At 47.9% G+C, this 72,089-nt stretch overlaps 2 protein-coding genes and 2 long non-coding RNA genes across 5 annotated transcripts; 2 read left to right on the forward strand and 2 right to left on the reverse strand.

Moving 5' to 3' along the window:
* Positions 1-6,655: 6,655 nt before the first annotated feature.
* LOC135807073 (uncharacterized) lies at positions 6,656-19,210 on the reverse strand. Its single transcript, XR_010551435.1, has 3 exons — positions 19,134-19,210; positions 13,696-13,780; positions 6,656-6,783 (listed from the first exon to the last, which is right to left on the reverse strand). It is a non-coding gene; the product is annotated as an uncharacterized LOC135807073 (long non-coding RNA).
* Positions 19,211-32,897: 13,687 nt separating this feature from the next.
* On the reverse strand, positions 32,898-49,395 carry LOC135804942 (transcription factor AP-2-epsilon-like). Its single transcript, XM_065318924.1, has 7 exons — positions 49,017-49,395; positions 40,687-41,490; positions 38,400-38,445; positions 36,013-36,196; positions 35,354-35,472; positions 35,054-35,207; positions 32,898-33,735 (listed from the first exon to the last, which is right to left on the reverse strand). The coding sequence occupies exons 2-7, from the start codon at positions 41,191-41,193 to the stop codon at positions 33,414-33,416; spliced, it is 1,332 nt and encodes a 443-aa protein (XP_065174996.1). The 5' UTR covers positions 41,194-41,490; positions 49,017-49,395; the 3' UTR covers positions 32,898-33,413.
* A 3,992-nt stretch (positions 49,396-53,387) lies between these two features.
* LOC135804943 (uncharacterized) lies at positions 53,388-60,588 on the forward strand. 2 transcript variants are annotated; one of them, XR_010551099.1, is made up of 4 exons: positions 53,388-53,869; positions 57,328-57,408; positions 58,197-58,325; positions 58,753-60,588. It is a non-coding gene; the product is annotated as an uncharacterized LOC135804943 (long non-coding RNA). The 2 variants fall into 2 exon arrangements; XR_010551098.1 differs by having other exon boundaries at positions 57,328-58,325.
* Positions 60,589-61,780: 1,192 nt separating this feature from the next.
* On the forward strand, positions 61,781-68,554 carry LOC135804946 (DNA-dependent metalloprotease dvc-1-like). The gene is made up of 6 exons (XM_065318925.1): positions 61,781-62,079; positions 63,390-63,498; positions 65,372-65,416; positions 65,759-65,833; positions 66,431-66,454; positions 66,947-68,554. Exons 1-6 carry the CDS (start codon positions 61,829-61,831, stop codon positions 68,138-68,140), a joined length of 1,698 nt encoding a protein of 565 aa, XP_065174997.1. The 5' UTR covers positions 61,781-61,828; the 3' UTR covers positions 68,141-68,554.
* Positions 68,555-72,089: the final 3,535 nt, after the last annotated feature.

Below are 72,089 nucleotides of genomic sequence, written 5' to 3' on the forward strand. Positions count from 1 at the left end.
AGCACTCTACGCACCCCGGATCGCGTCTTTAACGATCAGCTGTTGCCTGCATTCACGGGCCATTCTGTGCCGGCTGTGGGAGGTTTGTGAGCATTGCTTTCCCTTCCGGCAAAGCTTGGTGGTCTTGCAGTGCGCAGCAATGTGTCACGGGCGGCCGCTGAGCGCACCTGGTGCCGAGACGCCATTGCACCCTTGGTGGATTTGGAAGTCGGTGGCACCTCCACGCTTGAGGTGTCGTCTGTGGTTACAGCATACAGGGCATTGGTTGCAGGTGCTCGGGCGACGTGCCGTGTTCAACAGCGGAACTTGGCAGAGGAGATCCGATCCAGCCTCCTGCCCACGCAACAACTATTGGCAGAGGTCGCAGGTGAGGATAGCGTCTCAAGTTGGTTGACAACTCCACCTGCGAGTACAATGCCTGGGACCGTTTTCAGCGAGAAGGATTTCCGTGATGCGGTGGGTCTATGATATGGCCTTCCCTTGGAAGGTTTGCCAACATCATGCGTGTGTGGCAAAGATATGGCAAGCCACCACGCTATGACAAGCCCCTGTGGTGGGTACCCGAACCAACGACACAACGAGGTTCGGGATCTGCTGGCTAGTGCGATGTCCGAGGTGGCATATAATGTTGAGTTGGAGCCTGTACTGCTGCCTCTCGACGGTGAGACAATCTCGGGCATTAGAGCTGATGCCGCTCGTGAAGACATACAGGCTCGCAGTGTCTGGACGCGACAGCAGAACGCCTTTTTCATGTCCAGGTTATCCACCCAAGGCCATCTTTCACGGTCTTTCCTGCCGCGTTTGGGGGTAGCGAGCCAGTTGTCTGACAACGAGAGGCGGAAGAAGCGGAAGTACTCGAGCCGGATCAACAACGTCGACTGTGCCTGGTTCGCGTCGTTGGTTTTCGCTACAAAATGGGCTGTGCGTGCCGGAGGCATCAATATTCCTGAAGTCATTAGCAGCTCGAATCAGTGAAAGGAGCCGTGATCTCCCCTACTCACTGATCATGCGCCAGCTTCGTGCTCGGATCAGTGTGTGCCTTATTCGCTGGCAAATTACTTGCCTGCGGGGGTCAAGATACTCATACCGCAGAAGGCCCTCGGGTGCTGGTCATGGTAGTTTAGTGGTGGAGTGCAGGGACTGTGCTCACCTGGCTGTTTAGTCTGATCAAACTGTTTCATGATATTGTCTGTATTTTGTTGTAGCAATTTTGTTATTATAATTATGTTGTTCATGATTTGATGGTTGACTTACTCATTTTCTTTGTTTGCCTTCTCTGGCTTTCTCTTATCTGGGTTGTTGGATGAGTTGGGTTAACGGTGCTGCTTGGATGGTGTTTGCGGATGCGGGTTTGCTCTTTGTTTTGGTATTCCCTAGTTGACTTGATTCTTTTCCCTTCGAATTGGATTTTCCTATTTACTTGATTGGATTTGTCACCAGTGCTTTCTTTGCTTGCGCTCTTTGAGTTCTTCATCCCGTGCATCACCCTGTTTTCGACATCCAGTTTCCGAAACCCAATTTATTACAACAAAAAAGGCAAACTTGAGTAAGGCTAACTGTAAACAAGGACATTTCACACTCCCAGCTAATAAATACTCTCCGTGTCCGACTGTCCTTCTGCTTGATGCAATGGGCAATAGCCGGTTACTGGGGATGATGCGGCGCATCCTACCAGCGCCGGGCCACGGGTGACCGCGGTCCTCGCTCACAGTACAGTGCATACAGAGTCATGTGACTGGAGGAGAACCTGACTCAGCTTGCTACATTGTCAGTTTGTGACCTCATTGCACAGCTTTTTCTCTCCGTACGTTGCTCTGCTGTTCCCAATGCGTTGAGTTCTTTGTACCTCTTGGTTTTCTGCCAGTAAAGCTTTTTCAGAAGATCCGCGTGTGTATAGCCTAAAATAAAATTTTCACCAGTTGTAGTCTTCGACGTGCTGAATCGAATGGTCTTGGTCCGAGGAAGCTGAGACGCTCCCTTCCTCCTTTATTCCCAATCGAACTCGCCACTTCCACCGCAACTGGTTGACTGCGCCCTACTAGATGGGGATTTGTATGCAAAATGTCACTAAAAGCACCATTTCGTTCTTATAAAAGCACGGATGAATGCGAAAGGCCATATGTTGTAGTCTTTTGGCCGCTGAGTCGATTGGCTTTGGTCCGAGAAGGTTGCGATGCAGTGTTCGGCCCTTATTCCCAATCGAACACGGTTGAGTAAGCGGTCACGTGCTCATGCATACACCGGTCACCTGGTCACTGTGCCTGCAGGCTACAACTCTCACACCAAGGTTCAACTCAAAGGTTCAAAGGTTCAACTCGAGTGACAGGAACGCGCCCAAACAGGCTGTATGTTGTACCCTGCAGGCACTGTGACCAGGTGACCGGTGTACGCATGAGCATGTGACCGCTCACTCAACCGTGTTCAATTGGGAATAAGGGCCGAACCCTGCATCGCAGCCTTCTCGGCCAAACTCAGTCGACTCAGCGGCCAAAAGACTACAGGACCGCCGGAAGCAGTTTTGATTGGACCGGTAGTATTGTGGCCTTTCATACAGTTTGTGTATGGTATGGTGGATACACATGCCCTGCCCTCCACACCACTAAACACATATTGGTGGCCAAAATGTTGGTCCGGTAATAACCTGACCCAGCGGACCGGTTCCGGCGGGCCAGGACTATATCATATGGGCCAATCGTGGTCATCCGTGCTTTTATAAGAACGAAATGGTGCTTTAGTGACTTGTTGCATGCAAACTCCCATCTAGCAGGGCACAGTCACCCAGTTTTGGTGGAAGTGGCGAGTTTGATTGGGAATAAAGGAGGAAGGGAGCGTCTCAGCTTCCTCGGATCAAGACCATTCGACTCAGCACCCCGGAGACTACAACTGGTGAAAATTTGATTTTAGGCTATGCTTCCCTTTTAAAAGGTCTCATCAGTGGAGTTTAGAGTCACTGGCTGAACTGATCGAAATGCAGTCCAGCGACCAACAAAGCTTTTCAATCCAACTCAATCCAGCTCGATGCACGCCATGCAGCTTTTCAATGCAGCTTTTCATTGCAGCTTTTGAATGCAGCTTCGCAGCCCCTCGGCGCTGCGCCTCGGCGCAGCTCCCACGCAGCTCCCACGTACCTCTAATGGTAGTATTCTCATGCTGTACAAGAATCGGTACGCGGTGGACAGCAGCCCTGTATGAAAGGTTATGCGTATGATTTCAAGGCGTTTTTTTTCTAATGGGCGCTTAGTATGCAGCATGAGTCGCTAGTGCAAGTGCAGTGCTTTGCCACCTGTCCACAACTTTGCCAAAGCATCTCAGTTAATGATGCAATCGCAAAACCTCCATACTGTGTGATTGTGAGCACGAAGCACATTGAAGCAGCCTGTCTACATCTTCCCCTGGAGTTTCAACTTGATAATTTTTAATAGAATTTTTTACATTCAGCACTTGATACTACTAGGGCATGTACCTGGTTAGTGCCCTGATCTGGCACGGGCCCAGTCATGCAGCCAGATGTGATTATTTCCGTTTCCCAGTACTATTGGGAAATGTAGATAAGGAGATAATCAAACTCCAGGTCCTGCTTTTGAGCTTCACTTGCATTTCGTCTCCTCGCAAGCAGAAATAAGAGGATACGGCAGACCATTATGTAATGTGAAAGAATTCCTCGTGACACAAGTGCTTCCTGCATGATACTAGGGAGGTTTAGTCCCACGTAATCCGTGGGTACTTTACGTGTGTGTACCACGTCAGGGGCGGATCCAGGATTTGTCCAAGGGGGGTTCAATTTTTCCCACCCTACCCACAATGACGAAATGATGACTACGCCGCCCCAGTATGGGAGTCCTCCCTCTCTGCTGCACAGCGGCTCACCCTTGAACGGCTGCAAGCCAGAGTACCCCGCACAGTCATGCGGCTTGAGAGATGCCCTTGCCCATCAGACGAGCCCAAGTCATCATTGTTTAAACAGCTGGGGTGGCCAAGTCTATCCTGGCGCAGGAAGATCGCCTGCCTTATGGAATTCTTCCATCTGGTCACCACCCAACCAGAACTTTTTGAAGCAGCGGGATACTGCCCCACGCGTAGTCGCCGCCGCCAACTCGCATTCACTCTGCCACGGGTTGGGAAACACGCCAGGAGGTCATTTCTCTTCCGCACCGCTACTGTCTGGAATGCCTTGCCCGCAGACCTGAGAGCCACAGCCTCGCAGTCCCTGTTTCACAGTCACATTTGCACGCACTTCTCTGACACCAAACACAATGCCACTCCTCACTGACATGCCTCTGTCCTCCTTCTTTGAGCGTTGCGCTTACTCTTATTTTGTGTTTCTGTTTCGGTATATTTCGTATTTCAAGGCATACCCCGAGGCTATAGGTATTATTGAGTAAAGGACCATTCTGGAACATTCAGCATTAGTGTATTTCTCTAGCTAGGCTGTTCATTACGAATCATTAGCCCTCCACTGTCTGCTATCTCAACCCTACAGCCTCCCATTATAATGGAACTCCCTTCAACTTAGATTACGTCTTTGGGAAATCCTCAAATACATGTATATAATTATAATTATAATAATGACATACACATGTATAACAAGTTCACACGTTCGCGTTATACATGTAGGCACAAACATGTAACTTCAGTACCCCTATTTTCAACATTCTGCAGCTAAAACATTACTGAAGACACGCAACACAAGGAAGAAAATTTCAATTTTTTTGCCGCAGAATAGCTGATTGGTACTTTCTCCAGCAGCTCGTCTGTATTAATCGTCCGTAATATTGTACTCCGAGCCGCCCGATGTTGACTCCACTGTACAGTAGGTTCCATAAGGCAGGCTTCCTGAATCTTTTGTGTCTCAGTCTTAAAGGGGAAGTTAAGGCAAAAATTAAAATTTCACCAGTTGTAGTCTTCGGGGTGCTGAGTCGAATGGTCGTGGTCCGAGGAAGCTGAGACGCTCCCTTCCTACTTGAATCCCAATCGAACTCGCGCACTTCCACCGAAACTGGGTGACTGCGCCCTACTAGATGGGTATTTGTATGCAAAATGTCACTAAAAGCGCCATTTCGTTCTTATAAAAGCACGGATGACCGCGATTGGCCCATATGTTGTACTCTTTTGGACGCTGAGTCGACTGGTTTTGGTCCGAAAAGGCTGCGATGCAGCGTTCCTCCTTTATTCCCAATCGAACATGGTTGAACAAGCGGTCACGTGCTCCTGCGTACGCCAGTCACCTGGTCACCGTGCCTGCAGGGTACAACTTACTAGCCTGTTTGACCTTTTTTGGGTGCAGTCCTGTCACTCGAGTTGAACCTTGGTGTGAAAGTTGTCGCCTGCTGGCGTGGTGACCAGGTGATTTGGGCACCCAGGAGCACGTGACCGCTTGTTCAACCATGTTCGATTGGGAATAAAGGAGGAACGCTGCATCGCAGCCTTTTCGGACCAAAACTAGTCGACTCAACGTCCAAAAGACTACAACATATGGGCCAATCGCGGTCATCCGTGCTTTTATAAGAACGAAATGGCGCTTTTAGTGACATTTTGCATACAAATCCCCATCTCGTAGGGCGCAGTCACCCAGTTTCGGTGGAAGTGCGCGAGTTCGATTGGGATTCAAGTAGGAAGGGAGCGTCTCAGCTTTCTCGGACCAAGACCATTCGACTCAGCACCCCGAAGACTACAACTGGTGAAATTTTAATTTTTGCCTTAACTTCCCCTTTAATTGTCCCCAGTAAGAGTTGGGAGAAATTTTGATTATTGGATGATGGGACGTTGAACTTGAAGGTGATTTTCAAAGTTTCGCTCTTTGTTTTACCTTCGCCACTAGTGGCTACACATTTCTTTGGAGTGTCACCAAAATTCAATGGCAGCTGGTCTTCAGCCTGCCTCTTTTAGACGCTTGGACAAACTCTAAGACAGTTCAAAAAGCACGAGCCGCGACGACAATACAGCACTGCACGGCCACTATTCAGAAACAAGTGTTTGAAACTTACTTTCGAAGTTTCCGCAGCAGCTCAACAAATGCATGCACCTCTTTCTCCGAAGCGAACGCGTAGCTGTAGATGTACATTCAGTGTGGATCTACATGTACATGGCTGTACTTTACTTTTCTACAAAACTGTACAAGACAACAATGTACACCGTCATGTAGATCTACCAAGGACATAGCTAGCGGACCGCTCTGGCCTGGGCCGCTGAGCCATAGCATCGGGCGCGCACATCGCATGCATGAGCATGGGTCACACCCGAACTATGGTCGGAAAAATCAGGGGGGTTCGTTCGAACCCCCCGAACTCCCCCTGGATCCGCCCCTGCACGTGATACTCAGTGACCCACGTACAGACGTTTTCTGATTCACGACATACCGTGTATGGAGGCTCACCCACGTTCCGCCAGAACGTGGGTGAAAATCAGAATGGAGCGCATTGTGCGAGCTGTGAGGGTGCTCAGCCGAAGAAGTTTCCGAAGCACGAAATCAAAATATTGGAGGAGCTTCTTAGGCCCGGGTAGCTTCGTCTTTGACCAGGTTTGGGCCTTTCGGTTCATGCTTTTGTTTGTTCCGTGTGACTAAACACAACATTGCAACGTAGGTGCCCTTCATCAGCTTTACGTGGATCACCCACGTACGCGTTTCCGTTACGTGGGAACTAAACCTCACTAATATACAGTCACCTTTGTCCAGTCGTTGTTACTGACGGGATATTTGTGCATGTTGAATCATCAGGCCTTTGTATTTCTTTTCCTTGAGGACAATGTTCACAACCGATGGTGTTGGGCCGGCTCTCAACAATGCTCTAGCTGTGAAGAATGGATACAGTACGTAACGCCTGTAAGGTTGGCGGCTATAGTGATCAACTTCTCGAATTCATTTTCATTTTCCAAAACTAAGGGCATGTTCGATTGGTAAGGATCGGGATCAGGATCCAGATCTCAGATCCATCGGATCCTTCAGATTCAACTGAACACTTTATATTAGACCTTGACTGTTGCTATGTTAACAATGGCGCTCACAGATCACCCCAAAAGGGTGAACGTCGTACTCATCGCCTCCGTCGTACACTGAAGAGTCAACAAGCTCTATCTCCATCCACGTGTGCGTATCACAATGTGTACAAAAATGATTTTTACCCGCCATATACGCACAAAGGTCACATTTGGATCCGTTGGATCCGGTCAACCCTGCTCCCCGAGGTGAGTTGACCGGATCCAAATCCGAAGGATCCGGATCCAGATTAGACCAATCGAAAGGGTGCGAATCCAGTGGATCCAGTGGATCGGAATCCCGATCCTAGCAAATGAACATGCCCTAAGTATACACAGTTACCGTGTATAGCAATTATCGTCTATGGCAATGTATCGCCTATAGTGATCAAATTCAATTTTCAAAAGTCCTCTACTACACTATCTTTGCTTCGGTTTAAAAAGTAATTTATGTGAAATCAAGTGGTGTCAGTGGCGAAAAGGAAGTTACTTCTTTGTGAAAAATGTGCCCAGTGTTGTTTCGTGAGTTCTATTTGTAGTATTAGTTGTCCAAAATGCATACATCGTAAGGATATGCTGACGTTGTGTGTCAGGAGCCTTGGCTGCATAGGCATGATAGGGTGCAGTTCTGAAGGTAGGAGTACACAGGACATGCGCTGCAGCCAACTATGCTGTGTGTATGTGTACGGCGCGCTGAGTCTTTTGATACCCCACTCGCATACAGTACATGCAATATCGGTCATACAGTCAAATCTGCCGTTAGCGACCTCTGCTGTAGGCGACCATCTACCGTTGGCGACCGATTTTCTGTGCATCGACGGTTTCACATACAAACTGATCTGTCCAGAGCGACCATCTGCTGTGCGCGACCAGCGACCACGATTTCATGCACGGTGGCTGCATTCAAATCTGCTGTAAGCGCCCTCGACCCAGGTTCAGTCAGGTGCGAAACTGTACTTGCCTTCCTGTAGGCTACAAAACAGATTAGCCCGGGTATGTGTACTATTCTTGGGTTTGTGCACCCCTATATTCTATTGAATATCCAATAAAATGATATTAAAAATCACATTATTCTCGTTGATTTGAGTACTGAATACATGGAAGCATAATGCCCGGTATGCCGGATTTACCATACATCTGCCGTAAGAGACCGCTTTTTCTTGCACCAAGGGGCGGTCGCTTACGACAGATTTGACTGTAGTAATAATTGTATCGCTTATAGCGATAAAATGTTCAAAATAAAAGACCAACACTATAGGCAATACTGACTGTACCACCCATAACAGGTCGTCTGATGGCTCATAATATGCCCATCAGCAATTTGTGCACAACACGGAAAATGCTCTGCAAAATGCCATACACACACGGGCATACCCATACCTGAGTGAGTGATGCCTCATACAAGTGTGGTGTAGACTGTCAGGACTTGTGTGGCTGGACCTCGGGGGTTCACCCCACAAACATGTTCGACCGCCCAACAAGTGCGATCCACATCTTAATGGGGAAGGGCACCGATTTTTCAAGCATGGTTCAGATGAAAGACAGTTTGATATCAGTTCGAATGGCATATCTCTCACTTGCAAACGATAAGCCGAACTTGCCAAATCACCATTTGTGTGATCCATGTTGCCATAATGACCAGCACAGTGATGAGGCACGTTTAGCTTAACTCTGCGAGAAAGAAGGTCGATCACTGCAGAATTTTGTCATTTTCAACTGTCTTATTGTATTCACAATGTGAAAGAAGTGCCCAGACGTTCAGCATTTACCCCAACCAAGGACCTTGCCATTTGCTCTTTCCACTTCCCGAAGATGGATGTGATGCTTCCTGGCGACTCTCCTATCTCTCATAACACCTTCTGAAGCCAGGTGAGACGACGGGTGGTGGAGATTGACGAACGAAATGCCGTACTTTTTTGGAAAGTTTGGTGAAAAATTCTCAGGAGAGATGGCAAATACCAAGCATCTTCTCCTAGAGGAACCATTCGCTAGGCTACAATCAGCCTAGGGAAATACAGGAGAAGGCCGATAAACAGTTTGCGGCACTAACAGCAGGTAGTGAGTGTCGTTGACGAGTGTGGTTGCGAGTTTTTTTACGTCTGACGTCTTGCTCCCCCAACCGGGAGCATGGCGTCCATTGACTTCGGAATTTTGGATAGTGAAGGCTTGGAGTCACTGGCAAAGGCCAATAACGTCAAATGGGCCGGCCTGAGCCGAGTGCAATTGGTAGGCGCCCTGAGGGGAAAGTTGCAACCACTGGACGATCAGATCGACACACACAGGGTCACAAAGCAGGCAGGAGGATGTGAATGTACCAGTACTGATGCTACTGCGCTAACGAAGATGATGGTTGACCTAATGGAGACGGTCCGAAACCTGGTAGCAGAAGTTTCCGACCTACGAAAAATCTCTCTCGAAAAGGAGAAAGGAAAAGATGCCGCCATTGCAGAACTCAGGAAGGAGCTTCGCGCCCTGACACAACACCACCAGCCCATCGATGTCTCTAATCGCGCCCTCGACAGCCTCCAGGATGAGTACTCGTACCGAGCAGCTACAAACATTCCCGCCACGGGTGTACCAGTACCCGCATCTGCACCAACAGGGCTTGAGTCCGCAGCTCCGGGCGAGACGTACGCTAGTCGTACCCTCTCTACACCACGAACAAGCAACGCCAGTCGTACTACTGACAAGCCTGTCAGTACCAAGTACGACTGGTCGATCGTACGTGAAGCCGCCAACCGCCACAGGAAGCCCGCAGATCTGCGTGGAGGTAAGAAAATAGCACGCAGAGTTGTATTCGTTGGGGGCATCAATATCAACTGCAGTGCTGATGATCTTGTTGCGTACTGTAGAAAGAAGAATGTGGAAGTTACTGGCTGTAGACTGATCCCCTCCAGAACAGTGTACGGCACGTTGTACGCACATCTGACAGTTGCTGAGCATGACGAAAGAAATGTTCTGGAAAACGATTTCTGGCCCGAGCATGTAACAGCACGAGAATGGAAGTTCAAGAACCCACCCCTCCCCAAGAAATCATAAACTGTGATGTTGAATCCACACGTACCCATCTTTTTTCCCACATCACCACACGCTTTTACTCTTAACCCAAATGCAGCCCCGTTCTCTCCCGGCCGACAATCGCAAGTGACCGCACTGAACCCTCTTGCTCCACCATTCCAACCGTCCCCTTTGACTTTCAAAGTTTCACCTTGTATTCCTGATATGAAGTCTCCGTCAAGTATCAGGATCTGCACAGTTAACGCATGCAGCTGGCTGAAGCGGGCTGATGAGATTAAAAACTTATTCTGCACATCTCAACTAGATATCTTGGGCATAACTGAAACCTGGTTGACTCCTGATATCACAAGTTCAATAATAACACCGTCAGCTGAATACAAAATTATCCGGCATGACCGTCACAACAATACCGTGCGACGTGGAGGTGGAGTAGCATTCCTCCTCCACCCTTCCATTTCCCATACTACCAAACATCGTCCAGATCTTCAGCCTGCTGATCCAACCATTGAAATTGTGTGCATAGAACTAGAGCATCGCCCCAACTCCACGTTTGTGTTCTGTTGTTACCGTCCTCCCTGGCAGCCACCTGATCAGTTCTGCAGCGCACTCCGGACCTGCATTCAATCAATATCTTGTCCTCAAGCTTCCATATTTGTCATTGGCGACTTTAACGCTCGCCTCTCGAAATGGCTAGCATCCGATCCTGATACACCTGCTGGTACATGCATGTATGACACCCTGGATGATCTGGGCTTATCGCAACTTGTGGATCAACAGCCTACCCGCTACTCCGCAAGTGGTAAGAGTTCATCACTACTCGACCTAGTTATCACTAATGCTCCAATAGCAGTCTCCCATCTCACCATCCTCCCACCGGTATCTGATCACTGTCCTGTAGTTTTCGATGTCGTCCACAACCGATCAGCAGGCTCCACAGCCCAAATATCTTCTGCACAAAACACCTGGCTCGACTTTGCCCACACGGACTGGCAAGCATTTAACAACCACGTGTGGCAACTACCCTTGCTAGATGCCGTCCAAAATGCGCAAACAGTTGATGAGGCCTGGTCATTGTGGCGCACAGCGCTGGAAGACTCTGTATCGTTGTTTGTTCCCGTCGTCCGGAGAAGCACATTTCCATCGAACAAGCCTTGGTACTCTGCTGTTCACCATCGTCAGAGGCGGCTTCGGGATCGCCTCTTCGCCAAGGCCAAACGTCTCGGATCTACAGATAGTTGGATAGCGTATAGACTCTCACGTAACTGTCTCACTTCCTTGCTCCGGAAGGCGAAACGCCATTATCACGAGAGGATGGCGAGAGACATGGCTCAGCATCATGGAACCCGTACATGGTGGCGCAAAGCAAAGATCCTTTGTAATGTGAATCGCCCGTCTCCGGTTATCCCTGACCTCTACCATGACAACCAAGCCTACCCAGCCACGAGTAATACGGAAAAGACGAATCTCCTAGCCAAAGTGTTTGCGAGCTACAGCCAGGCGCCACTGCTAACACCTGACCTGCACTCAGCTGGTATTTTAACACCCACGTCCACTGTGAAGTTCTCCATACAACCATTCTCTGTGCAGTCCGTATTTGACACGCTATCCAGACTTCCCATTCAACGTAAAACCGCTGGACTGCTGAACAATCGCATCCTCCGTGAAACAGCTGAGGTCACGTCACAGTCTCTTTCCGCCCTTTTCAACCGCTGCTTGCTGTCCAGTACTCAGCCCAGGGAGTGGAAATCTGCCGTTGTTGTACCTGTGTTCAAGGGAAAAGGTAATCCTTCTCACCCAGTCAATTACCGTCCTATATCGCTGTTAAATGCAGTTGCCAAATTGTATGAGTCTATGATTAGCCGTCAGTTTTACTCGTTTGTTGAGAGCCATAAAATTATCAGTTCCAGCCAGTTTGGCTTTTGTCGAAAGAGGTCAACAGTTGACCAATTGGTACAGCTTACCTCAATTGTTTCGCGTGCATTTGACTCTAAGTCTTCTTGTGACCAGCTGTTCCTTGATTTTTCTAAGGCCTTTGACAGAGTTAGTCATCATTTAGTTATTCAATCTGTTTCAGGTTGGTGTTCTCTTTCTGCCTGTTCTTGGGTGAAGGACTTCATCAGTGATCGTAGTATTTGCGTTCGCATTGGCCAAACTCTTTCTGACCCTTTGCCCATCACAGCTGGCGTACCCCAAGGTTCCCATCTCGGCCCGCTTCTTTTTAACCTGTGCATCAACTCCTTTCCTGATGCCCCTGCTTCTAGTACCCTATCCCTTTTTGCTGATGACTCTAATTTAATTCTTGTTTCTCCAGCAAACACCTCACTTCCTATCCATCATGCATTGCTCCAGACTGACATTGATAAGTGTTGTCAATGGTCATCAGCTACTGCCATGACGTTTAACACCAGTAAATGCGTCCACCTACCCTTTCAAAAATATGCATTAGCCCCCGGCCCGTCATCCCCCTTGACAATGAACGGTGTGCCTATTCAGAAAGGTGATAGCCACTGTCATCTCGGCGTGACTATCACTCCTTCACTAAATTTTTCTGACCATATAAAATCTATCACCCATAAGTTTCGCAGTCGTGTTTTTCTGTTGCGCCATATGGCCCATTTCCTTTCTGCTTCAACCGTGAATTTGCTCTACAAGTGTTACGTACGACCACTGTTAGAATACGCAGTCCCTGTCTGGTCATTCGCCGTATCCCATTCAGATTCGCTTACGTTAGACCGACTGCAAGCCGTTGCTGCTCGTTCATATCTGCTTTGTAAGACCCGGCACCCTCCTGAGTGGGAAACCCCGAAGCAGATTCTTAATCGTACTTGTGACTGGTCATCCCTGAAGTGGCGTCGTCAGATTCTGTCCTTGCTGTATTTTCATCATGTCTTTTACCAGTTTCCGTCTTTGCTAATTCGTTTCAAATTCAATGTATCCCTTAGTTGTCGTCACCCGTCCTCTATAGTTTTACCTCGTTCTGGCGCCCATTTCCTTAAATCCCCTCTCTTCAGTTTATCTGTGGAATGGAACAAACTTCCAGAACACATCCGCTGCGTTCAGTCCTCTGTCAATTTTCGCATTGCTCTAAAGGCTCATTACTCACAGCATAGATATTCTCTGACTGGAATTCCGAACTTTTCCGTTTGAGAATTTTTTTTCCTTAAAATTAATCCTTGCTGGGGTTTTTTCATCTAAATGTCCCGCTATTATCTGCAGAGGTGATTTCTTCCCTCATCGATTTCTTTCCTGCTTTTATACCTCGATATTTAGGTACTTGTTTCCCTTCATCCCATGCTTCATCTTCCACTCTCCTCTCCCCCATTTCCCCATTTTTCTTGCGATATTTATGTGGGAGACTTCCGTGATAAGCATCCATTTGCTTTTGGAGAATCCTTTTAAATAAATACAATACAATACAATACATTGAACACAGCCCTTCTTTCACTTCATGAATACAATTGAAATTGTCCAAATTCTGCAGTGATCGACCTTCTCTTTCACGGAGCTAAGCGGAATGTACGTCATCACTGCGCGGGCCGCTATGGCAACGTGGATCATACAATTTGCGATTTGGCGAGTTTGGCTTATCGTATACAATCGAGAGATATGCCATTCGAACCGATATCAAACTGTCTTTCTTCTGGACCCTACTTGAAAATCGATGGACTTCCCCTTTAACCTGTCTAATGTCCATGAGCACCTTACCTGTAACCACTACAGATGAAGCCGTCCTTGGAATAATCTGATAAGCCACACGTCAAGATAGCATGTGATGATTCACAGTAACAGCCTGTAGGAAACAATACAGCAATGAGACAAATTATTACACGTGCTGCTCTCAGGTGCATGCGACATTTATGTATGTATGTATGTATGTATGTATAACCCATTACCATTCTGGTCGTAGGGGCGCCATGTGTGTCATAAGGCAGCAGCATAAAAAAGAACAGTGCAGTTATACACACTAATAATAAGCATGCACAAACATGCGCACATTCACGCACATGCGCTCACGCACCCCCCCCCCCCCCCCCCACACACACACAGACTGCACTGTACTTACTGCACTTGCTGACTGCCAAAACTGGTCACGTGGGTCTCCCCGGGAGAGGGGAGAGAGACTCAAAGGGAAACTTGGAAAGATGACTCATTTGGCTATTGAACCACCCAATGGCCGATACCCCTGAAACTCGCAAACTCTGGGTGGACTTGGAAATGATCCCACTTATGGGCCCACCACACCTCAGTGAGTGGGTGAGGACAAGGTGCAGAAAAGGGATTGACGGCATCCGGGTATCCGTCCCGGGATTCAACTGTTGGCTGGCGACTCGTGGCCTTGTGCTGAATGCTGCCAAGAGCCAGGTCCTATCCTTCATCACAAGAAATGGACCGCAACTGAATGTGACGGGGCACGGCCACGGCACTGTCCTACAAAATGTGCCTACCGCCAAGTACCTTGGAATCCTCCTAGACAGCCATGCCACCTCGATTGGCAATCTCAAGTGGACCACATCACCAGCAGGACAGCAAGGAAGATCGGTAGTCTATGATGAACACGACATAGCCTAACTGACCACAGCCCAGGCTAAACGTCTTAAAATGGCGAAGAACGGCAGTGCAAGGGCTGTATATGGATGGCCACCTTTCGCACCAGCTAGTGACCTCCTGGAGGCCATGTCGGTGTACCGAATCTCCGAACTCCACTGCCAGAAGCTAGCTCCTGGTGCTCGTGTGGAGGTGCATTCACGGAAACGCCAGCCCGGCCCTACAGGCATTGTTTGTGTGGTGTAGGGGAGGGGCATCTCAGCCTTGGTCTCCAGCAACCAGCCTCAAGAAGTCACGCAGGTCAACGACGGCCCTAGTTGCGCTGCTGTGCTCTTTGGAGCACACTGCCTGACAGCGTACGAGAAATTGGCACGGTATGTGCTATCTGTATACCAACCGCCCATGACCCAAGTTTCTAGCACGAGAATCCTGGGGTCATTGTAGACAGCCATTGGTCTGGTCACATAGACTTTGTCGTGAGGAAGATTTGCATAAAGGTTGGCGCTCTTCGACGGTATTGGAGGCAACTAAGTAAGGCAAGAAGGCAGTTTGTCCTGTCCGTTATCCTACCTGACCTACTATACTGTTGCTTTTGTTTTGCAATGAAGCTATCCGCCAAGGACCGACAGCGACTCTCGTCCGTTTTCGTAGTTCTATACGGGCTGCTTGCGGTGCGAAATTACAAGATGACGTAATACCACTGTTAGCTAGATTGTCGATGATTCGTTTGAGCATTACCTTATTCGTAGCATCATTGCTAAATGCATCCATGTGGATGATGTCTTCTCCCTAATGCTGCTATTGGAATTTCTATATTGCGGACGACTGACGGTGTTAATTCTGCTAAGAACCTTCAGGCCATGCTCAACGACTCAGCATCTTTTCAGAAGTACGTGTATTTTGATCTGCCATTCAGTAAACGCTCTCATTGATCTGCATCGCTTGTGTTGTATCACTGTAAAACCTCTCTTTAATTTTTGCCTTTATCCCAGTAATCCCTCACGTCACGTATGTATCTTGACTTTTTTTCTTCAGCCCACCCTCTACTCCGTTATCGGCCCTCTTAAGAGTGGTGTTCACCACTGTTGAGGCTTCTGATGGAAAATATAAAAAAAGAATACTACTACTCTATACTCTATAGCAACTGTCATGTTTTAGTCTACTAACTGCACCAGATATTGAATATGGTGATATCACACTCCCCCTCTGTAGTGCTAGCTACACTATGCCACTTTGCTCACGCCCTCCCTTCACTCAAAGACCTCCGTAATGCTCCCACCCGCCTGTTGCCTGACATCCCGCTAAAACCTCCACTGGACCGTTGCCCGATGGCCGCAATGCCTCTGCTCCCGCTTTTTTCTCAACCTGACGCTGCCAGACTTAACGCCCAATTTGCACTTGAGCGATAGACTTTCTTTTAGCATACAGTGCCTATGCCCATACATGTAGATCTACATGTATGTGTTTATAAGCGTACTGTTGAGTAAAACCCGAGTATCAGTCGTCTGATTATTGCCCTAGGCCCTGCCTTGTGAAGCTTGGAGTTATAGCTTACAGTAGAGCCGCGTGCCCAAGAACGTTGTTTCCAAGGGGCTAGCCTGGGACGTTCTTATTTTTCAGCAATCTGGCTCCGTTCTTATAGCACGGTCTTCGGAACAATCCGTACTGGATCATATGTATCCCACAAGCTGCCAGAAACCAACACCGCAGTTCTCAGCTTTAGGCTTTAGCGGTCTTAGAACTTCAGGCTGGACGTTCTTGGGCTCCACGTTCTTCAGCGCGCAACTCTACTGTGCGGTACCTGGATGTCCTTTGCTGGGTTTGCTGGGTTGCTGGGTTGCTGGGTTGCTGGGTTGTCAGTAACTAATACTTGTCACAAACGAAAATGAAGTACAGGTACTGGCACATGAGTAGATCTACGCAACTACCGGTACACGTACAGGTGGAATCCTGATAATTCGAATATGGCTTAATTAGAACATACTGCTTAATTAGAAGTTTCTTCCGGGACCGATTTCTGTCAATACGATTTCCACATAACAGTTTCTGATACAAATATTACACAGCAATGAATCAAACAAGTCTCATTCCGCTGTTACTCCGAGTTTCGTGTCAGAACACTTCATCAGACAGCATATGACCAAGACTAACAATCACTAGAATATATACGGAGAAAGGGAGAAGGGGGCAAAGGTGATGGAGGTACATTTCAATAGCGCGAGGAAAAGGGATGACAAAATCAGCGTGATTATAAGAGGAAAACGATGTTGAGAGTATAGAGCATAGCCAGGGTAGAGAGACAGCGCGATTTTCTGGCAACACATCAGTACAGATTTGTGCTGCATTGTTACACATCAAATTGTGACCTAGGGTGGTAAAAAAGGTGATGGGGATTGTGTTGTGAGAATCACTCACGCCAGGCAAGGGGGGTGACTACCACACCCACCAAGGCATCGGAAAACCGGCGACAGAAGCCAAGATCCCCCAAAGCGCGTGAGCCATGAGCCCTGGGGAGTGCTCATTCCCGCGCCCCGCGGAACCCAGCCCCGACCGCCACCTCCCCGGCCCCGACGGGCAAAACAGCCACCCCCAGCCTGGCGTGGCTCATGTATTTTGTCGTTCATCACGTTACCCTGCTGAGTTGAAACCTGTTGGCATGACGACCTTTGGAGATTAACTCGCTCCTCTTATTCAGGCGGGTGCTGCTGTCGGTGGTGATGATGCGGAATTTCTCCGTCACGCATAGGCTGCACCGTTTGCTGACGTTGCTGTACCCTTTAGCTTGCTCAGCAATCCTCCACTTGATAGTGACCGGTGCGTTCGTCTCTTTTAGCCGCCATACATGCTTAGACAGCTCCGTGTTGTTCCTCCTTGACTCGATGTTCATGTCCGATTTGTGGTTATAGTGTCGTTTCTTAAATGGTGGCTCAGTTGATCCAATGTACACCTTCTGTTCGTTTTCTTTCCCCACGTGCGCTTCATAAACGACCTTTTTTACCACCCTAGGTCACAATTTGATGTGTAACAAATGCAGCACAAATCTGTACTGATGTGTTGCCAGAAAATCGCGCTGTTTCTCTACCCTGGCTATGCTCTATACTCTCAACATCTTTTTCCTCTTATAATCACGCTGATTTTGTCATCCCTTTTCCTCGCGCTATTGAAATGTACCTCCATCACCTTTGTCCCCTTCTCCCCTTCTCCGTATATATTCTAGTGATTGTTAGTCTTGGTCATAATTTTATTATGCTGTCTGATGAAGTGTTCTGACACGAAATTCGGAGTAACAGCGGAATGAGACTTGTTTGATTCATTGCTGTGTAATATTTGTATTACTTGCTCTGTCCAGTGGACATTGAGCACTGTAAGCAGCCTAGGGACTTTAGACAACTGTCTAACAATTTCTGATAATTAGAACCTTGAACCTGGTATGTCCGGTTAATTAGAAGTCCCACGGAATCCACTTACATAGAAAATGTGTGGGGATTGTGCTGATAATTCGAAGTTGGCAAAATATAATTCGAAGTAACTTAGGTCACTATATTTTCATCAAATTAGTTTGGTTTGCACGCGCAGGCAGTTCAGTGTCCACTAAATTTGTGTCTAAGGTGCGTAGTGCAACTCTACGTGTCAATACGAGCATTTTCACATACATAATGTGTTGTGGGCACATGTTTGGATAATTAGAATGTCCGGATAATTAGAAGCTTTTCCCTGGCATTTTGGGGTTCGAATTACATGTATCAGGATTCCACCTGGACAGTGCTGCTCAATGAAATCCGATCAAGCGAGTCAATGCTTTTCTTTTCTTGCCGTGGTTGGCTATCACCCCTCTCTCGCACTTTGCGTGCCAATTGGTCATGAACCACGAGTTGAGTGAAATAAATAAATAAATAAATAAATAAATGCCGCACGGGGCACTGCAAAGCCCTAGCTAGACCCGCGAACACTGGGGTGCTCACTGGTGCAGGTCGCAAGCTTGACTCACTTGATCGCATTCCATTGAGCAGCACTGTAAAATAGAACTGATGCATCAGCTTCTCCTCCTCTGCTCTTTGGTTTTGAGGGGAAACTGATGCAAACGGGAAAAGTAATATTTAGACTGTCACCACCAGGACTCGAATGGGGGACCGTCGCTTGAGACTAGGGATGCTCTAACCACTGAGCTAAGGTGTAGCTGTCATCCCAGCAGAGACTGTTCAACATTTTCTTCAGACTTCGAAACTCGCGCTCTGTTTATAGATTTTGTTTTTGGTGAGGATGATCATCACGTTCCACCCTCCGATTACTCCTGGTGGAGGACACCTTTGCTTAGCAAATACAAATACTGCCAAACAGCCTTCTACTGAGTTCTAGTACACGGCTGTATTCGTTGTCGGTTACGATAAAGACCAAGACACAAAGCCAATGTCGAGTACGCGCTGAAATGGCGTGGAACTATGCAGCCTCCTCATGATACTAAAACGAGGGAGGAAATAGTATTTTTACTGCATCTCCTGTAGATCTACAATGCAGCTGTCATCATTATAGACGCCCCAATCATCCTTACAATATGCCTATTGTACATGAACATTCACTTGAAAAGGAAGACGACTTACTTGATAGCGTCGCGTGGAGGCTACCATTCTCGTCCGTTCCGCTCACTCCATAGCGGCCGGTAGTCCGTGCTGGTCACAGAATCTCCGGCAATTAGTTTTGGCTGGCGCTTGCCATTGTTATTTCTGACCAAACCAACCGATGCGACCGAATTTCCGCATGTAGATCTTCCGCCGGATATCTACAGCCGTCGAAGTAGTTGAGGCGCGGCGGACGTGAGAGCACAATCATCTGATCATACTCGTAGATCGGTCTACTCGTGGACTGTCCTGGTACTGTAGTCTACACTGTTAGTGTACATCTGTTGTAGATCTATCAAGTATCATGATCTATGCCTATGGAGGAGAGCGGTGCACTGGTTTTAGCCTTGGCTTAGGTTAGTCGATCTACCTGATCTACGGCGGAAGCCATTTCGGCGAGTGCCATTTCATTGCGGTCGACGACCTGTCGACGCTTGTCGACAGGCGCGTACACTCAGGCGAATTAATTATTTAGAGAAGGTGGATGAGGGACGCCACTCCGCCATGTGTCTTCTGGTACAGATCCGGTACGAGTGCCGCCAAGATTGCTAGCTGGTGCAGGCAGAACGTTCTGGGATGCATTTCGGGCTCTGCACACCGTTCGCTTCAGAGTTGCGGAGGAAGGCAAGTTCACAATGGCTTCCGGTCATCTTAACTTGAAATCTGGTTGCTTCGCCTTGTGGTTACGCAGTAATCATGTTGTTCTCCGTCTTCACTCGGCCTTTGCAATACAGCTTATCACTCTTTTTCACATCTCCAATAAATGGTCTCGTCTCCTCCTCTCCTGTCTTGCACGCAACGGTACATGTACATGATGTAGATCAACGCGTACCTATCCAGTATCCTTTTAAGTAAAATAACGGGTTTGAGTTTGACTCGGGAAGTTAGAGCAGTATATTGGGGAACAGCGTCTGGAATTGAGTCACCAAGAAAATTATTCTGTATCCAGAGCTCATTGTTTACAGGTACCACCATGTGCTAAATGTACTGTAACGCTTGCGCCATTACTGCACCCATTAATTCCCCACAGCCGGAAAGATGCTGACCTCGAGGTTTTTGCCACCTCATTTCCTCGCCCTGTTCTTCCTTTGTCGTCTCTCTGCCCCTTCTTCCGGTACTAGTATGCTTAGTTACATTCAGACAAAACCTCCTCTGGCTCTCAATGACGTTCGCGTGCGTGGATTCACACGCCGTCGTGTAAATCTAGTGATTCTTTTCTAGTCTATAAACCAAGTACCGGTAGGTCTGCTTTCAAGCCCGGGTGACATGGTGTTGTGGAAGTTTATTTAACGTCGCACCACAAACAGGCGATTTCGCCTCCTTTGATACATGTGGACGACAGAAGGAATGAGAGAGAGAGGGAGGGGGGCAGAAGTACGGAGAGAGGAAGGGTAGAAATAAATATTCAAATCAACCTCAGGGCTACACCAAAGCAAAAACGGAACGGGAACATACTATATACAAAATAGCTTCATACATGTACATAATAATTATTATAATTATTGCAAAATACGTTTACTATTCTTCAGTCCGCTATACCACAGAAACACACTAGCCGAAAAGCATTTAAAGGGGAAGTTAAGGCAAAAATTAAAATTTCACCAGTTGTAGTCTTCGGGGTGCTGAGTCGAATGCTCTTGGTCCGAGAAAGCTGAGACGCTCCCTTCCTACTTGAATCCCAATCGAACTCGCGCACTTCCACCGAAACTGGGTGACTGCGCCCTACTAGATGGGGATTTGTATGCAAAATGTCACTAAAAGCGCCATTTCGTTCTTATAAAAGCACGGATGACCGCGATTGGCCCATATGTTGTAGTCTTTTGGACGCTGAGTCGACTGGTTTTGGTCCGAAAAGGCTGTGATGCAGCGTTCCTCCTTTATTCCCAATCGAACGTGGTTGAAGAAGCGGTCACGTGCTCCTGGGTGCCCAAATCACCTGGTCACCACGCCAGCAGGTGACAACTTTCACACCAAGGTTCAACTCGAGTGACAGGACTGCACCCAAAAAAGGTCAAACAGGCTAGTAAGTTGTACCCTGCAGGCACGGTGACCAGGTGACTGGCGTACGCAGCAGCACGTGACCGCTTGTTCAACCATGTTCGATTGGGAATAAAGGAGGAACGCTGCATCGCAGCCTTTTCGGACCAAAACCAGTCGACTCAGCGTCCAAAAGACTACAACATATGGGCCAATCGCGGTCATCCGTGCTTTTATAAGAACGAAATGGCGCTTTTAGTGACATTTTACATACAAATCCCCATCTAGTAGGGCGCAGTCACCCAGTTTCGGTGGAAGTGCGCGAGTTCGATTGGGATTCAAGTAGGAAGGGAGCGTCTCAGCTTCCTCGGACCAAGACCATTCGACTCAGCACCCCGAAGACTACAACTGGTGAAATTTTAATTTTTGCCTTAACTTCCCCTTTAAACGGAGCCATGATGCGCTTTTAGCAGGGCACAGAACTGAAGGTGGCTGGGCTCGGAACGGAGATCAGGCGGGAGCTGGTTCCACAGGACTGCGCCGATGAACTGCATGGTCGCTCGACCCGCAGGACCGGGCCAAAATGGTACTCGAACGAGGTGATATGCTGCTCCCCGAGTGCGGTCACCAGTAACTCTCACGAAGAAGCTGGTGGAGAGGGAGCTAGCTCGGGAGAACAGACAACGACGGACAGAGATGAGTAGCTTTTAAAATGTTAAACATGTCCTCCAGGGTGGTGAGGCGAAGCTGTTCAAAGATCGGGCTCGTGCGCGACCACGGTGGCAGACCGACATGATTTGTCTACAAAAATAATGCTCAGCGGCAAAGCATTTCGATAGTCCGGTGATGGCATGAGCAGTGAGAGTTTTCCTGCTGAAAAGCTCATTAGGTCACCGCACAACGATTTAGTGCCAGCAGATCTACATAACATCCCACCGCATACCGTGGCATGCGTCAACCAACAGTATCAGACGTCATCAGTACTAACACCTGGCCGGACTGTGGCGGACACCTCCCCCCACTAGGCCCTGGACTTGCATGTTTTCAGTGCTGTGCTAAACCTGAGGATGTCATGGTGCAATGGGTCTGTGGTAACACAGGCTGATTTTCCGCAGACAGCACACGATGTTCCTGTGCTGATGCCGTGATGCCTGATGGTGTGGCACGCGCTTGCAGTTCACATGGTTCATGTGTCAGATCAATACCGCGGTTTGTTATACTGTACTGCTGCACTGTCTGCGCACAGTGTTTTAGGTATGTGGACTGAGTCTGCACCGGTATGTTTCCCCTGATTATGACCCGCAGCATGTTGAGCAGCAAGACTAAACACTCCCGGGCACTGCCAAAGAACTGCATGGCATTGACAAGCACTGCCAAAGCACTGGCAGGCACTACTGCCAGTACTGGTCGACGGTGTAGTGTCTCCAGTGATCGTGCACATTCCGCGGCTGGCGCCCAGAGTGACAGCGGTGCCAGAGGCCTCACATCCACTACCGCTATTCCCACAGGGCTTTCAGTCACCACAGCCTTGCACTATGACATGCTGCAATGCAGTGTTATCAGACTCAGAGCGGTACATTCTCAGTGACAGTGTCTGGAATGCAGCTACTACGTACCTCTTTCCACTCTCCAACAACAAGTTACATAAGTAAATTTAATTCGCCGACTACCGGTAGAATTACAAGACCTCTTTCATTTCCAGGCAGGCATGGTGGGATGTATAATGGTCTAAGACCATGACTGAGAAACAGAGGCGGGTACCAGTTTCAAGTCCTGCTTGGAAGCGAAGGATTCTTAGGAGGCCGTGCTGTGCACCCACAGTTGGAACCCGTGGCCTGGCACAAGGGACCCACGGATGCATGCAGCGAATAGGATTTTCGGTCTTTGACCACATTGGTGGTGGGTGGATCTACTCACCAGTGACCTCCCACCACTTGTCTTTAGGAGCTGCATGTGCGCCTTGACTTGAGGGTGGTGGCAGTCCTGCGGATGCTGAAAACGCTTCGCCTCTAGCCGAGTCTCGATCTCACGCAAACCGTGAATTTTTCACTAAATGAAACAAATTGCGGTTTGCGTCAGACAAAATTTGTATTGTATTGATATCTAGAAGACTCAATTTTGCTTTTTTTTGTGCCTGTCCGTGGGGGTAAGCTAACTGTTATAGCTTGAATGATCCGGCCAGTCGCCTTTCCTATGTTCTACCTGTGGTGATGTCAAGATCTTCATGGTCGGCTGGGGACCAGAAGTGCAGAACCCCACCACAGCACCTGCCTGACCTTCTCTCCCTCGCTGGAGTATTACTATTATGTACGTATTGGCTTTATGTGGCTTATGTAGCAAACACCTGCGGAAGACTGACGTCAGGTACATCCTCAACAAGCGTTCCTGTTGTTGCTTTTTGGAGAGTTTGTCCGAAGAGCAGAGTAAAGGCAAAGATGAGATCGTCTCTTAGTCAACTCCGACTATACAGTCACTGCAGGATCAGGAGGTGTTAGAGACTATCTCCTGTTTCACTGCTTCAGTGAGTGGGACATAGCGAAGAGAGTGCTCCTCTAGCTCCTCTCCTCGTCACGCCATTTGCCTACCAAACCGAAGTAAGGTACCCTATGCCAGATGTGTTTCTGTTGGAGAATACAAGAAAAAACAATAACCAATAAAAAACCAAGTCAGGCAACCAATACAAACGTGCATCCCTTGCATTCCTATTGCTGGGAACTCGGAAAATCCAAAACAAACCTTACCGGAATGTCATGGATTCGAGAAACTGCTACGGATGCACTGTAGGCGGATCTGTTTGGTTGGTTGCCTGGTCGGTACATTTTTTTTTACTGAATACCACAGTACCATCAGATGCTGCACAGCGGGGGCGGTGGCATATTGGATGGAAGTGGGGGCGGGGCAAAAGTAACTCCTCCGACCAAAGGTCTCGGAATCATCGTTACTCCTGTGCGCCGATACATAGGAGAAAAGAAACATGTGCATCCAAGAGGGGAGCACCGGCTTTGCAAACGATAATGGGGAGAATTTGAGATTGGGATAGGACAAAACAATAGTAAAAGCAGTGCACCGTAGGAAGATGGAGTGAACTGATAATCGGATTTTAAGGCTGAGCGAAGGGGATCAAAGAGGGGTAGAAGGGAGCTGGAGTGCGGTCAGTATAATTAGGCTGGTGTGTTGGCAGAGATCATAGCCTGTCTGTGGCCCACTCCCACTTGCTGCGCCGCAAGTGGTCGTTGACGTTTTTCTTGAACGTGTGCATACCTCTGCGAGAAGGGGGAGACTGCAGAAGGGTAGGTGGGAGTTGATTCCACGTTGCGATGAGGGAGTGGGGAAATGAGCGGAGCGTGTTGTTTCGTGCCTGGGGAGGAAGAATACTGGTGAGTTGCGATGGATGATGTGTTGCAGATCTGGTTGTCTCACGAGTAGACATGCGGCATTGCGGTGCGGCTGCTGATGGTGGCAGAATGGCTTTCACCATTTCCGGACCCTCCACAAAGTGCAGCTTGTACAGAAAGCAGAGCCCTGCTACGGTACGGCGAATGTCGAGGCTCGGGAGGTATGATCCATCTCCAATTATGTGCAGGGCACGGCGCTGGATGGCAGTGAGGCGGGCCAAGGTGGTGGGGGCTGCGCTCATCCACACCAGCATGCCATCCTCTAATACAGGGCGGACAAAGCCACGGTACACGATTGCCCGGTGCTTTGGGTCTAGCACAGCCGATGCCTTACGGAGGAAGCCGAGCCGCTGGGCTCCGCGTACTGCAAGCTGTCGGATATGGCTGCGGAATGCCAGCTGCCTGTCGAAGGTGACGCCAAGAAGCTTCAGCTCCTCTACTTCTGGCACGACTGCTCCTTGGAAGCATATTGCGTTCGGGGGGGGGGGGGGTTGGCGAGCGGTGGTGGCTGATGGTCAATGCCTGCGACTTTGTGGGCTCGAACTTTATCCTCCACCTGCTTCCCCATGCTGCCAGTGAGTCTACTGCCTGCTGGAGGATTGCTGTCTCTTCTGGCAGTCTGAGTCGGGTGGTGATGCACTTGTAGAGAGTTGTGTCGTCGGCGTATACAGCCAGCTTCGCCCCATCAGGCAGGTGGTCTTCTGCGTCGTTGACGTACAGAAGGAAGAGGGTGGGGCCGAGGATGCTGCCCTGTGGCACGCCAGATTGGATTCGGTGGGTCGGTGAAGACTGGCCACCTATGACGACACGGATGTGGCGGTCTGTCAGGTAACTCCGGAGCCAGGCAAGGAGGAGGCCACTTATGCCGCACCGCTCAGCCTTGTGGAGGATGCCGTTGTGCGAGACCTTGTCGAAGGCCCCGGCAATATCTACATGTATGTCAGTTGGTTGCCTGGTCGGTACAATCATGTATGTCAGTTGGTTGCCTGGTCGGTACATGTATGTCAGTTGGTTGCCTGGTCGGTATGTCAGTTGGTTGCTTGCTTGGTGACCGGTGATCCTTTTAGTTTTCATGTTCACATATCCCAAACTCCGGACTGGAGGCCTTCCAAGCATGTAATGAGAGGTCACGTGTGCTCCATTTCCTGCACCGACTGTAGGCTATCTCGAGGGTACTGCCGTCACAGGCATGAGACCCATCTTGGACTGGTTACCTTCGGCTGGTGGGCAAAGGCGCAAAGTTGAAGAGGAGATGAGACACTGATAATATCCAGCTCGTTGAAAGAAGAGAAAATCGAATGACACATTCTAGTCCATTTGATCATACGGAAACACTTCATAACAGTGGATATTGAGGCGGCGTGACGAGAGCAAGACTCTCAGTACTGAGAGCAAGATTTCGTATTCAAACTGTTGTTAGCGTTTCGACAAATCCATATCCTCTTCGAAACGATCTTGAGTGATTGATGGAACACAGGTACCGTTATATAAAGAGACAGTGTTTGTATGTCACTTGTGTGTGTGCGCGCGCGTGTGTGTGTGTTTGTGTGTGTGTGTGTGTGTGCGTGTGTGTGTGTCACAGTGTGATAATAATGACTAAGAACCAAAACTAGGGTATGAAGATGCACAGTGATACCGCAACAAATGCGACACCAACAGCTGTAAAATGTAGAGGTAACAGCACTCCTAGCTCAACCATTATTATACTCTCCTCTATAATACGAGCGTAGATGCGCTTCCTCAATCATTCAAAATCATTCTCAAATTGGTTAAGATTATGGACATATTTAAACGCTAATATTATCTGTATAAAGTCTTGCTCTTGTTGTGTTGTTCGGCTATCCGAAGAGAGACGCACATCTGACTGCAAAATCCCCATGAGGCAGCTCACCAGATCAAGGTGTGGGTCATCTGCACTCAGTAGAGTCAAGTTGAGAGAGCTGCAACTCCCGGTGCCGAAAGGCGGGCGCACGCCCCTACATGGTTACTTCCCCTTGTCTAACCCCCAAGACGAAAATAGTAGCCGACTGGCCGAAATTTTAAAAGAGAGAGAGAGAGAGAGAGAGAGAGAGAGAGAGAGGAGGAGAGAGAGAGAGAGAGAGAGAGAGAGAGAGAGAGAGAGAGAGAGAGAGAGAGAGAGAGAGAGAGAGAGAGAGAGAGAGAGAGAGAGAGAGAGAGAGAGAGAAGAGAGAGAGAGAGAGAGAGAGAGAGAGAGAGAGAGAGAGAGAGAGAGAGAGAGAGAGAGAGAGAGAGAGAGAGAGAGAGAGAGAGAGAGAGAGAGAGAGAGAGAGAGAGAGAGAGAGAGAGAGAGAGAGAGAGAGAGAGAGAGAGAGAGAGAGAGAGAGAGAGAGAGAGAGAGAGAGAGAGAGAGAGAGAGAGAGAGAGAGAGAGAGAGAGAGAGAGAGAGAGAGAGAGAGAGAGAGAGAGAGAGAGTAGAGCAGAGTGAGAGAGAGTGTGTGTGTGAGAGAGAGTAGAGCAGAGTGAGAGAGAGAGTGTGTGTGTGAGAGAGAGGGCGAGAGAGAGAGAGAGAGTGTGTGTGAGAGAGAGAGAGATACATGTATCTGCTATTCATGGAATGACTTGATAAGTCAGAAATCGGAGACCAGAAGTTGGTGAATGATGTACCTGTGCAGTACCGTATTCAAATTTCAGAACTAATCATGATCCACCTGTTGATGTGAAGATAGGTATCCTGAGCTACAGGTGCACAATGCACATGCACACCTATTCAATCTTAGTTTAACGAAGCATGCGCAGACACATGTACGATTAAATCCAGAACTACTTCTGGAATTACTCTTGGCAGAACCGTTCTTTGTAGTCCAAGTTTGCCATCCCACTCCGACTCATGTCATCCTTGTTAGGTGTTTGCTCGTTTAAACTGAGTTGAAGAATAGATTAATGCAGCAGTACGCAATGTACACGTAGCTACGTAGATAATGACATGATCATTGCTGACGCATTTTTGACTCGTATTCATGTTTAGCACTAATCTTTACTGTCAAAGAAGCTGAAGCTAAAGCTGATGGGTGTGAATGATACGCTTCGTACAGCTGTGACTTTTGACGATGACAAAGTTGACATTTTAGACACTGTCTTGATGGCCTGTCATGTGTCACGCAAAAGGCTGTGAGAGTGGAATCAAGCTCCACTCCACCACACCGTGACAATGCATGCAGGAGTAGATCACGGGCTAGACCGCAGTGCACTAGTGTCTCATGTATTTGTCAACTGTGTTTAGGAACTCCGGCGGGAGAGCAGTACATGCGCAGTCACATGATTGTGCTTTCCATTGGCATTGGACACCCATCACGAATGTCATGCATCGGATCGAGGCTATTTTCAAATCATCGCTCTGAACGGCCAGGGGCTAGGCAGGATTCCCCTGGAGAGCTTGACCCTCTGCTACTGTTGACAGTCCAACTAAGAGAGGAGTAAAATAGTGCATCTTACTCCTCTCTGTTTCTAGGGACGTTGATGTCAGCAGATACTGCACACACTGGAGGTGCGGTCCTAGACTAAGTCCAATCATCACCGGTAGCTCTACACACACCCTGCATGGACAATGTTCTAAAGGACCTTGACGCCACCAGTCTGCAGAAAGCAGGGCAGGAACATATACAATGTAGCTGTTTCGTCACTGTGGTCTTTCTCTGTGATTTCCCTCCTTCTCTGTGATTTCCCTCCTTCTCTGTGATTCCCCTCTTTCTCTGTCCTTGCACAGTCGGTGGCCGATGGGGACTTGCACAATACATAACTTCGTGAATCTCGAGTGACCATTTCGACGAAGAAAATGTTTTGGGGATTCTCAGCATAGCATTCAGTGTCCAATGCTAGTGTCAGCATGCCACTGAACAGTGAACACTCTCCTATTACTGTGACGCACACGGTTGCAGTGTGTGTAACTATGGTTACTGGCAGGAGTAGCCTTTTGCAGCTGTTAGTGTTGGATCTACGACTCCTAACCAACGACTCGATGCATTCCATGCAGCAATCAGTGCGCTGTATGTGAGATTAATTGGTATCCACTGTCAAGATGTGCGTGCGCAATTGAAGCACCAGACCCTAGTAAGAACGTGATGTGTTGTCTCTCAGCTGCAGATCCAGTCATAGCACAGCGTGTCCAGTGCAGGAGGAAGTCCCCCTGAGTTCTCATTTCATTACCTACTCGCAAACTTCATCCTCCCCTGGGAAGTGAAATGTCACATTCTGTGAGGCAACATCTCGTGTTAGTACACGTACCATGTGCAATGTGTACTGATTTGTCAGTGACTGCTATCGCTCTCCCCAGAGAGTTAAAAATTGTGCTGGCTGCAGATATACATAACATGCACATGTACAAAAAATTCAATAATCAACATTGTACTGTACATAATTGTTATCGCTGACTGAGTGCGAGGTACATGTACATGTACATGACCAGCGCATCAGTGAACACTGCTGCCTGCAGGTGACATACGTATATACGAGTCGTACAATGCACCTGTGAAGCAATGCTCAATCAGGTATGTACACTGAGCGAGGAACGCCTTGCACTGGACACTCTGGACCCGCCCGTCTCTGCTTCTCCACCTTCCAGTACACAATGCCCACTGGCTGTGGGCCGTACTGACACTGTGACAGCCTGCAGCCTGACAGACCGGAGCAGGGTGAAAACAAAAGTACACAACAACCTTCCACTTTAGGACAGACTGTTCTTCTCTCCTGCACCACCACCACCACCCCGTCGACGATGACACACACACACAGCGTCCAGGGACCAGGCAATGCACAGTGGTGTAGGGAGTATACACAAGAGCAAGACAATACAGAATACACAGAACGAATATGAATGCAATGATGATGATGACAGCTTGCACACAGTATCCAGCGTACATACACGTACAACCACTGTCAATCAGTGATTGGTTAGGACGATCTCAGTCGGGTAGACGACACACGACTCGTTCACTTACACACTGCGAACTCTGCTTGTGGTTGTTTTGTCGTCACCGAGTGGCCAACTCCTTCAAATCGTTCAACTACTGTACTCGCGCCACCACGGCACCAGTATTGCACATGCACAGGGATGTGGTACAGTGCCAAATGGCTGAAGCTAATGATCTGATGTTGGACGACGCCCCTAGCCCTGCTCATGCCACTGCGTCAGCGTCGTATGGTTGGCAGTGGACAGGGGAAGGGAGTCCGAACCATGGTATAAAGTTAAAACGTTACAAGTGTCTGTTCCGGGATAGGAATAGAATACACACTGATGCCTGCTGTAGTGTCTGACACACTGCCATCGGCCGCTGCCACAATCTCCGCCGGCGGGAGATTGGAGCATTTGCAGAGAATGAGTCGTGTACTTCACATGTAGACTCTACCACAGAGAATGAGTCGTGTACTTCACATGTACCGGTATATTCCACGATTACTATAGAACTGATAATACAAGTCAAGTGCATGTACATATACAGGAATACAATTTTTTTCAGGTAACAATACAATACAATACATTGTACATATACATACTACATGTATATGTGAAGGACAAGTACCGAGAGAATACCTGATCATAGGCTGATGTTTGTCGTCTTACATTATAATACTAGTACATGTTACTTATTGTACATGTACAGGTGCGAGGTGCACGCATGAGCATGACGAGGAATCTACCGCCGAACCAGGCAATTACACTGTACATGCTCAGCAGCTGTACATCTACTTTGCTTGGCTATAAAAGCGAGCCATTACTTTCATTATGTTCGTAGTTGGTAACACCCACTAACCTCCAAGTCGTGCCTCCCCTATGCAATTCCCAATATTTCTTTCTTTGCAGATGATACCACTGTCCTTGCTTCCTCCCCATCTCACACCACCCTGTACCCCAAAGTTCAGACCCGCATCAACGACATTGTCCACTGGATGAGCACTTGGTACCTCAAGCCAAATGTGACCAAACCTAGCTGCTCCTTTTTCCCCCTCCCACAGATCCGGTGCCCATCTTCCACTTTCCCGACGATCCCGGTCACCTTATCTCTGTAGCGTCCCACCATTAACACCTTGGCATTGTCATAGATCCCGCCCTCTCTGGTCCTACCATCCTGACCATGTGTCCTCCCGAGTATACCGATCTGTCGGAAAGCCAAGGATTAATTTATAAGAAGAAAAGACTGAGTACCAAAGTTGGTCAGTGTCGTGCAATGCCGGTTATCCCATGTAAAGCAACTGGTGGTGGTAGTGGATATTTTAGCGTACTAGTAACTTGTCATGTTGTTGTTGTTGTTGTGTTTATTTTAATTCGCAAACCAAACGGGCAGATCTGCCCAATGAAAAGGTGGCGAATGCAGATAGAAAGCAGTAATAAATGAAATTGGGGACTGATGTAATTAGGATAGAGGTGGAGAAAAACTAAGCCAGCTGATCATCAAACAGGACGTCTGGTACTCTAGGTACTAAGGCCAGTAAGTGTGTGCGGGATCATGCTGGCGCGGAACTGGCGGAGCGTGGAGATGGCACGTACATCGCTGGGTAATGTGTTCCACAGCTGGGCGCCCCGGAACGCGAGGCAACCCTTGCCGAACCTGGTGGAAACTGGCGGTTGGCGCAGACCCATGGTGGAGTGCAACCTAGTTGGGCCAGCTGCCGAAGGAACTAGGAGGGCTTGCAGTTCAGAACTTGCGTGCTCATTCCGAGACCTCCAGACCAGAACGATGAACTTCTGCCTGAATATCTCGGATACTCTGTAGGTGTCCAATTGCAGCAGGAGGGTACGCGCGGAGGTGTGATGCGAGAGTCCGAAAACCGCCCTTGCCGCCCGATTCTGCATGACTTGTAGCCGATCCAATTGGTTGGCAGTAAGAAGCGGGGAAAACGCATTGGATCCGTACATCAGGTCAGACATGATGATGTACATGTAGCTCTTCGGTCCTCTTTTCTTCTTATAATTTTTATAAATCATACATTCTTCCCCTCTTCACGTACGGCTTCCCTGCTTGGTCCACCCTTAACAAAACCCAAATTGAGAAATTGGAAGCTCTTCATCGCCGTATAACGCGCATAATATTTCGTGCAGATCGTTACGTCTCAAATTCAGACTTACATGCTGCTAAATCCACTACCACTGTATTTGCACTGTGACACGACATTGATGCTTCCAAGTGCACCCTGGCACATTCCATTCGTTTTGACCTGCACCCTGGTCGTTTTTCCCGGCTTTCTTTTCCTCCTGCTCCACGTGGCTCCAACTGCCTCCCAGTGTTAGGCAAGCTCCAGATAATGTCCAAATAATTCCGTACCCTCGTCAGCCAGCACTTCAGTATCTTCCAGTAAACAGAATCACAGTCACCACTTCCGCCGCATAGTTCGCTGGGCATTCCATTCCTTTGTAAGTTGCTACTGTAATCCCTTCCCCCGTTCTGTACGTGCTTTTAATTTTCTTTTTTTCTCTTCTTCCGTGGTTGGTCTCACCCTCTCCTCAATTCAATTGCCTATCTCGACATGCTACGACGTGCAGAAATAAATATAATGAACAGTTTGAAGGGAGGGTTACCTAGAAGAATCGAAAAAAGGTTTGAAGGGAAGGTTACCTCAGTGAACAGCTTTGAAAGGAAGGTTGCCTTGAAGAAGAAAAGCTTTGAAGGGAGGGTTGCCTTCAAGACTCATAACCAGCTTTGAAAGAAGGGTTGACTTGAAGACTCGAACACAGCTTTGAAGGTGGTGTTGCTATGAAGTAGGAATAGCTTTGAAGGAGGGTTGCCGTGAAAAAACACACTTTGAAAAGGGGATTGGTAACCCAGCTGTCAGGAGTGTATATGAAAGAAGCGAAGATGACGCCTGCACATGCACGGGCTTAACATCAGACTTACATGTGCATGGACTGTGATACGAATGTTTCAGTTTTATTAGTTACTTTTAACTCAAAGTTTCATGGCACATGTACTAGGCAAGCCTCAGATAGCAAAGATGAAAAAGAGGTACAAGTAAAGAACAAACGTATAATATCCTGATGTGGTGTGAAGCACTTCACAAAGAATAGAAGGACAGATGAAATTTGACAGCAGGGAGAGGATAATGTGAAGAGTGCGGACAGCATCAGAACTTCTGATATCTTCAAAATACTTTACGTGAATGGAAGAAGCAGGAAATTGTCATATCCGAGTTTACAAGGTCTTAACCGTTTTAATTAGATGCGCCCACGCACAATATGTTTTAAGTTATCGCGTATCCAGTAATTAGAAGAATGCATGAGGAGAAATACCCTGCTTTCTCCCACGCAGACTTGTGTGATTTACTCATTAGCAGAGCTCGGTTCCTATCAGACTTACTTGTAGTTACGCATGCATTACCAGGTAAACATTTAAGTCACGCTCGAGTTGTCACAAAGTCATTTAAGTCACGTTTGAGTCATCACGACTCAGTAAAATTATCTTATCACGTCCATGGATGAATGACACTCTTAGCCATGCAATTTAAACAAGACTGCTTTATCTCAAAACCGTTAACGAACAAGACGGAACAAGAAAGCGCCCACAAGCGAACTTACAACGTTACGACAGGCCCAGCGGGATGTTTCGAATTAAATAAGCCAGCATATCGTGAGTGCAAAAAGATCATTGGCCAGTTTTTTTTTAATTAAAAAAAGTGTTGTTATTGTCGCTCTCATATGAGCCGTGATATAGTCTTTCTTTATAGTCGCAGGATGAAGTGCCTTGCACCAGCAGGAGGGATAGAGAGTGCATTGCGTTGTGAACAGTCCACCCGGGGGTGAGGTGCCGAGCGTGTCAGCAGAGTCGGCAGTCATCACCGTTGTCTTGGTGCTGGTAGTGTAACTTCACTAGTAGAAATTATAACAATAGCACTGGTTGCTTTAGCTAGTGGTCATCAGCAAGTGACGTGTCCTGCCGCTGGTTCAGCGCTGCTGCTGGTGTTGCTGCTGGTGGTGCTGTGGCAGGGGGACGTATCGATGGCCGTGGTTGTGGTGGCCATGGTGACCAGGGTTGTACATGCCGCCGCCACCCTCCACTGGTGGCATGGCTGCAGTGTACTTGAGCAGTCCGTTCAGGTAGCAGATCAGCGTGCCCAGAACACCACTGATGGTGGTCACGCCAAAGCTATGCGTGATCAGGCTGAACGAGCGGAGGCCGGTCATCGGCGCGTCCGGATTGTCCCTGTCCACTTCCTCCTGAGCTATATAGTGCTCCAATAGATCACGCAACTCCGACACCAAGTTCCTGTGAGTGAACAGTAACAAGAAGAAAGTAGGATGGGTGGTGTTCATTAATTTGACGGAGTTGTAAAACGAGACAAAATCGGCGCCCAGGACTCCACCCGGGGACCTCCGTTATAGGCCAAGTCTAACGCCAGGTATGTGTGGCATAGTCATTCAGTAAAACGATTGGCTTGGACGTATGATTGATTCCTCTTGTTGATCAGTTCATCACTGGTGAACTGTTTCACCTCCTTTTGTTCCATAGCCTAACATGAAGTACCATACATACAATGTATTCCTGTGGGGATGGATTGGCTCTGGGTAGTTTTCCCTGGGGAGTTGTTATGTTATGCCTGTTGTTCGCTTAAAATGATTAGGAAGTCCAATGACAGATGAGCATTTAGATTTACTGAAGCATTACACTACTAAACCGTAGTGGCTCAGAACTCGTGACCCGTAAGATATTTTGCAGACGATCATCAGCGGGTTGTTTTCTTCTCGGACAAGAATATGGTGACCGCATGCACTTCAGTATCTCTTTCCCACTGATACATGTGGTATTGCAGCCAAAGATACAACTACTGTCCTGTGCATGATACTTCACAGAACATGTGCCGCCTCTGATCTTTGCATGGGATGCGCTGGAATTAGTATAACCGTCTCTTTCTCCAGGCCAGCTGTGAGCAGAAAGCTTTGCCTCTGGGAGAAAACTGCACTCAATATCTGCTATGCCAGTGCCTGGGCACCTGTCATAGCGTACATAATTCGCTGACAGCGCAGTGAGATGATACAGTAGCAACAGGTCCATTACTAGGCATGTTGTGTGTGTGTGCAGTACTCAGACTGCTCTCCTTGCTCTGTGGGATGGTCACCCCTGTTGGGTGCGTGTGCATGCATGGACGCATCTTACAGTGCTTGCACCGCTGCAGCAATACACTACTCGCATACTGAATTGAGCCCTCCTACTCTACTGCATCATGCATCATGCTAACTGGCGGAACTGCTAATTATAAAAAACCTATCCAGTTTCACCAAGAAACGGTCTGAATTTAGCCTAACATGTAATATGTAGGAGAAGTCCCGCGGTGTGACAAAAAGCACAATGGATCTGTGGCAAACGGAATGTTTGAACTAGTCAACAAGTGTGGAAAATGCCTGTCCCAGGGAAACGTTTAAAAGTGCAGATCGTTACTTCCATTGTGCTCTCAGTGCTGCATGGGCCTGCTGCTGCATTGCTAGTTAGTTGTTATCTGCAATTGACAGAAAACTTGTGAGTGTTCAGGGAACTTGTGAGTGTTCAGGGACAGCTGCAAGGATAGGAGAAACTACACTGTACTTACACACAAACTCTTATGTTCTGCTGCTCCTCTTCTCTTGCGCCAGGTCGCTGCAAGAACGGCTCTTTAGCATGGGCGACGTTACGCGCTAGCTCAGCAGCGGGGAAGATTGCCTGGCAAACCTTTGTGAACTGATTGGACAAGTCCTGCGCTTCCGCTGCAGAGTCAAACACAAAAAGCAAGATTGGTGAGTGAGAGGTGTACGGTATCAAGCGGCTTCCTTGCTCACACACAACAGACATGCAAAGCGCCACGCAAGAAACAACAGCAGAGGTGCGCGTGCCATGACCTAGCAAAACTCACACTCAACTAGCGACGTCAGCATTGATACGCTGGTGGCCTTTCTGCGGCCTGGTGGTAGTACTAGTCCACAGTCCTCCAGCTTATGACGAAGGTCATTACCACCATTCTTACCCTTGCCCCTGCAGCGAGAAACACGCCGGCAAAAAGAACACCACATCACGCCAGCAGGATTGAGTTCCGGAGATGAAATCAAGTTTCACACTCTGCATTATGCGTAGGGCAAGAACAGGTGGTTGATTCACGAATGTGGCATGTCAACAGGATTTATCTGAAGCAGGCAAGCGTGCCATGAAAAACATGCTTTTGGATGGAGAGCACCTTTCGTAATTAATCCCCAATTGACAATAGTAATATGCTGTCAGTGTTTCATAAACTGCATGGAACCGGGCCCTATGCCAGTAGTTAGACACTTAAACTACTGCGGTATTCTCTTACAACACCAGTATCTGACACCAGGGCCATCGATGCCCCGGCAACAATTTACAGCATAATTGTGTCTGGGAATCTTACACATCAAACGTCTCCCCTGGTGTGCAGAACAAATTTACGATCCATATTTCTGACGTTTAATGGCGCAAAGTGTCCCAGAATCAGACATTCCAGACTGTCACATCGATCAAGCGAAAACACCAGAGCGCAAGTAGAATGGCATGCCCTACCTCCGGAGCAGGCCTCCCAGCAGCGATGTGTTCAGACATTCGGGAGGATTGATGCGTCGCTTGATCTCCCCGACGGTGACGTTGTACTTGTTGGAGGAACCCAATAGCGAGAAGCGGCCCTGCACCCTCTCAAAGATGTCTTTCGGATGAACGGGCCGCCGTATAACATAACGTGGGCTGCTGCCTGCATGGGGAAAGACGTGGAAAGAAAGAAAGAACGACATCGTGACTTGTTCAGCTAGTAGAGTTGAAGCTAATCGGCCAGTTCAGGATTTGTATTCAGCACCCCCCCCCCCCCCCCCCTTAGCAATGTGAAATACACTTCAGAAGAAAGCAGCATACTTAATCATGAAATGTCTGGTTTGTACATGACTGTAAGCCAGGCTGTAGATCTGCTGTTATCTTCCAAGCGGGCAGCAGTATTTGAGCAGTGTTCAACGCAAACTGTTCTGCCTTAAGGACATACGAAAACTACCCCACAATTAGGGTGACTTGAGTTGGCATATTCTTCTCTTCACAACTAGGTCAAGTCGACTCAGACAATCCAGCTAGCCGGCCTAGCAATGCTCATCCCCACCGCGCCCACAATTAGTAGGGCGTGTGTCCAAACGATTGAACCCACTGTAACACTGGCTGCACATGAATCCCTATCGTCGTCGGTGCCGCCTGTGCGCGTTCTAAGTTAAACAGTGTACGATGGCGCCCACAGCACACGTGAATGATCCCGCTACATGTATGTAGTCAGGTACATTCATGTTTTGCAACTTGTTATGATGGCAGTGTCACGTTTAAATACAAGGCACTGCACTGTACTATGCCCTGTGGCTCCCTTCATGCCCGGATATACTAGTACTAGTGCGGCATTGAAGTAAGTTACCCACATCATTGCCTCAGGATACAACTATCACACATGCACACAGCGTCAGCCTGTAAAGACGTCACTGCTCTTCAGATCTACTGTACTCTGACTACAGGGCAGGTAGAAGTTTAATAGTCTGGTCTAACCCTGACTCACTGCCACAGCCTGGATTTTAGTCATCCAGTGTATGTGCGACACTGATTGGCTAATTAAAATAACCAATCAGTGTACTTGTAGCACATACATAATGTCATGCAGACCAGAAACCAATCAAGTCCTCTTGCTAATCAGTAGCTCTAAGTCTAGACTAAGGGCAATGCCAAGCAGCCCAGTCGTATGCCCGTACTCCATCATTAAAACCCGAGTACTGGTAATCAGTATTAGACTGTGCATTTCACTATGGATAGGGAAAGACTGGAGGCACTAGAAATATTCATGGTAGCTTAGAGTATGAAAATATTCTAAAAGGACTGGGGCACTGCTGACCTCTACCTAGAGCCAGTAGAAGGGAGTGCTAGGGAATGCAGCCTGCTAGCATGCAGGCAACCACACGGATTTATTATCATTATTGTTCTGCGTGTGAAACACTTTGCACTGCTCCAGACAATGCCCTGCCATGCCCTGGCAACCACTGGTCTGGTTGTTCACAGTTTCAAACGCTGCCACTGGCCCTGTAGTACGCTAGAATGCCCTACTGGCAGTACACAGCCTCTCTAAACTGCGGCCCAGGGGCAAGACAAACAACAGCCAGAACAGGGGTGACTGAGACGGAGTGAGAGCAGCCACTCAGAGTACTGCTAAATATACCCAGTCCAGACAGGGACGCTTCCACTTGAGCCTAGCCTGCCCTCTAACCCTAAAACAAAATGACTCCAGGACACACTCTACACGCCACGGACCAGGTCAGGCACTACTACACACTCACTGAGCTGAGTCAGTTTTACAGCAGAAGGAGATGCATGCATTGGGTCGGGTGCGTTCCGCACTTCTTTGAAACAACTGTCCTGGTGCAATGTATTGACAAAACCACGAGGCACTACACCTGCCAACCGAAAAGCCTAAACGCCCGCTCTCGGCACCGTCAATCGGAATCCATTGTTCCACAGTACTCTACCAATACTAGTCTACACCCCTAATTCATCATTGTCATTACTGCGGGGACATTGTGAACTATCTATCTCTGAACTTCCCGACTCCCGAGTCCCCGACCCGAGTGTCCTGTCAGCTTGGGATGTGATCGCAAGTCATTGTGACCTCCTCCTACGCAACTCACTGAGCAGGAGTTCTAGCCTATGTAGGTGCGCCTCGGGCTAGTACATGTAGTAGCTCGCGTAGTGTCGTGACTTGTAAATATCGACTTGGCCAATGCATACATGATCAGTGCACCAAAAATACGAGCACAACAACCAACGACAGAGCGAACTCTCTACGACTCTACTTCTGTTTGACTGCAGTCCGTACTCCATGTCAGCTGGCTATCCTCTACGCTCTAGATGCATTCCCCGCGGACACACGCCACAACACCTACCTGAGCCGCAGTCAACGCTCCTTGGCATGGATGCCACGCTCGCATCCTGTGAATCAAAAACACATGCATGCAAAAACAAACTTCGTATTGTCGGAAAATAGAAATATCCAACATGTCTGTCAAGTGTCAGTGTTGATGTTCGCAGCAAGGTGCTTCAAGAATGACACTTGTTGAATGCGAGAAATCACACATTTTTTTCGCTGAGCATGATGAGGGCGTTCTTTCCAGGCGCAAAAACTGTGTTTTGCGTGAGACCTCTTCAAGCCCGTGCAGTGTACATGTCCGTCCCAGTTATCATGGTCATGCACGGCGCGGCGACGAGGATTTGTAGGAATGCTGGCTCATGCCTACCGGACAGCTGTATAGGGAAGCGCTGTTCTAGCGTTTCACCACATACTACTACTAGTTAGTACTAGTAGACTCAGTATCATGATGGATGTAGTTTAGAAGACATCAAAACGGAGAATCAATCAAATAAAGCGCCCCTATAATATTGGCTGATGCCATTGGAAAGTTAAATCCCCGACGGCCAAACTGCCACTGCAACAGGACCATCTTTCGCCTCATTTCGCTCTGACATTCTCGACTGGAATTGCGGTTTTTCATTGATAGGCTACTGTTGCTCGTGCCAAGACAAGACTTTGCCCAGGCCCCATCTCGAAGCCGTCTGACATGTCGCTTGTTTCATGCTGCAAATCCCAGCATTGAGCTTTGGACTTCGCGATGGAGTAAACTGTAACTGGTAACTGTCTTCGCCTCTTATCCAACAACGCTCATTGACTGTAGTCTCAGGTAGAGTGCGACGCCACGCCACAAACGCAACTGATCAGTCACTGCTGAACGAGCACGGAGCAGCAGAACAATCAGCTAAAGACTCCTACCATAGAGAACCATTGTCCTGACTCAGATTCAGACCCCGGACTGCGAACTCAAACTAATCATGTACATCTACAAGTACTGTACTTGGCAATCAGCACAGATCTCACCTCTACCACACAACGTCACAACGTTATGGTTAGGAAGAGGAGCGTGGACCAGGGTGGATAGGAGGTTGTGGGCTGAGTATCACTACAAAATTATACTTGCACTTCGCCGGATATTTGCTCCCACGTCTACAGCCTTTCCAGGACCTCAGTCCTCAGTGAGTTTATGGACTGACCGAAAGACTGTAGTGTAGCTGACCTGGTCCTGCATGCAGCTGCATGACCCTGTTTTCTGCCTCCAGCTCTCCTCGCATAAGCCTTGCATACTACCGTGTGTCCCGAATGAAGCACATCTCCTCAGTGCCTTCGGGCTAGACTTGTCTAGCCAGGGGCACTTTCTAGAAGACATTACAGCATGATCCCGTCATTGCGTCCAATGCAAGTAGGTGCGGCGGAGGAGAAGAAAAAAAACATAAACATTCTCCAAGCGACTCCTTTGACTGACAATGACTGTACCGGACTTCGCTGTAGTGTAGTGTAGTGTAGCTTCCCACCATGTACCACCAGTTTTTAATCGCCACAGCGATTGTGTAGACTGTCGTGTCGAGTCAAAGGATGACCGACACAGTCTTGGCAACTGGCTTCAGCTGGAACTGATTGTCCACTACTAGTACGTCGTTGTCCACTCTACAGGGTGCGGAGGTGGAATGAGGACTGCCAATACTCAGATACTAGGCACTACCTCCACACTCCTTAGCTAAATCATTAGAATTCCTCTGCGGTGAACCAGGTGAACAGTAACCTGGTAACTGAATGCATCTAAAGTGTGCGCCGGTACTGGACACGCGATTGGTGCAAGTAGCAAACGTAGCAGTAGCATCGTGGCTCTAACTCTAAAGACTACAATGTAGTAAAGAAGTAGCAGTTAGTTAGAAAGGGAAGAACTTTGTAGTGCCACTACTAGTGGTGGGTCCAAAACTCTAAACTACAGACAGATCTGATCAGCACAAGCAAGACTAAAGCGGTGCTAGGCGGAGTGCCTGTTCTGGCATCTGAGGAACTCCGAGAGTGTTGTGTTTCTTCCACAGTACCAAGCAGTAAGCACTCATGATGGGATTGGTAGATGAAACAGTCACTGAAGGTCGCCGGTGTGCTTGTGTTTTCTTTTCAGAGACTAACAATGATGGAATTGAACTGCAGTACATGTACATGTACTGCAAGTACTGCAAGTACTGCAGTTACATACATACATGTATAAACGAATTATTTACACAATGCGTGTAATTCAACATGTCAACCAGTCCACCATGAACTCCATTAGAAAGATATTCCTACAGCTACAGCACAATTGTATTGCTGCTTACCTGACCATGGGAGTCAGCCGGACTGTCGTCTTTGGTGCAGACACTTTTGTTTTCTTGTGCCTCGGTGTCATGAATCATTGGTGAACCAATGAGCACGGGTTGTGATGCTGGCACTGAGGGCATAGTATCATATGGCGACGTTAGAATGGTGGATGTTGCCTGGGAGGGGTAGCCTTGCGAGTACATGGCACCTTCGGACGAGGTGCCGGGTTGGTGTTGCTGGTGCTGGTCACTGGTGAGGCCGTTCTCTTCTCCGTTCTGATAGAGTCTGCTGGCGCTGTGTGGCGGGGACGGTGTAGGCATTTGCACTGGCGGACCGGCCGCAGCGTTCATGGCAATGGCCGCTTGGTGTGGCAATGGATAGGGTTGGAACCTCCATCTCCGATAATGCGGCTGGGTCTGGGGCTGGTGTTGATGATGATGCTGGTGGCTGTGCATAGCACCCGCTGTGTGGTCAGTAGCAATAGCAGTTGTAGCCATCACCGGCGCTGCAGATGGGTCGAACATCAGGAAATCGTCGCCTGCCGGTTGTACGGTACTCACTAGCCCAAGGCCGTGAAATCTACTCACCGCCACTAGCACTGCTCGCAGTTCTCTCTTTCTCTCAAGACAACACGGCCGGCATAGGTAACTCGATGCAGAATGACTTCAGCACTACGCAGTGGAGTGGAGTGTGCAGTTGGTGACGTGGTGACGCTGTAGGAAATGACCGAAGGGCAAGTTCGCAGTACCCGGGAGCTGTTGGGACGGGGGCCGAGCTCTATTCGACAGCTCCAAGCGAGAAGAGTCGTCAAACGCCGGATTCTGAAAGGGTAGAGAAGTGAGAGCAGAAAGTGATGGGTAAGCTGAGATATAGCCGCCAGCTCACCTTCTCAGCTGGTCATGCGCGGTGTGGCCAGTGGCGATAGCTACGCCTACTTTCACTGCCACTGCCACCAGTATTTGCTAGCCCTGGTTCGTATAGTCTCCATGCATACCACTTACCAGTCGTGATGTATCGGGGGCTACAGCAAGCTTCGAATCTGATTGATCTGGCATGGCAGCCTGCATCATGTATTATACTAGTAGATAGACCCTCTGCCATACGTTTTACGTGCACAACCAATCAATCTATCGGCGCTGGATTTTGCCGGTAAGTCCAAGCAAGAGTACGTGTGAGTACGGGGTTATGCACTTATGTACATGTATTCTTGGTCCAAGTATTACTAAAATAATCAAATCGTACGAGTCACGTGAAAGGAGAGTACGATTTCAATTTGTAGGAACAATAGTACAATGTAGGGTCTACATGTACCTCCTCTGGCAGAAAAAGGAACATAATGTATGTACATGTACATATATATTATATACCCTTACACAATACTTACCTGGTATTGCTCCATATCATTATGATAATACACACGAGTACTTGAAATAGAGGTTGCATAGTGCATGTCGTGAATTGCATGTAGAGACGGGAATTTAAAACTACATTGCTATAACTCGAGGCCGAGTCTTCCGCATCCGTAGGAACGCCACCACCCGTCAAGGATCAAGGTGCAGATGCAGCTCCTAAAGCGATGGGAGGTGGTTAGATCAGACCCAACAAAGTGGTCAACGACGGAAAAATCCTCCCGCTTCCAAGCAGGACTTGAACCTGGTACCCTCTGTTTCTCAATCATGGTCTTAGACCATCCCACTATGCCTGCTTGCCTCTAGTGTCTACTGCCGGGAATAGTATAGGTCAATCAGACTTTGCGAAAAAGTGACCCACTTTCGCCTAAAAGTATAACATATTCTCCTTTTTTGCGCCGAAGCCTTAGCAACTGCTGAGAAAGCAGAAAGAGATCTTGTGTTGTCATTATTCCGGGGCCGCTGTTTACAATGCCTCCTCCTTCACGGCTTCAGCATCGGACCTACATGTAGATTTAGCCGTATTCAACACCAGAGAGAGGTAGTAGTGCTAGTAGAGAAGAGCAGCAGCTGCTGTGGAAGTTTACTAGTACTAGTACAGATAATATCTGCACAACATATTATGTTGTGCGACATTCACCATACACTTGGTTGGTTGGTATTATTTTTTATTTTACTTCGCCAGATTGAACAGGCATTGCTGCCTTCTTGCCTGGACAAGTGGATTTCCAAGCTCTCACAAAATGACGAGGAAGGGAAAGAAATAGTACATCGTAGCATGGTTATGACCATGATGCATCGCACGGCTCGAACCGATGGCGGTGAAGTACTAATAATGGAAAAGTCGAAGTTAATTTCACGTCCGTCGGCCACGGGGGAATAGGCGTTGAGACGTTTCTCGTCTGACACCAGGCTGACTTGTGTCGCTGACACACTGAATGTGGCCAGTAGCGACAGCTTCGCCAGATCAGAGTGAGTAAACACGTGGTGACATTGGGGGGTGAAGGTCGACGCGGACAGCACTGGCAGTGCAGCAAAGACCGAGGCCGGGCCTTTCAGAACACACACCATAGACATATGCTGCATGGCTGGGTCGCTTGGCTGGTTGGCATGTGCTGCGCACCCAGACTGTATGCTAGTATTAGTATGAATAGTGGCGGTCGTAGCCGAAAGACCACCTCGTCGTCGATCTGAGGCTGTGAAAGATGCACCTTACTCATATCCGTCTGTTGCCGGTACGCGGTATGGTGAGACTACTCGCACCTGTTCCAGTGTTGGAGCTCTAGGACGTATGCCCGTCGTTGTTTGGCATGTTCGCATGTGACAACCGGCCATCTTCTAGGACTCGGACTCAGCCATGGAGTATACTGCGCAATATCATGACATTCTAGTACTGTATCATAGGGCAATGGAATCATATCCACTGCAGAAGAATTAGCCCATGATCATTTCCATGTCGTCGACACTGGACGCATGTCATTCAATATCTATGCATCGTATCGTCGCTGTTAGTCCTCACGGGGAGGTCCGGGCATACAGATATTGATCTTGACGGTACTACTACTAGTAGCCAGTGCGTGCATGCGTGCCATGTTCCAGGTACAGATTTAGTAAGATCACCAGATCACTGCGGTCAGACTTTCTTCAAAGGACAGTCGCAGTCAAAGTTTACAGATTACGCACTGCCTTCAGTTTAAACGGCCTTTAGGCAGTGAGTTGAGTTGTGCATGCGCACGCCATCCAACCACTACCAGCATCCGGTGAAATCCTGACTAAAACACCTGCACTGTTCAGCCGCCAGAGTCCGTTCTAGAAATTGTTTATGCATAGCTGTGTTGGAATTCCTCATCCGGGACTAGTCAGTGGCGCTGTTGACTGTTGTCTCGTGATGCCTCCAGACACAACTTCACCCCGTGAATGACAGTGTTGGCCCAGGCGTACGGCCCACAGGTCAGATTTTTTCAAACATATCCGATCGATTGGTGTCGCTGGGACATCATATTTGTGCTTGCATGCGAAATGGCCTGCAATCCCTAGCTATTCGCACTGCGCTCCACAGTCTAGCTAGATTTGCATAAGAACCCATACTGTTGAAAGGGATGGCAGAAATTATACAGCCAGGCCCATAGGCTGAGAGTTCGCTTCACAAAGACTGGACACCTGATGGTCTGTCCTGTGATAATCGACGGTCGACTATTAAATGGCTGAACGGAGCGATAATACAGCTGTGAAAACTTGTTCCGCCACTGAAGGGCCATACGCACTTAACCGTCGCTGAAAAGATCAGGCTGCACCTTCTGGCTCCAACGCTTGGATCAGCCTCGCTCCTAAATGGTATTCTCTCCCCTACAGGATGAAGCCTGAAACTTAGCTCTGCGCCCGGGGTACAAGGATACACACGTTGCAGTGTAAGTGAGGATAGCATTTACAAGTATCCGCCACCAATTTCCAGACTCCTTAACATAATTTCGACAGCGGTGTTGAACCCCAATCCATCCACGAGATAACCTATTTTAATCCCAGAACTCTGAATGTTTGACGCTCAGGACATTTCAGTGATAAAACCGTCTTGTACGTGTACAATCGTAAACGTCAATGTGCACGTACATGACAATTACATGTACATTTAAAACTATCAAGCAAGGCTTGCATATACCATGTACATTGATGCAGTATACCAAGTCGCACCGACAGGGTGGAAGGTAATGCTCATTTACTTGGTAACACGCACACATACACACACACACACACACACAGACGCACAGAGCGTGCAATACGGCTTGCGTCTGCACAGAAGTGTGACATAGAGATCGTGATTGACATGAAGCACATGGTTGGATACCTTGGTTGTTGTGATCTTGTTACAATGTACCCATATCCCTTCCTCTCCTCTGTTTCTGACTGTCTCTCTCTCTCCCTCTCTCTCCTCTGTTTCTGACTCACTGTCTATCTCTCTCTCTCTCTCCTCTGTTTCTGACTGTCTATCTCTCTCTCCCTCTCCTCTGTTTCTGACTGTCTCTCTCTCTCCCACTCCTCTGTTTCTGACCGTCTCTTTCTCCTCTCCCCCCCCCCTCTCTCTCTCTCTCTCTCTCTCTCACACACACACACAAACACCCACACACAAACACACACACACACACACACCAAGTACACAGAACAGTATTATGGCGATACACCTATTAAACACAGTGAAACATGATCGGTACTTCATATCCGAGGTACTCTAACTATCCGAGGTACTCTAACTATCCGAGGTACTCTAACTATCCGAGGTACTCTAACTATTCGAGGTATTCTAACTATCCGAGGTACTCTATATCCGTGACGAGGCGATTGAAAAGACCATGCAAGGTCTTCCAAAGTAGTTTGTTAAACAATGGAGAAAAGAATGCTTTACTCAGGCTTCTAGAGGCGTCTATGCATGTGACAGTGTTGAGGTTTCCCTTCACTGGACTACTCATGGAGTACGTGACCTGGTCCATGCACGCGTGGGTCTGAGCACAACTAGTACTTGAACTACAGGACAAACAGGTAAAGATTATGTCACTGTGTGCAAGATCCACGAAGCCTTGCTGCACATATATTACCCATAATAAGTCATTTATCCTCGTCCTGGAGTTTTCTTTGAGAAGTTCGAGACTAACTCTTAGATCACTGCCCCTGCCTGTGTCCAGGACCACAGCTCTCGCCCACACTGTGTTAGATGGTAGATTTGCCCCGCGTGCATCCCGGTCACGAGTGGAACAAGGTTTGAAGAAACTGAAGCCGACTGATTTCAAGCCAGTGATTTGTCTTGGCTGGAGTCCTTGCAACAGTAAAGGGGTGGCGTCAGAGTTCAGAAGAGATCTACTGGACTGGGGGGGGGGGGGGGCTGTTGCCACAATTTTCTCTCTTTTTCGATCACTGGGATGATATAGCTGATTGTTGGCCGGACTGCTGATTCAAGCGTACTTCGTTTGTGTCCAGTATTCATAGTGCTCCCTGTAACAAGGGGGAAAACGTGTGTACATGTAGGGTTTCACTATCAAAACCATTACTAGTATCTACTACTTTGTCCTTTGCTCTCCATGAGCTAGATGGTACGTAGAACGCTGCCTGTGGGGCAGAAAGAAGGCGCCTGAGGACCAGCACACCGGTAGGGCTGCCACAAAGCAATCTACCTAGCAAAAGAGTCTCCTACTCTGTACCCCCTCTTCTGGACGAGCTAACATGAAGTACATGTATTCGATGTCTCCCTCGTTCAGGAACAGAAGCTTCCGCTCAATAACTTTGCGCGGGGCGCTGTCAATAAAGCCACCATGACTACCTTGATGGTGACGGCAAGCCATGGCCCGAAACCCTTTCTTTCCCAAAGGCTATGTCCAGACGAGGTAGGCTTGGACCGGGCAATCCATGAGTCGAATAAACAACTCTTACGATGATTATCTGTGTGTGTGTGTGTGTGTGTGTGTGTGTGTGTGTGTGTGTGTGTGTGTGTGTGTGTGTGTGTGTGTGTGTGTGTGTGTGTGTGTGTGTGTGTGTGTTACTCTCAGCATCGTCGCTGTGTTTGGATTCCAGTCTGTCAAAGCTGAACTAGCCATACACAAGCTGAACTAGCCATACACGTAGTAGTGGGGAGCCGCCCTTGGCCCACCAAGTGACCCTAGTTGGTTGCCAATCGTGGAATTATCCCTAGACTCAGTGTGATGAGCACAAGAACACAAGTACAATGTACAATGTACAATGTAGTTGTCGGAAAGGCAACCTGTCAAGTGAGTGTACTGGTATCAGCACACTTCTTTGGTTTTAGATCTACTCCTTCCAGGACCCATCCGTCCCGGACGGTGAATCCGCAACCCAAGCTCAACGTCTGCTTGTTTGGTTGCCTGTTTGGTTCACCCGGACACGTTTAGGACTTCCACCAATACGTACAATGGCTGACGATTGGCTGACGATTGGTTTTAGACCTTTCAGAAGGGTTCCGTGGAGTTCATTGCCGTATTTTCCTCGTTGTGATGGTGAAAGCTGACTGGCACCCCCCCCCCCCCCCCCCCCCCCCCCCAGTCAGCTCTCAACTCTCACGGTCACTGGCTGTGGTCGTAGCCTGCGATTTGTCGCTTAGCACAAAGAACAGGCGCTGGCAAGTCATTGGAAACACTCCAAAGAACACGTCTACATCATGTACTTCCTGCTTCCCTGCGTGCTACACGTTCAATGTTGCGTTCTAGTAGTAACGTTACAGTCAGTCATGTACTGCTACTACTGGTCTATTGGTAGGGAAAGTGTTGAGGCCAGTAATAATTATGTGATCAACTGGCACGACGCATAAAAGCATCAAGGTGAAAATCTAGACGAGGGCAAGTGACGTCCTAGACGCGAGTGGAGACGGAATGCGTACATGCGTGTCCAGGATCGTCCGATGACCATGATGACTGCTGATGTTGGCCGCAGCTCTACTAAATATAGGTTTTACATTGACACATCCTATGGTAAGTATGGAGGCAGACCGTTGGAGGGCTCACCCCACTGGAGGGAATGAAACCCACAAAGATCATGGCTCAGCACAAACTGCGGTGACATAGCGAACACTAGTCGATCCCCTGGGATTCAGCCGGGGCAGTGACCTCACCAGAGAGTGAATTTCTAGGTGAACAGGTGGCCAATGCTGTTGATATTGTTTACAACACAGTCAGTGTCCCGGTAACCAATACCTACATGTACAACAAAATGTATGAACGAACGACTGTACATAATGTGACTTGTTGTCCGCACATGATGCATGCGCTCCCTCACGAAGTGCACGGAAAGAAATTCAGCCAAACAACGCGGAACAAATCTCAGTCTTATATTCGAGCATAACCAGAGTCAGTCTGAGTGTCCCGATGCAGTCATGGGTGATGACCCTGGTATGGCAGTCATGCAGCAAGGCTAGCGACCACACACCTCAGAAACCATGCTGGTCTATCTGTCCTATCACGACACAATCCAATGGTAATGGCGCATCTACATGACTGTTTGTACAATGTCATGTAGTTTACTATGAAGCAGAGACCTCAGGTCGGCCGAGAACATTTTGCTCTCACTGCTAACAATATTGAAGCAGATATCTCATGGCCATTTGCAGAATAAAACACACAAGTCACCAGTCATTCGCGAGTCGGCCAGTAGCTATCAGTAGTAGTGTCGATGCTCGCGGTTTTAACTTTGTCCTTGCCCAGCCAAGCGACCATGACCGCGCGAAGTCCACATCCTGTGTGACACAATTCCTTAGTTGCGTTCACAAGCATGGGCATGATGTGAAAAAGTCCACTTCACACGTTCAGCAAGCGTATCGTTACGCGAGTTAGCACCCTGCAAAAGACCACGTTTCTTCATCCAATGCTACACTCCAAATGGCAAATACCTACAAGGACGCGGGTGTGACAAAACTAATACTCGGTACAGTCATGCTGGATTAATTTTAAAGAAGACCTTTTCATGGCCTTCTCGCCTCGCGTTCCCACTCTCTTCTTCCCCTCCTGCATGGTTTACAAGAAAAGAAAAAAAAGAAAATTTTCAGTTGCAAGCCTGCGCTTCCGCCGGTTAAACGACGGTGCGGGTTGGGTTTGACGGAGGTTTCGTTGGAGGCAATCGAAGACTGGCATACAAGGAGAGTGCGGCTATGACATGGCCTCCAGAGCAAGATACTTCTCTGACTCGACGATGTACATGTATCATTCAATTTTTATCCACAGAGTCGACTTTGAAGGATTGCAGCTCAGGTTTCAACCTGTTCCAGGATTGAACTCGATAAGGTGTCACGAAGAGAGCTGCGAGACATACAGTTCGTACCTTAGCGCTTTGTCAAGAGCCTCCAGTAAAGAGCCAATAGCAGCCCGTGACAACACCGTACACGTACCACAGACTACACTCCGCATCCTATTGCACGCCAAGGTATAAGGTGACACTTTCCAACTTACCTCGGGGTTCAAGGAAAGTCTGGTAGGTCTTCAAGCTGTAGTAGTACCACACGTCGGAGACGGGCGAGCAGTGAGTACTGCAGCAGGCACGCGGCAGTGTGCTGAATACACACCAGGCACAATAATTATAATAATCTGAGTGCACTTGGGGACTTGTTGACCTTGGACGTCCGCAGCAGAGATACAGATAGATTCTTTTCAGATGTTTTCGGTCTCTCAGACAAATATCTTGTTCTTAGACACCTTGCAAAGAGGTTGGAAATCTGAAAAGCGGTCGAATAGTTTTCGCCGTTTGGTCTATGGGCAGACGTGTTTGAGCACCGTGCAAATAGCAACCTTTCAACAGACTGGTTGTTTTGAGAAATGGCGAAATATTCTAATGTGGTGGCTAAGTGGCGAAATACGAGAGGGAGATTGGAACACGTCGACGGGTGATGGGTGTCGAGGACCAGGACCATGCGGCAACCGACCCAAAGGTAGGTGATGTTGTGTCGTTTCCTCTACCCAACACTATGTCTATGGTGGTCATCATTCGTCTGGAAGATACGCTCCGACGGGAATATCCACTGCTGACTATTAGTATTAGCAACTCTTGCCTTTACTGCCTACAAGCCGATCTCTATCTGTATGCGCGAAATGGCAACGTCAGTCACGTGCCGGTGAGGCTTACATACGGGAACTTGGCGTAGCTCCGCTCTGCAGCCAATGGAGTACGTCGCGGTATTGGCAAGCCGGCAAAATCCGCGTGCAGAATATGCCTGAGCACAAGGTTCTTTCTCTGATTCGCGAAAACAGATCATGGTGGTCAACCCTGGAAAACAGCGTTTTTAACTTTTCAGAAACGATCATCGCTTTGTGTGGGCCTATGCCAGAAACACTTTGGTGAGGGGACATAGTGCGCCGCACTACACACTTGTACTTGCGTTCACCTGGCGATACTTACGCCCTTTACGTCACAGAGAACAATGATTGCAGTCATGTATGGCCAGATCTGCAGAGAGGTATTCCACACCGTAACGAATGTATCAACTCTTATCTCGGCACTCCTGAATAGCCGGGTGGATGGAAACTGTGGGAGGTTACTCAGGCAGATTCTCTATTCTCTATTGTTTTGGGTTTTAGTTGCATTTTCTATTCATTGATCAAGATGGTATGTTTGCCCGTACAAGAGGCTTGCTTAGAAAAACAGAAAAAATCTCTATCCTAGGCAGTACAATGTCATGCACCGGTAATACAGTACATTGTAATATATTGCGTAGCATAGAGCATCTGCCCACCATATTCTGCAAAACCTGTACAAGTTGGAGATGCTCTGGGTCTAAGAAACCTTTAAAAAATGTCAAAACAGGCCGAAGTGAGCATGGCTAAGCTAAGCCGACGAAGTCCACTGCAGCTGCGACGTGTTTGTTTCAGCTCCACTGCAGCCAGCAACATGATCACCTCCGCCCGATACATGCCGAGATCTTCTCAAAGGAAGAACAGGATAGGTATAACTACTGGAGATAGTTACCTTGGGTTTGCGTGTAGGTATGGAGGGGGAAAATGTCGCGTCGACTTGCAGCAACATGGAAGTTTCGTGGGCACCTTGTGCGCTGGTGCGCCACAAACAAGTGATTTCCAGTCCAGGAGATGTTAGGTGGTGGCATTCTTTCTCTAGACGCCATATCGTGTTGCCGCTACTGCTCGTGGCGGAAAGAGGAACTGCTGACATTTTCTTCAAGTAACAACAGTTAGTTTGCATCCATGACGATGACACAATTGGAGCAATTAGTGTTATGTAGTTGCTCCGTGTACTGTGTAGTGCTGAACGGGTTCAGGGGATATAATTATGTTACATGGAAATCTTGCTGATTGTTTTCTGGAGCCCAATACTCCCATGAATGGACGACACTCCCATGGGTGTGGGATGATTCATCATTTATACTTCGAAGTAGCCTAGTATCCGCGACACGCATCTAAAGTAATTGGTACGAAGCCAGATCATCCAAGAAGTCTAATATTAGACACTATGGTCTGCAGCGGCCCTCGTCGCTAATCTAGTTCGACCTCTCAATCTTGGTGGAAAGGAGCGAACCTTCCTCGGGACACCTTTTCAGAACAAACTGGATCGCTCACACGTGTACACGTACACGCAAACGTCCGGCTCCTCCGGCTCCTTCACTTCAACATCATTCAGATTCTTCAGACCGAATGACCACGCTACAAACCTCTCCCTGGAATTTTCAGTCCCTGGATCGGCAAGAGTTCATGGTTCACGCGTCATGATTGGTTGTACTCTTGCTGAAGCCAATCAGTAGCTTAAAAACACACTTTTCCCGAAGCACCCCTACCGTTCTCGACATGTATATCTGCATGGCTTGTGGCTTAGATGTAGGGACAAGCTGGAATTTGGACGGATTCTAAATTTTCTTGTCACGCGGATACGTTGCCCACAAGTAGTTTAAATTCGACGATAACGAACATCTCCGTGCCCGTTACGTGTTCATAGAATTGCTTTTAACTGGCCCGCAAGGTTTCGAGCACACAGAGATGTAGGCAGAAGGAGGATAGGTCAGCAGTAATACCGTGCCAAATGTTCTATCGTCTGCATGATCGTACACACAGGCAACAACCGACCGTAACCCCTTGCCCTTCGGGCACTTTGCTGTCCTTGCAGCTACTCCCATTGGTTACCGAGTGTATTGCAGCGCACAAACTGTCCACCGCACAAATCATTCTTTCGGCTGCGTCGTAGATCTGCTGCATCTTTGTTTCTCGATTGAAACGTACAGCTACGACGGTGTCGAAATACAATCACAGTTGGTGTAAGTAGGTGCCTAGTGGGTACATCTGTGTGCATGTTACAATCTTACAAGTCATACTACCGATTAACGCCTGCCTGCCGCTCAGAAGAACGCCTGCGGAGACATTAGAGTCGATGCAACTCGAACCTCTTTTGTTGCCCTTCTAGTAGCATCAGAGTGCAGTGAGAAACAGCTATCTACTTGTCGACACGCGAGTCCACCCGTTACGCCATTCAATGCTTGGCTAGGTCCAGACCAGAGCTAGCTGTGCCAGGGACAACGGAGCAGCTGTTGGATATGTCTGCAGGTAGACGCTCACCACCCTGTGGCGCAATGTCTGCGTGTAATGACTAGTAATGTGATAGGTTTTCTGGATGGAGTCTGCCCACCGTCCAGTCAGGTTCAGTCAGGTATGCCGCCTTGCAGGCATGCGCCTGTGTTAGCTGCACTGGACGGTACCGTGTCCCCGTAACGTTCGACATGAAAACAATCATCTCCAACATAATCACAATGCCATTGCCCGGGATGTACCAAATACCTTGCCGCGTTTAGCTCACTCCAGTAGGTGATGAAACCATGGTTTCCGAGGCGACCTTGCTGCTTCAAAAAGGCACAGTCTCGTTGGAATTGGGCGACTCTCAGACACAGACGAATGCAGCTAGCTAGCTTCCTTATCGTCTCTCCAGTGACAGTAAGCTGGGGACATATGAACGCAGCTGCCACTGTGTTCAGATGCAAGGCAGGAATTAAAAGGCCAACGAGCCCACACATGTCAAAATTGTCGCCTTATCAAGAACTTCTGGCATGGCTATTTTTCATTGCAAGCATGTTACATGTGTGATGGCGTTATCGATGACATTAGCATTGCGAAGAGTGTGAAGCGATATCGCTCTCGTTCCTCCATGCATGTATTCGACGTGAAACATTTGACCCAATAGCACTCGTTGTAGTAGGAAAGGATAGAAGACTCTCATTGGATTGGTGGCTGACCTGCACCGTCATGATTTCCATGAAGGTGTATGACTGTGTTTCCTTTGGTTTTGTATATATTTGATAGCTTCCTATCACCGTGATAGAACATTGCTATATCGTGAATATGATCCATACAACCTACATATGACTGCAGTGAAATAATTATACAATGTAGACAACAAAAAGGCACAAGCAACAGGGCTATGGCCAGAAGACCCCCAGCAACTGACAGACACGCCGCACCGGTCACCAGATCACACCACCTAGCACCCATGGCCAGCACTTGCGGCCTTGACCTCTCTTGTAGTAAGTAGCTTTTTTTGTTTTTTTGTTTTACTACACAGTTGCAGATGTACTACAACTACATGTAGCATTGAAATAATTCCACTACCAACTATTTGCTCGCACGATAGACCCAGCTTTCATCGTCAATACCTTGCAACTGCAATCGCGCAAGGCAACCAGTCAATCAGGTACCAATCGTTGGCGCACGCTCAGTCAAACGCGACTGCAGGGGGCAAAAATACCGCATTTCTCGAACGTTCGACTTCCTGTAGCTCAACGGCTGACCCAGGTTGGTTGACATGCCCACCAGGACTTGAGTGTGAAGCGCCGCGCCCTGGTGCAATCTGAACGTGCCCTTTGCACCTCCGGGATTTCTGGCTGACCCTGAGGGGATGGTGGAACCATGATGGGCATTCTCACGCCGGGCGGCTGCTGTGCTGTTCAACAATTACTTCAAGGTCGGATACCTTCAGAATTTTTTGTTCTTTCGCCCAGCTCTCACGCGTCTTCACCGGTGTGAGCGGTCTCTCCTGGCCACGTTGTGCTGTAGTGCCTGTAGCGAACCTGCGAGGGTCGGTGCGTTTGTCACTGGTTGCAAGAGATACATGGATCATGGACCGACGACTCCAGGTACCTCCACTATTCGTCACACTAATTAACAGTATCGTGCTTCTGCTAGTTCTGGATAACATTAGCAGCACAGCACAGCGGACTGGAAGGAGGGTGATGGGTTGACTCGTAAAAGCCCCTTCGTTTGTTCAGTTCAGCTCGGGAGCGACAAAGAGGAAGATTGACAGGACAATACGGCAGGCGGTAAGCACTTCTTTGCTGGTAGGGTGAAAGTAACGGGCCTGCTATTTTCGTCAAAAATTCCCCTTTGCTCCAGATAATTATAACAAGCCGATGGCCGCTCTGACGTAGATAGCTAGCTTTGATGTGTCTACAATACATGTATGAGTCCTACACTGGAGAATGCGGCAGCAGCATGGCCATTGGTGAGTAGGTTATCGCTGCACGTGACCTGAGTCCTTTTGAAGAGACCGTTTTGACGATACTTGCTAGGAGCAGAATCTACGACACATATGCCAGAGGCAATGAACTGCCCTGGCCCTGCACTCTTGCCATTGATGATAAGGCTGGCTTCTAGCCCTTGTAGAATGCACAAAAAAAAGCATTAGCCCCGTCCCTCACACAAGCAAGTCAACAAAGAGGATGGTGGGAAAAGAAACACTGCTGAAGCACGATCTGTTGTCTGGAAGAACACCACAGGGTCGAGCAAGATTTGTTTTTCTTTTCAGCAAAACGGGCTCGATGCCATTTGTGATTCTGCAGCAAAACAAAGCGCGTGACGTCAGCCTTGAATGTAGTACAAAGCAATGCGGAGCAGCGTGTGCGCTAGTTCAGATTGTTGCTAACGAGTACTAACACAGCGAGTACCCCAAAAAGACCAAGCTTCTGAAACCATGCCTATGCCAGCCTGTGTTGTCCGAACTACTGTGCTCCTCCAAACACGCACAGGATGAATGTCACGTGGAAAACTGACATCTTTCTCTAATAGTGCTGCGCCTCAATATTCGGTACATCTTTCATCTGCATGTAGAACTGTGCAATCATACAATACAGTGCGGGTGTCATTGCCCAGGGTACTTTTCAATTCTCCTCTGTCGTGTTAAACTTGAACAGGTGATAGTGCCCTCTCAAGGATGTTGTAAATGCCCCATTCCCGTACTGGCACATCCCAGAGAACATAGACGCTAGCATGTGCATTTGCATCCTAGCATTATCTATCCATAGAAGCCACACTGAAACTACACGACGATGGGGAAATCCTGAAATATTCACACGTTGCAAACAAGATTTGATGATCAACAGCCTCACAAACATTGCTAGCCTGTTCTATTCTGCGTGCTGGTGGTGTTTTCTTCAAGGCCCCCGCGCATTGGTGACTGGGATCTTTTGGATCGCGGAGTATACTGTAAACAGCCTAATGTTTGCAATGTATTAATGTTTGCTAATTTTGCGAGAAGAGCACAACGCAAATATTAAACATCATGAAATCAAACTTCAGCAGTGGGTGTATATGTGTGGCCACGGTGCTCCGCGAACATTTGCCATCATAAACTCTCTGGTTCTGAGAGAGCGCAACAATTTAGTGACGCAAACATTGGGCGGTTTACAGTAGTCGTGTAGTTCTTCCGCAGTGCACTCCACTTCACGTGGCCTGCACTGCATGAAGCGGCATGTTGCGACGAAAACACACTAGTAATGCTAGCATGTCACCCAGGTAAGCCAGGAAAATTGCGATTGGACGACAAGTCCAGGCATTCCAATTGCAAACACGGACGCCGACACAGCAGCCCATGCACAGGGGCGCCGGACATGGTACGGTCACTGCGGTACTGACTGTACCACTACTTGCCCCAGGTACCCCGGGTGCCCCGGCAATCAATCAAAACCAATGATTTTGGCTCTAAACTTCGAACTTTTCAGCGGAGTCACTCCTCCCAACAAGTAAATTGTCCCTCGGGTCACGGGTTGACTATACCACGCTATAAAACTACCTTTCGACGCCCCTGATACGTGTACGTGTAACAACAGTGCTGCTGTTGCTGTTATTATATACACATTTAGTTACCTTGCTTGTCAGGCCATGCATGGGTCTGTGAAGATGGCGTACCCATCTTTGTGACTATTCGGCAACATTTAACCGATTACGTGACTGCTGTGCAGGACCCTCTAAATTCTAATGATGCTTGGTACCTGATGGATTTAGACCGTCCACGAGCTGAAGTTTCCAAGCACTCCCATTCAGTGAAGTTTCCAAGCACTCCCCGGATTCAGTTTCCAAGCACTCCCATCATTCAGTTGTTGCTGAAGGTTCCAAGCACTCCCCGGATTCAGTTTCCAAGCACTCCCATCATTCAGTTTTTGCTGAAGTTTCCAAGCACTCCCCGGATTCAGTTTCCAAGCACTCCCATTCAGTGAAGTTTCCAAGCACTCCCCGGATTCAGTTTCCAAGCACTCCCAGTTTCCAAGCACTCCCAGTTTCCAAGCACTCCCAGTTTCCAAGCACTCCCAGTTTCCAAGCACTCCCAGTTTCCAAGCACTCCCCGGATTCAGTTTTTGCTGAAAAGCTTGCCGGTCTAGTTAGACCTGAGTGGATCATTGCTCAGTGATCATAAGGGGAGGGGGAGGGGGGTAAGAGTATCAACATACCAGTATACCCTGTAGTGTTATAGGGTGTAGTGTTATAGGCAGGCGCGTGCCCCGTATGGGTTCCTGGGTACCCGGAACCCCCCCCCCCTTTTTCGCTCAAAATGCAGGATTTTGCTTCATTTTTTGCAAAAAATTCCCAGGGAGGCCCCCGGAACCCCCTCTTGAAGGGCACCGGCTCACGCGCCTGATTAGGGTGTAGTGTTATAGGGTGGAGTAGTAGTATAGGGTGTAGTGGTGTAGGGTGTGTCCAGCAGGGTTAGGGGTAATGAGTGTCATTGAGTGATAATGAAACTTGAACAAGCTCCCAGTGACTTCATGGTGTTCTCTGCTGCTGCTGCTGCTGCTGCTGCTGCTGCTGCTGCTGCTGCTGCTGCTGCTGCGGCTGCAGCTGTTGCTGCTGTTGCTGTTGCTGCTGCTGCATGAAGTGAATGACAAGCAAGCACAAGCCAACCACCCGGAATACGTTATGCCTCTCGCTATATTGCAGGATGTTACTACAGTATAGCCGCAGTGGTGTGAATGTGTCCAGACGGTCGCCGTATTCAGACGGTCTTATGCTGCCTGCGGGCCACTGCCACTGACGTTGCCGAGATCATGCTGTCCACTCTTGACTGTACTGAAATAGATTATACCCCCAAAATGCGATGACAATATCTTAGTATGACACAGGCGCAAAGTGGTACTAGTAGGCATTGCCTCTGTATATTGAACCTACAGACTAACAGGACCGGGTAACAATGCTCCTGTGTGCTGAGACACAATTCAAAACCCTCGCGAGAAAGAAATTGAGGGCATTGAATTGGACTATACTAGTTTTCAATTATTCGTACACAGAACAACAAGGCACAAGGCTAGCTTGTTGCGATTGTTCGCGTACATGTACAGTAGGTATATGACATGTCAAAGAGGTGAAGTCAGCCAGTTCATTGTACCTCCTTGCACAGAATATCATACAAATAGTGGGTTACAGACAACACTACATATGCGGATGATCCGGAATACACCAGGCTATTTCCCCATAGTGCAAGGTTTGCTGATTGCCCACTTTGCTCCAGGTGATTGACATGTATTCGGGCATTTCGCGGCACTAGGACTGTGGAACTGAGCACAAAAGGACTATAAGCAACTGCACCACGGTTAGTAGTGTTGTTAATCGTGTTTTTTTTTTAGGTATTAGTAAACCAGTGAGCTTGCAGGCTACATTCCTGCAGTCAGAAAGAATCTCGCCTGATGGGTACTGGCATAGCATCATCTGGACTACTGAACAATACTTGGGTTTTTTTAACAATTTCTGTGGGGTGTACATGTACGATGAGGACAGGTATGTAGTAAGTGGGATGTGCGGTCATACAAGCTGATCAATAGTTGACTTTGCTGAATCTCTGTACAGATAGGAGTCAGAACATACCTGAAGCTTGAGTCTGGGGAGCTTGGGAGTAGAAGGTCTTATGGAGTAATGAACATGCCGGAACCTGCTGCTCATTCTACTGAGGGCCTGAAGCTGCAATGCTTTTTGTGAATTTCAAGTTGACCTCCTGTTTATGATGCAATGCTCCTCGCACGAGTGATTTTGATATTTGTACGGGTGTCAACATGCCATACGTGTTCCCTTGAACTAGTTTGTACAGGTTCAAAATGAGGATTTGTCCACCACAGGTCCAAGGTATGTCTGTATATACATGTACAATGCCAATGCACATTGCATCATAAAATTGATGTGACGGTCAATTTGAAGTTCTGTCGGGACAGGACCCATAATGGAGTTGCACACTCTTAGGGGCTATGTACTTTTGTCGTCATGGATATGTGCTCGCTTATCTGCTATGCGGATGCCGTTGGCACTTTGAAGTACAGTACATGTATTTCATCATGTAGTATGTGCTAAACTTGTCCTACACTGTGTGCGGTCAACCTATGTGCCCAGGAAACCTTTTAAAAAGTTCAAGCCGGTCCTGCCGAGAAGAAATCAATGCAGTCCGGGGTCCTGCTCTTGGACTCCGGCTGCTGCCCTGGGCTGTGTAGATCATGTGTTGGACAATGTGCGACGACCACGGTGAGCAGCAATGTCAGTGATTCATGACAACTGAGGCTTTCCTCTAGCTACGCCTGCACTGCTGCGCGGCCTGTAGCTGCTTGATGGTTAGAAGCTAAACATCAGCTCCCTCTAAAGACAGTGTCTTTTCAAAGACGCCCGACTACCTTTGCATGATGCCTGCCTGGCGGATTGCCTGACTTCCTGCCTTGCTGCAAAACACAAACTGTGACCCAGTGCAGGATCAAGGGCCCCAATGTTTTGTCGGTCATTGCTGTATGTACCCAGCTGAAGTGTGCTGCACTGGACACTGTAACTGACTAACAAATCCCACGAGGCAGCTGATTTTCCAGTTAAACACGTTATCATGCAACAAGTACTCTCTTCAAGCCTCAGTGCAAGATAGTCTCAGTGTTTGCTTTATGCTTGCAATGTTTTCCTTCTTCAGGCCTTTAGCCTGCAGTCAACTACACTTGATTGACTGGACAGAAAGCCAACTGGTTCTTTCATGCTCCATCAGTCCATGAGATCAATTTTGGCTCCGCATTCAGTCAAGGACAACAGGCAGCTTGACAACGCCACTGTACGTATATCTGCAGAGTCCTTGAACAAAGGCGGCATTCCTGCTATGCTCGGTTTATGGTGTTGATTGCAGTCAGCATGGCCTAGCTACAGTGACAAACATCTTACGGTAGGTCTCTGCCGGGGTGCCTATGGGTGGGTTTTGCTGTTCCAGTCGATTGCTCATCGGTCCGTAACTTGATCTGGCAGGCAAAGATTCCATTGACTTTTCGAGGCAACCAATGTAGGCGGAATGCAAGATACTCAGCTTAAAAGCATCCAGTTGATCAGATGGACATGTGTATACCAATGTTGATTTACAATGATATCATGGTGTGGGCATGAACAGGTGGTGCACATCAGCCACTCAGACTTGCAATTATACAGACTCAGTAGATCTGATGTCAAGCGACACTGTGTGCACTTACTAAGAACCTGCAAACACTTTTCACTCTTTAATGCCCTACTCTAGCTCATTGCATGTGTTCGCTATCGTGCAGAGTGATGCAATGCCGTTCGATAACCTTGTTCTAAGTCTGGATTTTAATTGACTGCAGCTGGATGAAAATTCCACGTCACATGTTTTAGATGAACTTTAGCAGTGCCCACCAAGAACTGTTTCATCCAATATTAATAATAATAGTTACAGTTCGCATGTCACTCATGGAAGGATCCATGGGCTTAACGCATCTGTCAACGAAATCCAGGCAGAAGAGCCGACAAAAGGCATCTCAATATTGTTAGAACGTATCGCAGTAAGAACAACTACGCAAGCGCAGCACATTTTTCCACAAGCATCAGCCATTTTTCTTGTCTAGAGCTAGTTCAAAACAGTCAGCAATATCAATATTGGCGTGCTTTAGATCATTTTTAATATTGTCAATCCATCTGAGATGGGGTCGGCCACGTGGGCGCTTGATGTCCCGGGTATTAATTGCCATCTCCAGTGCTTGGTAGGACGCTGAGTTACGTCCTTCGCGAACAACATGGCCCAGCCAGAGCAGCCGACGTCTGCGACAGGTAGTGCTGACTGGGCCTTGTCGCGTTGAGGCGTACACCTTGGCATTCGACATGTGATGATTATGACAATCATCCAATATTGCTTCATATCAATCAGCGGGTTGTCGTCATAGACGCTTCTGGTTGCATTTTGCCGTATGAGCTGCTAAGCGTCTTGGCCTTTTGCCAACCACCAAGTGACACTTCACATCGTGCTGAAGCAAAGCCTGTTGCATGTTGGCTATGTGCACTCACTGCATAGCCTGTTGCATGTTGGCTATGTGCACTCACTGCATTGCGTAACACCCAGGGTAACCCCTGCAGTCAATGCGGTGGATATTCTGTTACTGTAGTGGTATTTTCATGTTCATGCTTGTGTGTTATTCCCGCTTTGGGCAATGATTCAGCTAAACTATGTCTGCGGGGCCTTGGCTTGCGTCACTCTGTAGTCCGATGTACTGTTAATGAGCTACGGGAGATATTCTGTTTTTCAAGCTATGACGGTTTATACCGGTATTCAATTGAGAATGGTTTCCGCACAAGATCAGTACGTCATGGCATTCGGGATGGATATGGCTTTGGCTACGTCACGGCCTGTTCGTCTGCGTGAGCATGTCCCAGTGTTTCCCTGGATGCAAGTGATGTGTCCCCCTTCATACACTGTATGCTGCTAGGCTCTGACTCTGGTGCCCGGTGCTCAACTACATTGTAGTGTGGTTGTAGATGTGCGGGAGCAGCTAACCATCCGTACACGCTTGCACAGTCACTCAGTGTAGCATGATCGCTGATCTGGGCTGCCGCACTTGGGTGTATGCTGGTCATGGCTGCGTGCATGGCTGGCTTACCATTATAGTCTGGTCGGCCCGGGAGTTGCCATGATAGGGCATTATCACTCCCTTAGTATTGACTCCCATTGATTTTCGCTATACCTAAGCAGTCAAATATTCCTGCATATCAGTTTCACTCCTTGGCTATATTGACTGCTTATATTTGACTGCTTAGGGGTTGCGCAGTTGAACGGTGCCTAGTGTAGCATTGTCACTGCATGAGTAGGTGGTGGTGACGGTTGTGCAATCATAAAACCGGGATTCATGAGGACTGGACTGTTTGTCGTAATAAATCTAATATTGACTTCGTACTTGGTCAGTATAGCATACTATAGGAAATAAAAACCTCGTAAAAGACCTCGGCTTCGCCTCGGTCTTTTACTCGGCTTTTATTTCCTATACTGACCTCGTACTCAGTCAATATAAATAAGATACTTATGATGATGCGAAACTTCCAAATCCTGGTTTGAAACACGTTCCGGGTACTACCATAATACTAGAGTTACCACAAGAAGTCTCTTGTGCCTTCTTTCTACAAGTAGGTGCCTTGGCTCCCTGTAGCTGGTGCTGCCCGCAGTGTTACGGCATAGGATGAATGCGGTTGAATTGCTTGGCTACCACCACGGTTGCATGCAGGGTGGGGAGACAGGTACCGCCAGGGAGTGCAGTGCTAAAGTAAAGAAACCGGCCAGGGTACTGTACTTTTGTAGTACATCATGTACTACCATTGCCAAGAGTTCATAACCCCCAGGCCAGGGGGTTATGAACTCTAGTCTTGGTACTACAGTACTGCCCTGCTGCGATTTTTCAACGAGACGTCATTGAAACCTTGGGTTTTCGCAATGTTTCCTGGCAAATCTCTATAAATGCCTGGATCATGGAGTCGACTCAAAGTCAAAGACCATGAAGACGTCTTTGAGTTTGAGCCAGGTAGTCGTCAAAATACGACTCTGGTTGTACAGCGTACGTCCTGTGCATGTACGGTACCGTACTGTCATGAACACACAGACTCTTTGGTCATTGTGCAAAATATCTACATGCATGTTTTCAAAATTAATATCCTTTTCTTGCATGATATCGTGATGAGCGTTTGAAGCAAGTAACTTAGTTAGTTAGTTCGATTACATTGTAGACAATATGAGTAGGGAAGTAGATGACTACGCTTTAGCTCTTCGCCTGCAACAAGAAGAGTGTGATAACACACCGCAGGAAATTCACAATTCGTCGACGACGAAATCATCAAATGAATCAAAGTCAATTGTGGATGACTCATGGGAATTGGTAGATCCCAATCCAGACGCTCGCCAATTATTCATGATGTACAATGACAGATATTTCGGGGGCAAGCTTGCTGGTGTCGAAGTGAGATGGAGTCCTCGGATGACACTGTGAGTTGATAATAGAATTCGTTTTGTTGAGAAGTTCTTGGAAATGATGTGCAAGATTGTAGGACTGCATGTAATATGACTGTGTAGCTCATACCAGGCCAAGGCCCTGGCCATTATGAAAGCTGGTAATCTCCATCTTGAGATCTCCCAGCTCTTCCCTGAAAGGCCTACTTCTCCTGCTGAGAGCCTCTGAGCCTCGTACATAAAGGTAAAATGCGATAGCTGGCCGAGCAGGCCCGTCGGAACCGGTCCCTTTGGTCAGGTCATCACTGAACCAGCTTGCTGGCCACCACACATGCATGTTTACTGCTGAAGAGGGCATGTTCACCCGCCACGGCATACACAAAGAGTGAAAAAGGCTATGGTATTGCCGGACCAATCGAAAACTGCTTCCGGTCAACATGTCTGGAAGACCGCTTGTCTCACGTGTCGAGCCATCCCATAGGCCACATCAAAATATAATTTTGTTTCCGGGCAAAGTGCCAAATGCACCAGCGGATTTCGTGCACATGCTCAGGAATGAGGATTTGTTTTTGGCATGGCCATAGCATATGCCGTTAAACACTGACCAGTTTTCTGTGTATAGTGGGCTTGATGCCGAAGACAGCCTTCACAGTATGCTGTGCAATGCTGCGAATGCCCCAAACAAGAGAAGCGGACGTTCGTCTGCATGTCCGATCTAAAAAAGACTGAGAGCCACCCAAATTGACTTCTTTGATTCTTTGATCGATTTCCAGGGTGACTTGTTTATGCATATCGGCCTGTACTCTGAAGTGTAGTACCGTAAAAGCCCCTGTATATGCCCACTTGAAATTAAGCCCACCCTCCGTGTACAAGCCCAGTCAGGGGAAGTCAACATTTTTGTGTCAAAATAGTGCCCATGTTTACGCCCGGCCATGCCAGCAATACCAGTACATGTACAGGTACCGATACCCAATACTTTCTCCTATGTTGATGAATATGTTTCAGGATCGCTTTTCCAAACCAAAGCACTGTTTCTGGTTCATTGAAACGGGGATGCTGTATTTATAGTGTGCATGCTCGGATAACAAATGAAATGGATACAGTTTTCGAGTCGTATTGAGCCAGGGGGGAATTTCAACATTTGTATTCCAAGTATACGCCCGGGTACAAAATAACGCCCGTGCTCTTGTATACGGCCAGGAAATCGAGGCTGCTATTTGATACGCCCGGGGCCTACACACGGGCTTTCACGGTAGTAGTGTTCACTGTAAGAAACTAAGAATGATAGGCCACAAGAATACTGTGTGAGGTGGACACTCGGTAAATGTCTCTTGTGTGCCGTGTAGATGTGCAGGTCTGTGCTGCTACGAGGGTCGTGGTGGCTTGTGTTCCATTCGATTGAGCCAACCACTGCTCAAGCTGAGACCGCGGCGTGATTTGGTGCAGACATTACTGGTGAGTAGAAAGGCAAGCTGCCGCTGTTGCAGGTGCTACGAATCTCGAAGAACTTTATTGAAAAATCCATGATTATCCGGGAAGATGAATAGAGGAATCCAAGTTCAGCGCATTCTGTTGCAGGTGCTACTACCACTAACATGAATGCATGGTAGTACTTGTTTCAGTGCTAAGTCTTGTTACTGTATTGCAAGGGATTTGAAGTGAAGTGATATACTGTAAGACCAGTTATGTTAACGACGATTTAAACGAATTTAAACAATTCGTTAGCATTTGAAGTCGTTATGTACAAAACGATGTGGACCTGCACAGTCATTTGCTGGTTTTGAGACGGAATTCGTTAGAATTTCACCTGGCTAACCCACAAAATCCGGAGATCGTTAACTTGAATTGACGTTAAAAATTACTTAAAATATCTGGTCTTACACTTAACAGTATGCCCTACTCGCTTTGATAGTACTGTACTGATGTGGGTCGAGGCAATGCAGACAGGCTAGCCTAGCAGCAGCAGTGTGTGTGTGGTGTGTGGTGTGTGTGTGTGTGTGTGTGTGTGTGTGTGTGTGTGTGTGTGTGTGTGTGTGTGTGTGTATCAGACCATCGGGTAAAAGGAGAGCGATCCCTCTCGCGTGCCTTCGCTCTCCATATTTTCATTTTGGGCGCACTTTTCGTTGCGCGCCTTGAGAATTTCGAGCGCATCCGCATCACTATGAAGTCCATTCTGCAAAGACTCAAATATTCCGTAACTTGGCTTTCCCTCAACGGAATTTAGTAATCGAAAGGTCTATTCGCATTAGAAAGTTCTCAGCTGTCGGCTCCAACAAATCTGAAGTCGATTCGAGGTCGAGTAGTGGAGTTACGGCACTCGCGAGGTATTGTCCGTCCCGTTGCAAATTTTCACTTCCGCACTTGGGTGGCAATCATAATTTTGACATAATGGATTTCCCTCTGTTGCGTGACAGTCCGGGCATGCATAGACCTGTGTGACGTCAGGCACGGTTCTTTAGCGGTTAGCTACAAAAGAAAGGAGCGCTCTACGATGAATACTACAAAAAACCATGGATCTTAGCGAATTGTTTCAATTTTCCGTAGCGCGTGTCTTCCCAGCTCCCTAGGCTATAGGGCTTGAAAGTGCTACGTCACAGCATAGCAACAATTTCAAAAATTCAAAAACTGGATCCACTTGGATCCAGTTTTTGTATGGATCCAAGCACATTTCAAACGGTCTTACTCACAGGAAGGTGATGTAGCCAGTGAAACTGACTGATTTGACGAAATTTGGCGAAATAAAAGTCACACCTGCATGCGACATGAGTGGGTTGCTATGCACCCACATACTTAGGCAATAGCAAAGTCACAACTTACTACTCCCTGGCCGTTTTGACGTCATCACTTTCAAGCCCTATAGTGCCACTGCAGTAACACTCCAGCTGGTGAAAATCCCACTGGTGTGTTCCTCTTGCCAATAGCTTTCCAGAATGCTTGAGATTCATTGTTAAAATTGATGATGGGAAACTAAAGTTGTGGTCCGAACAGCTTCCATTTGTAGTTCGTACGGCGATTTTCCAGATCGAATTTGGCAGCTATTGGGTATTGAATCCGATTGGAGTATGGTAAGATGTTGAAAAAACCCGTATTGTGCTCACCTTGGATAGATAAGGCGAGCAATTGGGGGGGGGGGGGGGGGGGGGGGGCTGCTCTCCCACCACTCTCCTTGAGGGGATAGGGAGAGTGATTGTTCACTCTCCTGGATTTTTCTTCCACGAAGGTCTGTATGTGTGTGTGTGATTTTCCTGATTGACGTGGTGAATAGATTGGAAAGTGCGACAAGTCCGCGTGGTGTTGTGGGTTTTTTTTGTTGCTTCTGTTTGTGCAGCATGAGATGATCCATGCCTATCTGTTCGTGACGCAAAACAACAAAGTACGCCTCATGTCCCTCTGCCACACTCTGGCCTTCTTGCTCTCCCTCTCTATAGCCCCTTCCTTTCTATTTCTTCCAAGTATGTACAATTACGGGTAAAGTCGGATAAATCTTCTGTTTTTTCCTGGTCTGGACAAGAATTAGTCGCACTGTGCCATTACAAACTACTTTGTTTACCCTCAGTCTCTGGTGTGTACGTAACGAGAATAGGCTCCCAACTAACAATTCATGGTGTACATTTCTCTTCTAACTAATGTTTTTTTTATCTAACAAAATTACGTCCTCTACAGTATCTACTTCACGAGTGCATAACTAGGTGCCCCCTGTGTTGGTGTGTTTTAGGACCACGACGCTCATGGGCCAGAGTTTCACAAACACATGAAACGTATAAACCAAGATGCTGGAACCAAGATTACAGTGAGTTTGGCAGATCTCTCTCTCTCTCTCTCTCTCTCTCTCTCTCTCTCTCTCTCTCTCTCTCTCTCTCTCTCTCTCTCTCTCTCTCTCTCTCTCTCTCTCTCTCTCTCTCTCTCTCTCTCTCTCTCTCTCTCTCTCTTGCGGATAGGTCAAGCCCCACCGGATGACTGAAACGCGGATAGACGTCGATGTACTGTATTACAGTGCATTTCAAAACTATAGACGCGTAGGGTTTTTGAAATATTTCAAATTTGGCTGGAACTTTTTGAGAATAGTTTTCGGAATATTGCTCAGGATCGCTCCACAATTACTCTCATTATAGTTTCTAAAGGATTGGATAACAGACGCCCAATTTGGAAAAATTTATGCACAAAGTGATCACAGATTTTATGTGGTATAGATGCTGGCATAACGGTTTTTGCCTAGGTACGCGTCTATAGTTTTGAAATGGACTGTAGTATTAGCTTGCTGACGGTATCTGTACTGCCAAACTTCACAGTACACATGTCGAATCTGCAGTAGTTTATCACATCGCATGGCAGACTGCTGGTGTTGTCTACTTTTTATTTGTGTGTGTGTGTTTGTTTCCGTGTTCAGGTGTATCACAACTTCCACGATGAGGTAAGCCAGCTATCTGTTGTGTGGGATGCCTGTCAGGTGTACATGTACATGTTGTGTGTTCTAACCGACACTATCCGCCATGTTGCCTGATGATTGTGCTGCGTGCATTTTGCGCAGTGTAATATGCTATCATGTTCACAGTCATGTGCTGTGAATCTCATCAGTGTGCTTCGAAGTATGTGTCCAGCTGAAGGATGTGTAATACCATTTTATTATTATTTTTTAATAGCATGCATATTTTGATCTTGCAAAAGTGGCAATACGTTGCGCATGCTGCTGTATTCGATTCAACCCGGCTGGCGGCCATATTCGGTTCAACGCTACCGAGTTCCTGGGCTCGTCTGTCCATGCACCACACTGACTGTATATGTACATGTATATGTTCTACTCTGTGTGTGTGTGTGTGTGTGTGTGTGTGTGTGTGTGTGTGTGTGTGTGTGTGTGTGTGTGTGTGTGTGTGTGTGTGTGTGTGTGCTGACTTTGCCACCTCAGGTCAATACGTATCGACAGCACTGGTGGCGATGCGATGGCAAGTGTCGAGAGCGCCCACCCTTCTTTGGCTACGTCAAGCGCGCCATGAACCGAGCGCCTCATCCGAGAGACACTTGGTGGAACGAGCACCAGCAAACATGCGGTGGTAAATTCACGAAAGTCAAGGAGCCTGAAGGGTACGGGACTAAATCTTCAAAGAAAAGGAAACAAGCTGACGATGCTGGCTCTGCGAAAAGGAGCAGTAGTGCGGTAGCGCCACCTGCGGCTAAGAAAGAGCGGACACTGGATAGCATCTGGAAGGCTAGTGACGAGAAGCAGCGGCCCGTGGCCCGGACATCTGGCGCCGTCACGGAATCGCAGCCGACTGGTGCTGCCAGGTCGTCGAACCCTGAAGGCGAAGATGGGCATCGCAGCGCATCAACCCCACACTTTCCAGGCAGTGGCCATGTCCTTGGTGCTGCAACTAGTACTGGTATGTCGCAAAGGTCTGCGGGCAGATCAGGCAGTGAGCTAAGTCAAGGAGTCACTGCGTCTCGGCATCCAGCATCGAAACACAACCTGACCAGCGGAATAGATTCTCCGGGTATGCCACGCCGTCCAGTAAAGCATGAAGACGACAAGAGATTAGGAATAGGCACTGGTAGCCGTATCAGGCCGCCTTCACAACCCATGCAGTCAAGTACCACACACCCTTCAGCAAACATTCACAGCCATGTACTTGATGATGATGATGATGATGATGATGACCAATTTCAACCGGTCCCCGTCTTGAAGCGGTCGCCTGTGAAGACTTCTGGTCGTACTTTGAGTGACCTGCTACTTCGCCAGGGTAAGGACCGTGCAAAGTCCGCACAGCCACACACCAGTAGTCGTGCAAGTACTTCTGATTTTCAGCCTGCTGCATCAGCCGCCACATCGCGTTCATCTCGCGTTTGTATCGATCTGGTTGATGAAGATGAGGATGTAGTGAGTCGGCATGATCCAACTTCTCTTGCCAATGTACTGTCTCGTCCTGCTGCCCACGAACACAGTGCTCCTTCACCCAGCCTAGTCGCAGCAAGCCATATGCCCACTTCTGCACAACATCAGCCTGAAGCAGCCGCCGACACAGGTAGCCTAGTGGCATGTCCTGCCTGTGGCAGAATGATGCCAGAGGTGACAATAAACACACACTTAGATGACTGCCTTAGATGACTCACTTTTATCGTACCGTTTCCAAGGACATGTACTCATATACGATAAACTTGCACACATGCGTGGAACTGATTTTGAACTTCGCCGGGGCCCTTGTTCTCACGATTATACTTTGCACACGAGTTAATTGTTGAAAGTGCGCGCTACAAATGTAGTGTGTGAACTATTGTTTCGAAATGCAAAATCCAGAATTCCGGGCATTTTCAGGGAGCAGTGCAATGCATTTTTCTACTACCTGCTTTTAAGTTCTAATACACCGTCTTTATTCTGGAATTAACACAGTGTTATTTTTCTACTCCCTGCTTTTTTTTAAAGTTTTTACACACAGTCTTTATTCTGGAATTATTACAGAAATTGTGTGGGAACAAATGTTCCGCACGCTCGAAAGTCAAAACAGCAATGACATGCAAAAGACGTTGTACCGGATCTTGAAGGGCACGTGCCCGCGTGACTCGCGCATGCGCACAGGCCGGTCCAGCTCGCTGTGCTGTCTGCTAACGCTCATCAAACGGCCTAGAAAGTATGTCATGGGCTTCATTCAGGCAGTCAAAGTCTATGGCCTTACTAACGCTTTCAGGAGTACACAATTCCATGGGTATGCAGTACTGTCATAACTCTCCTCCATAATTACATCATTCCATTGTCTGAGCTGCTTAGCTGTAAGCAAAACTGGGCAATGTTATGATCTGTAGCAAGAGTCGATGAACCGCTCATGGACTCTTTGTCTGCCATAGTGGCTTTGTCTGCGGTTGTGTGGACGTGCACGGCCGCACGCACCATCACGTACAACTATCCGTCTAGCCTTGGATATCGATGGCATATGTGTATGTGATACACATACAAGAGAGAGAGAGAGGGGGGGTGTTGCAACTCCGAGGAGTTTCACGTAATCATGATCATCAGGTAACTGATTCAGTGAAACGCGGAGTTACAACACAGCTTCCCCTCTCTCTCTCTCTCTCTCTCTCTCTCTCTCTCTCTCTCTCTCTCTCTCTCTCTCTCTCTCTCTCTCTCTCTCTCTCTCTCTCTCGTGTTGAAGGCTCTGCCCTATATGGGTATGGAGCACGCTACTTGATTGCGTTATGTGATACTAGTACACATACACATGCGCGCACACAAACACACACACACACACAAAATCCGATGATTTTGGTGGCTGAACATTGCCAGCATATTGGTTAAGATAATCTACCAACTGTATGACAAGCACAAACACTGAACATTAGGGTGTGCTAGTCTGGGTTGGACACGCAGTGGCCAGCAAAGTCCATGACTGTTCAAGACTGTTCCGAGGCACACAAATAGAACATTAGACCAGTACAGTACCATGCTACAATCAGAAGGCAGTGGGAAACTAAAGAGGGCGTCAAGGTCATTGTTCGTTAGGAGCCTAGCTCTGGGAGAGTATAACTCAGACAATATCTATACCACTATGTACATTGTACTCGGTACATTAAAAAAAAGGTCCACAAACTATTAGTTGAAACTACACTATGTGCCACTGTAAATATGTACACTTTGTGAACGGAAATAATTAAATTTGGTGAAAAAAGAAAAATTAAAAAAATGGAAAACACTTGGAGTTTGAATGAAACCCTAAAAGAAAGTAGCGGATTAGAATAGAGTTGCTAGAACTAATGTGAACATATGAGTATTGTACGCAATGAACTATGCTTGGTTTTCAACCTGCAGTAAAGAATAATATATATTTTTTAAAGGTTCGGGGACAACAACGCAGGCACATCTCACAAAGCAGCTGCGGACACAACAAAACGCCCCATCAAAACCAGGGCAATCGAAAACAACTTTCTTTCGCTGCTGCTGCTGCTGCAAGATGGTCGTGCACCGTGGTGTGACAGCAGATATTGAACAACAAAATGACGCAAGCCTCCATCATTCTCCAAGGGAAAAGCAGACATCGGTCTCCATCCATAGATAATACCATACCTGGGTTATAAGTACCTCAGGCCGCCACCACCACCAGGCAAAATACTTAGAGGTAGTTTTGCACAAAGTAGACAAACATAGCGATAATGGCAACAATCACTGCCACAAGCAAAGCACATCCTTGAAGCCTGCACAAGACACACACACACACAGCAACCACACCACAGTTTCGTATTGAATTGTGTCTGAGGGACTATTTCAAACTGTTGTTGAATACCAACATACATGTACACGCACAAAGCACACGCACGCCACGCAAATGGCCCCGATACACGCTGGTGGATAGGTCACGTGTTTCTCATTGAGCGAGCGATAGACAAGAGGGGCCACAGGCGTTGATGACTGGATAAGTCATGCTGCCGTATGATACATGTCTGACAAACAGGACATTGAAGTGGAAATTTACCCCTTCCAGCAACGGTAGGATACTTGGCAGATCGGTTACGCTTGCAAACACAAAACACCGGATGGACACTAACAACAGCGGCAACAACTTGACCAGCGAGCAGTGGTGCAGCATGGTTTCCACACACACATACGCACACATACACACGCACACACACACTACCACCGCACACGCACACACTACCACCGCACACGCACACACTACCACCGCACACACACACACACACACACACACACACACACACACACACACACACACACACACACACACACACACACACACACACACCAGCACCACCAACACCAGCACCACAACCTAGCACACATGTAGACGAACACACATCGACATTCCAATTCACACATCAGTGACCATCCAAGCTCCACACCCTGTTCACATCCACTAACCTGGAGAGACATGGGTGATCCGACATGTGCGATCTGACACACTAACAATGGCAGGTATGTCGGTTGTCACATCGCAGTTTTCATTCAGAGGCAATGATATCAGTGCCACGCTTGTGACATACATGCTGTGTAGCTCCTTCACATGCATTAATGTCTGCAGGACAATAGGAGACACGCAATGCAGTCAGCATGCATGCACATGCACACGCACAAGCACACACACAAGCACAAGCACACACACACACACATACACATACAGAAACATGGCATTGTAGGACAAATCGTACAGAGATGAGACCAGTGCTGTCTAGTAGTAGTCTCTACCCTACAATACTAGTAGAAGCTACAGAGAGGAGCAGTCACCACATAACACCCCCCCCCCCCCCCCCCCACACACACACCCCATACACACACACACATACACACGCACACATATACACTAGTGTTTAAACCGAACACGGATTCTTCGAACGAATAATCTATCGAATAATTTCGCCCTCCATCGAACGAATAATCTATATTCTATCATACGCATGATGGCATTTTTCAACACTTTTTCAGCACTTTTAAGTAGTTTTTTTGATTTTTTTGCTGATTATCGGATTTTGTTATGTGGAGGTGCAAAACCGGTTAACCTGTACCGCCAAGAGTACATAACCCCCAGAGTGTGCAACGCCTGATACAGCTTTGCATAGGGTCTTGGTCGAAAGTGGTCAAAGACCGAAAATCACATTCACTGCATCCATGTTTCCCTCGTATGGAAAGAACAGAAGTATTACTAGATACTAGGATTACTAGATACCGATAGGAGATTAAAAATTGGAGGAGAAGAGATTGAGAAGAAATACTACGAGCAGATCTACGCAGTGCAAATATCAGTAGGGTCAGCACTGAGCATAGATCGTTTTTTTTTTTTTTTTTTTTTTTTTTTTTTTCGATTTCTGATAATTCCTACGACTATTCGATTATTCGTTCACCCCACGAATATTCTAAATTATTCGATTATTCGATTATTCGTTTCAACACTAATATACACGCACACATATACACGCACACATATACACGCACACATACATATACACTCACACACACACACACACACACCCACACATACACCCACACACACACATACACTCACACACACACATACACTCACACACATACACACACACACACACACACACTCTCTCAC

This window comes from Sycon ciliatum, chromosome 1 (assembly GCF_964019385.1).
Source record: "Sycon ciliatum chromosome 1, ocSycCili1.1, whole genome shotgun sequence".
In the NCBI taxonomy this organism is placed as follows: Eukaryota; Metazoa; Porifera; class Calcarea; order Leucosolenida; family Sycettidae; genus Sycon; species Sycon ciliatum.

Bases quoted from the DNA above. Each gene is read 5' to 3' on its own strand.
- LOC135804942 (XM_065318924.1), bottom strand. From the start codon at position 41,193: ATGTTCGACCCATCTGCAGCGCCGGTGATGGCTACAACTGCTATTGCT. The intron at 38,446-40,686 runs GTAAGCAGCAAT...TTTGATTCACAG, and splicing joins CGGCTGACTCCCATGGTCAG to GATGCGAGCGTGGCATCCAT. The intron at 35,473-36,012 runs GTAGGGCATGCC...TTCTCGCTGCAG, and splicing joins CTGGGAGGCCTGCTCCGGAG to GGGCAAGGGTAAGAATGGTG.
- LOC135804946 (XM_065318925.1), top strand. From the start codon at position 61,829: ATGAGTAGGGAAGTAGATGACTACGCTTTAGCTCTTCGCCTGCAACAA. The intron at 62,080-63,389 runs GTGAGTTGATAA...TGTGCCGTGTAG, and splicing joins TGGAGTCCTCGGATGACACT to ATGTGCAGGTCTGTGCTGCT. The intron at 63,499-65,371 runs GTGAGTAGAAAG...CTGTTTGTGCAG, and splicing joins ATTTGGTGCAGACATTACTG to CATGAGATGATCCATGCCTA.